The sequence below is a fragment of the Athene noctua genome, chromosome 1 (assembly GCF_965140245.1).
Source record: "Athene noctua chromosome 1, bAthNoc1.hap1.1, whole genome shotgun sequence".
In the NCBI taxonomy this organism is placed as follows: Eukaryota; Metazoa; Chordata; class Aves; order Strigiformes; family Strigidae; genus Athene; species Athene noctua.
This window is the reverse complement of record NC_134037.1, coordinates 262,011,318-262,082,456: the sequence shown is the minus strand read 5'-3', so window position 1 is coordinate 262,082,456 and position 71,139 is coordinate 262,011,318. Positions and strand designations below refer to the sequence as shown.

At 46.2% G+C, this 71,139-nt stretch overlaps 1 protein-coding gene and 1 long non-coding RNA gene across 2 annotated transcripts; one reads left to right on the top strand and one right to left on the bottom strand.

Annotated features, from left to right (window-relative positions):
* Positions 1-13,848: 13,848 nt before the first annotated feature.
* On the top strand, positions 13,849-30,717 carry LOC141973969 (uncharacterized). The gene is made up of 3 exons (XR_012635640.1): positions 13,849-13,889; positions 14,779-14,871; positions 30,161-30,717. It is a non-coding gene; the product is annotated as an uncharacterized LOC141973969 (long non-coding RNA).
* Positions 30,718-34,492: 3,775 nt separating this feature from the next.
* WNT11 (Wnt family member 11) lies at positions 34,493-58,228 on the bottom strand. The gene is made up of 5 exons (XM_074933071.1): positions 58,137-58,228; positions 48,672-48,907; positions 47,636-47,913; positions 45,919-46,211; positions 34,493-35,313 (listed from the first exon to the last, which is right to left on the bottom strand). The coding sequence occupies exons 1-5, from the start codon at positions 58,217-58,219 to the stop codon at positions 35,139-35,141; spliced, it is 1,065 nt and encodes a 354-aa protein (XP_074789172.1). The 5' UTR covers positions 58,220-58,228; the 3' UTR covers positions 34,493-35,138.
* Positions 58,229-71,139: the final 12,911 nt, after the last annotated feature.

The window sequence follows — 71,139 nt, the reverse complement described above, 5'->3', positions numbered from 1 at the left end:
CTTGAATATTTCCGATGTCACCAGAGCCCTCTCGAGGTTGAACCACCCCAACTCTCTCAGCCATTCTTCACACCAGAGCTGCTCCAACCCTCTGATCATTTTTGTGGTCTCCTCTGGACCTGCTCCAACAGGTCCATGTCCTTCCTGTGCTGAGGACTTGTTCACTCACAATATTTCAGACCCCATGAAAATGACCAGACTAATTTCTCATCCTGTCAATCTGTAGTAGTGGGTTCCTGCAGGGAAGTGGCAGAGCTGTATCTGGGGTAACAATTAGCTCTCAGTTTCTAGCAGAAGATTGTGTTTTACCCATGTCATCACAGAAAAGCTTCCGATTCCAGACTGAATTAGTCAAACTCATGCTGAAGTAGCTCAGCACATCCTCTGGGGAAAACCTACCACCTCAGCTGAGGCATGGTAAAGATAACTCGCAGGCTACCTCCAGCCTAATGGCAAGCAAATGCGAGTCCACTGAGACCCAAACCATTAAGCCACTTGCCTTCGGTCTGGTTTTCCAGCAGAACAGGGTCACACTTGCTTCATTTAACTCTCTCGGGTTATGTCCATGCAGTGAAATGTGGGAAAGAAAAAAGCCCGCCAAGGCACTGAAGTGGGATTTGGGAGGACTTTGGTACATCTCTTGCCCAAAGTACAAGCTGTTTTTGTGACCTCGAGAAATCATTCCGTTTATGTGGTTTCTCCATCAATGTTGTTTCCTTATTGCACAGTGTCGTTAACAGCAGTTAATGACTGTACATAAATAACACAGGGAGGAGAGCCTGAAGCAGGGTAAGGATGGAAGACAAAGAGCTTATACAAAATTTCATCTCTTCCTCTTAAGGTGCCATCTCAGAAGAGGGGAAAGGTGTCATGAGAGATGACCACATCAGTAGTTTGTGCAGTTTGTTCTCCCGGCATTTTCACTTAAACTTAGGGGAGAAGTTTCTCATTCCCAGTATTCTCCGGTGCGTGTTTCATAGCCCCAGTGGGAGACTTGGTGACCTTAGTGCTGAGATGTGTGACAGCCATGTGGCAAACAGCGTTTGTTTATCTTGCTGGACATGTGCTGGGTCTGGATGGGGTCAGGTTGCTCCACCAAGTTCTCAGCTCTGGAGCATTTGACATCCTTCCAGGTCTTCCCAAGGTCTTGAGTTCAGAGAGGTCTCTGAGAGAGCTCATCCGTTGGAGCAGGAAGGAGGATTAGTCAGGCTGCCTTGTTTGCAAGCAAGCTGAGGCTGTTTGTGGTGAATTTGCTTCCATAAACCTTTCTCAAGGTCCTGCACGGAACCAAACACATTTGGCTACCCCTAGTGGTTTGTTAATAGAGATTGTCATGAAATGCTTGGAAAGAAAGTGATAAAGTGTGATCCCATAAAGAGTATTGCAAAGAAGGAGAAAGGGATTCAACCCCAATGCAAGCTGTCGATCAGAGCTTTGAAAAGGATGAGGCACGCAAGCACAGCCCGAGGCATCGGGTAATGGTTCCTCTTATTTCCTTTGTGTTTAAGCAGTGTTTGGAAGTGGTGGAGAGCATGGGCCCCTCCTGCACTGCGCAGAGATAATCTCTAAATGGAAAAGACATACTATCAGCAGGAGGGAGAAAAAAGGAGGAAGAGATTTGTTTGCTCTCATCTTTTGTTTCTGCCTTAGATCAAGCAATAAGTTGAGGTCTCCGGAGTCCAGTGCAGCAACCCACTCAATCTCATGGCCTCTCTTTTTTCGGTAGAGGGCTAGACAGAGGGGTGCAATTGCATTCCCTCATCACCTCCAAAGAGCTACAAACAGATCTATATAGTGGCTTTCCAACCAGAGCCCAAGGCTGTTCCCTGGGAAATCTCTTGCCGGGTATTTCTGACCTCTCCAACACTCTGCCAGCCCTCAGGAGGCACTACAATCCTGCTGTGTGTAGGGGAGAAATGATGTCAGGATGTAGGAAGGCCAGACAAGGAAAATTCACTTCTGGAGGCTTATGGCGTGTGTTTTTCCCTGTGGGGCCATTGCAGCAACACGGATGCTCAGACAACATCTGGGTATGCAGGCAGCTCTGCTTGAGGGAAGTGTTTCATGAGATGGGTCTGTGTTTGAAGTACAAGGAATAAAATAAGACTGGATAAATATTTGGGGTTGCTGTTTTTCTACTTAGATTATGACCATGGTTCTAAGAGTAAATCTAGGAAAGCCAAAGTGGAGACCACCGGAAAAAGGAACAAAACCCACAGAAAAAATCACATCCCTGGAACTGAATCACAGCCTTGACCCCCACCAAACCCTGCTTAGCAGCTTGATGCTTTTTGCCCTGGCATTGCAACGGTTAAAAAATAAAGCTAAATGCAAGGTACTGCACTGCTAGCTGTAGTAGGCATTGGCTGTCACATGCTCACCCTCATCTGGATGCATCCACAACTCACCAGAGGACCCAAATAAATGTTAATTGTACTCCAAAATCACTGTCAGCCCACAGAAAATGTCATGTATGAAAGATTTGTGGCAGAGGTCAAAAATCTGGAGAAACAATAGAACATACCACTGCCAAATTACACAAAGCTTGTAATAAGAATGAGAGATGCAGGAATCTGAATGAAAAGGCTCAGCAGACTTACTAACTGTCAGGTTTTTCTCTGGCCTGTGCAGATTTTATTGTTTCTCCCCAGTACCTAGTATTTGGAAGGAAGGGGGTTTCCGAAATACGACTAGCAGGTGAAGAATCTGAGGAGAGCGCCCCAAAGACACTGAAAAAAGTTACTCTGAGCACTGCGTCAAGGGCCAGGCTATCTGACAGGCGCTGCGGGGTATGGACTGGACTTCTCCTGGGTGATGCTAAGCACTGCAGCAAAGCACATAGGAGTGCAATTGCTGGAGACTCCCCTTTATGCTCAGTGGAAAGAAAGAGGCACTTCCAGAAGAACGGGGCCGCTGAAGTTGTCTCCATTGATTACCACTAGTCCAGGGTGCTCGTGATCTCAGTTGGCTAGCTGAGGTTGGGTAAAATGAGGTCTAAAATCTACAGATCTAAATATCTACACATTGATAAACTAGAGGAGAAGTGGGGGTAGAGCAGAGGAGGTGAAGGTGGACACTGAGTGGCTGGAGGAGGTGGAGGTCCTAAGTGGAAAGGTAGGGTAGAAGTCAAAGACAGGAAGATAATGGGGCTGGGGAGTGAAGGAGGCAGGAGGCAAAGCTCCTTTAGTGAATTTTTAGATGAAGAGGAGAGCAATTCTTCACAGCCATCCCCAGTTGTGCAGACCTCCAAACTGCCAACTCTCATGCTCCCACAAGAACTCTACCAAGAGCTGTGAGCGTAGGAAAAGTGAACTCCCGCCTATGTGAAAGTGCAGAACAGACAGAAAGTTCACCAGATATCAACAGGATGCTCAAAAAGCCACGGAAACGAAGACAGAGGCTACTAGCTGGAAATACAAAGATGAGCTAGTCACATGGGATAGACGTCTCAGACAGAAAAGCAGCTGAATCACAACACCCAGATTTTTGGGAAGAGATGCACTCTCCAAAACACACCAGAAAGCTTAGAGGTGCCTCACACTGGCCAAACGCGATCAAGGATATCTGAAGTCTGGTGAGCAGATGTTGCACAGGCAAGGAAATGCTGGCCAAGCAACAAACAGAGACAATGAAAATATACAGCCTCCCCAGTCGATTTTGGAACAAACTAGGAAAGGACCTTTTCATCGCAAACTGCACAAACTACCTCATTGTTGCAAACAAGTGTTCAGACCGAGGGGAGGGAGATGAACTGTCAGATGAAATGCAATAAAGCAAAGAAGCATTTCAGCAGGCACCTTGTTTGACTTGCAGTAACTTTGCATGATTTACCCAGGAAGAGAAAGCCTGTCCCAGCGTGTTGCCCGCTGACCATGACCAAACAACAAAGCTGAACCAGCAGTTCTATTTACTAAGAATGTACTGAAGGAAACAAAGACAATGCCTGGTGAGTTGTTCTCCAGGGGAGAAATTCTCTCACTGAAGACCAGCATGACACTCTGATTCAAGCACCAAAGTCTATATACTTGCACAGCATGAAAGAACCAAGAGGAGTGGAAAAAAATACGAGATGAGAGGGAAGACAGCCAAAGACCAGAGCTTACCTTTCTCTCAAGCTGGAGACCTCGTAGAACATCTTTTTGGGGTATTTTTCAGGACCAGACTATTTTCTTGGAACAAAAAACAAACGTGTGAGAGTGTTCCATGTACTGAAAAGTAAAGGGCGTATAAGAGAAAGCAGTTCTTTGAAGCCACAAGTATATTTGCCCGTTGCACATATGAGATACAGATGCAGATGTAAGAGATTACAGATCCACTGAGACTTGACCGGAGGGACACAGAAGGAACACAAGCCATGAGCAAGCAGCAGATACAGAAATATATGCAAAATATCACATACCCCCAGAAGAAATACATTCTGGAGAGTTTCCTGTTCTAAAAACAAAGGTCAGCCCCAGTTCACTGCACGACTTACACGAGAGTTTGAAAATAATCAAGGTCTTTGCATCAAGGGGTGAGATCTCTGGTCCAGCCCTCTGTTAGACCTTATCTCTCTCTTTTCTTACTCTGCGGGCCAGCTATGAGCCCTATATTGCCTATACATTCCGTGGCTAAGCTATAGACTAAGATGAGATGGCGGAACCTCTCCGAACTTGTCATTTACTCTTGTAATTCTTCAAAACCAATAAAGATTTGGCCCATCTTCCTTCAAAAGGTGTTGCTGTGAAATGGTGCTAAGCAGTGCATAACACAAACGAAGCTACTAAAGGGAAGATGGTGGAATGTGAAATATGGGCAGAGACTTATTGCTGTTACCTATTGGTATTTTCAATTTTCCTTTTCAAGAAAAGAAAGGGGAAGACAAACAAACAACAAAACCCATGGAAAAGGGGACTTTACCAGCTGTAGCCTCTGCCCAGGGGAAGGTAACATGATAGCATGCTTATACTTAAAGCACTTTGGGGAATGGAGGGACCCCTAATTGTGGGAAATGGCCAATAGGGAAGGACTGCAATGGAAAAGGAAGGGATTGGGTCTGAGTATTGAAACTCCCCGTTTATGCTTGAACTCTGGCATCTGCTATGGCAGATTTGCTGGAGGGTAAGTGAAGAGGGTTACGGTACAAAAACAGAGGAAACGTGTATGGGCTGGGAGTAATTTCATGCTCGTGTTTTAAGATTGAGGAGATTCAACAGATGCTTTCCCTGAGTTTCCTTACACCAAGCACAGGTTTTTGGAGGTTGGTGCAGAAAAATAGTCCAAGTATCTGTCTGGCTTTTGTTACTAGAAAATGCATCTGTCTGCCTGACTGTCAGTCACAGTGTTTATATCTAAACATTATTTCCTTATTCAGTTGGAGGACGGGGTGCACCAGGAAAGTGGTCATCTGCAAGGCACTGAAAGCTCACATGGACTGAAAAAAAAAAATCCCTTTGCCTTCCAATCTGCCAGACTGATGGGCCAGAAAGGGTATCAAATCCATCAGGCCTGGCTGCGTGTGTTTAGCAGCGAAGGAATGTAAAACACATTTGGGGCTCACCTGTTGAGAAATTCAGATGAAAGTTTCCCTTCATGATGTCTCATTTTCACAGACACCAAAGCCCTGCATGGTGAGGAGACCTGAAGAAACTCCTGCTGTTACTCAGCATGAAAATTACCCAGCTGGGATGGGCTCCATAAATAAACATTGTGTTCAGAAAATCCTCCTCCGTAGCACTGTGTATACTCTAGCGGGAAAGAGGAGAAGCAAAGGGCTGCAAACCCACGAGATACGATTTTGCACGCTCATTGGAGATACTTCGATTTTCACAAGGTGTGAAGTGGAAGTTTCGACCTCTGAAACTCGATGCAGCCTAAACCAGCAGCAGTTCTGTGTCTCCAGTTTGGCTCTATCTGTCTCATTCAACTAAATCCACATAATTAAGCAACCCTGCACTTAAAACCAGTCTTCTGAAAATGACCTTCTGGCTTCAGACAGGCAAGGTATGCCCGAGGGAAGCCCTGGCCGTACAGCAGATAGCTGCAAAACCTGGTTTGACTTTAGTGGCTCAAGGACTGAAACTGTTTCCTACCTGCTGCTCCTTCACTGATTTGGGGTAAAAATGGGTCCCTCGGTTGTCCTCCTTCCCTTGTTGCTTTTGTCTAGCTGGTTGTTGTGGAACAAGGTTTCCTGTGATGCTTTTGGACCTTCCTCATTGCTTGCCACGTAGAAGGGACTGGCCCTGTCAGCCCTGTGTGTCTAAGAGTCTCCAAATCATCCCAAATGACAACCACGTGTAACATTTCAACGCTTACTTTGGGCAGCTCTACCGAGTGCAATATTTTGAAATATCATCTGGCACGAAGGATCTTTTGAGTTCTGTTTTTCCTAAAGCTGGGGGGCTTTAGTGTATAAATTTCGTGTTTTCTAAAGACAGAGGGTCACTCTAAGAGGACCCATGAGTACATGAGAAACACACAGACATTTATCTTTGACTTACACACCACACAGACACGGGCAGAAATGGATTTACTCCTTTGTGGTCTATTTTTGCCCCATTGGCGTTTAAGACAATACCTCTACGGAGGTCTCAGAGGGGAGAAGTTGGCTGTGGCCACCTGCAAGGTCCGTAGTTGAACCATAATCCCAGCTGCTATAAAGCAGGGAAGTTACATCGCTGCCTATGGAGCTATACCCCAGGGAGATGTGCAGGCAGGTCTGGTCCTGGAGCTACACCCTGGTCTGGTTTTGTTTGAACAGTTTCTCCTGTCACCTTCAGAGGGTTGTATCCCAGTCTCAGCTATAAAATGCTTATTTCATAGCAGACATTTGCTATAAGCCTCTTTAAGACTTTTATTTTTAAAAAGCGTAGCTAGGAGCTGCCTGAAATGCAGTCACTTGAAGGCAAGCTCAGCAGGCACTGTACTGCTCTTGTCCGTAGCCTGGACAGACCGTTACTAACAAAAAGAAGGTTCCTTCCATCTTCCCAGTGCTCTCCTTCTGCATCTAGGATGGTCCGAGGACCAACCTGGTGTTTCAGACACCCAGGCTCAGCATCCCACCCTGCCACTCACTTCAGAGGTGACCTCGGCTGAAGTATTTCATCTCAGTTCCCCTTCTGGGACAACAAAAATAAAAGCAAGGGTTGATGTCACAAAGCATTCAATGTCTGCAGAGGTGGGACCACAAAAGTTCTGAGGAATACGGCTCCAGTGCCCGCTGTTTTTACAGTGCAAAATTTGCACCCCGTGAGGACTGGTAACGGTGCTCTCCTTCATGTCTTGTTCGTCCGTTATCCCTCCAGATGAAGGACCTAAGGCACCAGGTAAAGGTGGCAGGGGTTCATCTCACCTAAGGTTAACCACCTGAAGGATCCAGAGTAGGACCCTGTAACAGTCTGGGGCACATCCAAAGCTTCATTCATCCCACCAGCCTTCATCTTCTGCAAAAAACAGGGATGGAGAGTGGGTGCCTGCCTCTCTCCTCTGACTCTAGAGGCTTTTGGGATCTACACGGTCAAGAGACTCAGTGCATGGTGTAAGGGACTGTGTTATCTGTCTCAAACATTGCTGTCACACCACTGCCATTTCCTAGCCTCGGCATCCTCTCTGCCATGGAAGGGTACGCTCTGAAGAAGACAAATTGTTTTTGACAGGACCACGATATCCACCAGAAGTTAAATCGGGATGAAAAGATGTGCAGGCTGGCACGGGACCACGGGGCGGCACACAGTGAGCTCCGTGGGAATGGGTGGACTCTTCGGAGAGACTGTGGGGACTGGGACATAAAAAGACTCTGTACTCCTCTTTTGGCAGCACTATTCACTCTGATGATCTCATCCTTCCTCGGAGCTGGGACTTCAGTGGAGCTTGGAGCACCATCACCTGTACTGAGACCAAGCCAGCAGGACATCGCTGGATTCGTGGTGGTGGTAATTAGTCTCGCTGCATCTCTACCGTTGGCTTGCTTAGGGATTCTGGCTTTTTCTTTCTTTTCCTATCACTGTTATCAGTTGTGTGTACAACAAAGTTCTCAAGGTTGTACGGCATCTGACCTTGTTTGCGTCTTCATCTCACGCTTGGGATCGTTTAAGAACCCTCCCTGATATCGGATCGGGACACATGGGCTCACCTGTAGATGCTGGCTGAGCACTAGCTTACTCCTAGGAAGGTTTTGACAACATTGCCTCAGCACTGGTCAGAGACCATTCACCACACGCAATTTTGGGGCAGAAAAGGGGGAATTTTTAACTGTGTGGATGTGAGTCACGATCTGAGATCAAAACTGGGCTGCTTTCCTTACCCATTCAGATGTAGCCTGGATGGTCAGTGTTGGCCAGAGATTGAGCTCAGAGACAGCAAGTTGGGAGAGGTGTATGTGTACCCTAGAGATCGACTCAGCTGGAGAGGGAGGGCTTGGTGGGGGATAAAAATGCATCTTCTGCACTCTCAGTCACTACCTAAATTGGAGAAGGAGCTTAGTCCTTTTGGCAGAGAAACTTGGACGTGCTATCGGGGTGTTGGTGCCTTTCTGGGAGCGGATGGCCAGGCATCACCATGCTGAGGACATCCTGACAGTTTTTGGAGCTGGGACAGGTATTAAATCAGTGTCTGCACTTAAGGCTGAGCCTTAAATTTCACCCTGTCAGTTGCTCTCGGTCTCTTTGTTGTTCGTTGCCTTAATGTGTGAGATTTTCCTGCCCTTATTTGAAGGAAAAAAAACAGACTGTAGTGTGGAAAAATGAAGGTGGATGAGAGCAGCACCCTTCCCACAACCCGCGCGATGCCGCGTTGCGGCATCTGCTGACATGACTCTCTTCACTTGAATGTTCACGTGGGGCTCTGCCGTCCCTCTCCCTTCATTTCCAAAAAAAGTCCTCGCTTGTCTGCGACTGCTGGTGTAAGCATTAATCATAACCATATTAGGACCAACGGTCAGACTGAAGCTAGCAATAGCACAGCTGAGTGATGACACCCTGTCTTCTGTGACAAAGGCTCATTCCCTCATTCAGAGTCAGATAATGATGGTGTGTTTTATTTATGAATAAGCAAATTTCCAGGGGATGAGAAGCAATGAAATCTGCCCAGGCTCAGCTTTCTGGGGACACAGGAATTCACTCTAAATGGGATCCATCCCATGACGGTTAGTGTAAATTAAGCAGTTTCTGGTTTAAGTGCCTGGAGATGTACATGCTTGTCAGATACTAATAGTTTTAAGTAAGTGATGACCCTTGTGTGACTTGGGTGAGTCCTGTCCAAACCCTTACATGTTTCAGAATCATTTAGGCCTTGATCTGACATCCACTAATTGGAATAGTCTTTCTGGCAGACTAAATATTTGCAGATTCCCTTTCCCCAGTGGTTCAGGCAAGCGCTGGAGTCTCAGCACTGACATCCTCCTGGCTCTGCCTCCTGGGTACCATCCCCAGGGAAGGAGATATTGGACTTGGACATTATCTGGATCTGATTAGCGTCAGATCTTCTGGCATCTGTCCCAGTCGTCCTCTCCGTCTATTTTATGTTCTCCCTTTTTAACTATTATCCTGTTGTTTTTTGTTTTTTTTTTTCCAAATAAAAGGAATATTTTTAACTAGCATCAGATTTGGAGGGAAACTGAAGCACGTCAGGAGTTGCTTAAGAGATTTAAGGCAATGCTGAGCTTGTTAATTTTTTTCAGGGCTACTCCTTTTCCCAGAGGGAGGTTATTGTGACTTAACTGTGGTGAAGACTCCAGGGTAACATAACTGCCAGCCACAGTTATGGGTTGAGGTGGTCAGCTCCATGGGAAGGTGCTACTGGAATGACAGGGATGTCGTTAGACTCAAAATAATTGCTTAATTTCCCCATTTTGCTATAGATTTTCTTTATAGTTTTCGCTGCCTCACCTTCCTAGATGAAAAGCAGAATGAAACTATTCTTTTTCCACCCTTTCATCTCCACTTCTTACTGCATGTCTATGAATTTTCCCCCATATAATACTGTAGGAAAGGCTGCACTGGGTCAGCCTCTCTGCCCTACCTCTAAGAAGATGCAGGAGCACAGGACAGGCTGGTTGAGCCTGAATACAGCAAGACTTATTTTGGTTCTGCTCCCATTTTTTTCCAGGACCTTAAAATACATTTATTTTTGATCCCACTTCACTTGCTGGTATTTTTTATTGAGGCAGTAGACTCAAAATCTAAGGCAATGGCAGTTCTGGGTGCTGCTGTTGGAAATGTAGTGGAGGATACCAAAGGCACCTTCACATCAGCAGCCAGACAGGGCAGTTGCTTTCTGCCCCCATCAGCACAGTTTGTTCTTTATCTCTTTTCCACTGCTGCAGTGTTTTTCAAAACCATGTCTGAAATATTTTGCAGATTGCTGGGGGCAAAATGCAAATACACAGTATCACTGACAGTCCAAGAAGCAACATAAGATGGCTTCATTTCCATTTTCTCTATCAGCTTAAGAAGTGCTTCCTGACATTTCTCTATTCGGAGATCTTAAGGGTGGCAGAAACCATTGAACCCCTAATTTGATCTCCTGCGTAGCACAGAACAGATGTTTTCACCTCGAAACTGGACTGAGCCCAGTGACCTGGATTTGTTTAAAGTATCTATTCCTGAAGGTACCCTAACGATTGGCCAACCCTTTAACCATTCCTTGATAGATCGCCCCAGGCTGTCAACCTCCCCCTTCAATTTACAAGGCTCACTTGCTTATAACCAACGGTTTTTTGGCTTCAGCTTCCAGCTGTTGGCTCTTGCTGGTTTTTTCTCTGAGTAAAGCCCTTTATTATTCCCTTGTGTTAAGCTAATATGATTGTAGCTCTTGCTGGAAGCGTGGACGGTTTTCTCCTCTGAACTTACAGCAGCTCTTACCCCATATCTATGTTCAATTAAGAGCGCTCTCAGTAACCAGCAAAAAAAGGTAGGCTTCAAAAAACACAGCCTAGGATTTGGCAGAAAAGATCGCCTCTTTTCCCAAAGCCATTACCCAGCAATGAAATCACTGTCAGGTTTCTCTCTCAAGAGGCAATAGCACAAATTCAGGATCCCTACTCGGGAACATATTTCTGCATGTACCTAAGAATGACTCTAAGGGTTTTAACAAAACAATGGGTGCTTAAGCAAGTCTAAGTACTCTCTTCTGAGGGCAGTAGGACTGGGACAAGGCTTAAGCCTTGTTGCATTGGAGTAACGCTACCCACAAAGCATGACAATGGGAGAAGACGAGCCTAAGGCCTCTCTGCAGTGAGGTCCCATTCCATCAGCTCACTCTGTCCTTCAGTGATGTCCCAGGCAACCAGACAATTTTACTGATGGCCAGACAGGGGTGGGAGATGTGTATGATGAGGTTTCTGAGCCCCATGGTTACAACTTGTAGGCTACCTGGCATCCCAGGGGATACTGGGGACACTTTGCTCTGTCCTTTTCCCTATCCTTCCTCTCAGCTGCATCTTCAGTTTCAGCCAAAGCCTACTGACGCAAAAAATGTTTTTTGGTCAACTTCAACGGGCTTCAGCTCAGGCTCCCAGCGTGTGCATGTGTCTCTCACTTCCAAACACGGCTACCCCAGCTCAGACGCAGCGCGTCTAAAGGCTCCTGGCACCCACGTCCTGCAGCTTTCCTCCTCAGCTCTGAGCCACATCGCCAAGGACTTCACACCGTGAGTACGGGCCATTGCCTGCCTGGATGTGTGGCTCCTTCCAAACTGCCAGCATTAGCACCTTGTCCATGTGCAGCTACACGCGGTGGCGTGGCTGCGCTCATCAGGGCTGAAGCTGGGCAGGGACAAGGTTTCTGGGGGCCCACCTACATCTGCACCCCCCTTCCTCCCATCATGCACACATAGACACACATATGCATACGCAGAGCCATGTGCGTTTCCTGGCTTTGTTTCAACAAGCAGAAAATAAAAAAAGTGGGAACCTCTGGTCTAATCTGCAGGGACAGGATTCCTGAATTAATAAGTCACCAACATCTAATTCACCTCTCTGTCCTCAGCAGCAAGCATAATGATTCCCTTTTTGCCTCTAACAAAAGCAATAAAAATAAAAAAATTAAAACAGAAAATTCAGGAACAATGCTTCTCTTTTTTCTTTCTTTTCTTTTCTTTTCTTTTCTTTTCTTTTCTTTTCTTTTCTTTTCTTTTCTTTTCTTTTCTTTTCTTTTCTTTTCTTTTCTTTTCTTTTCTTTTCTTTTCTTTTCTTTTCTTTTCTTTTCTTTTCTTTTCTTTTCTTTTCTTTTCTTTTCTTTTCTTTTCTTTTCTTTTCTTTTCTTTTCTTTTCTTTTCTTTTCTTTTCTTTTCTTTTCTTTTCTTTTCTTTTCTTTTCTTTTCTTTTCTTTTCTTTTCTTTTCTTTTCTTTTCTTTTCTTTTCTTTTCTTTTCCTTCTTTTCTTTTCTTTTCCTTCTTTTCTTTTCTTTTCTTTTCTTTTCTTTTCTTTTCTTTTCTTTTCTTTTCTTTTCTTTTCTTTTCTTTTCTTTTCTTTTCTTTTCTTTTCTTTTCTTTTCTTTTCTTTTCTTTTCTTTTCTTTTCTTTTCTTTTCTTTTCTTTTCTTTTCTTTTCTTTTTTTTCTTTTCTTTTCTTTTCTTTTCTTTTCCTTTCTTTTCCTTTCCTTCTTTTCTTTTCTTTTCTTTTCTTTTCTTTTCTTTTCTTTTCTTTTCTTTTCTTTTCTTTTCTTTTCTTTTCTTTTCTTTTCTTTTCTTTTCTTTTCTTTTCTTTTCTTTTCTTTTCTTTTCTTTTCTTTTCTTTTTCTTTTTCTTTTCTTTTCTTTTCTCTTCTTTTCTCCTCTCCTCTCCTCTCCTCTCCTCTCCTCTCCTCTCCTCTCCTCTCCTCTCCTCTCCTCTCCTCTCCTCTCCTCTCCTCTCCTCTCCTCTCCTCTCCTCTCCTCTTTTTTCTTTTCTCCTAACATTAGTAAGTGGGGGTACTTCCATGATCTTGAAATTAAAACAATCCAGACAAACAATATGTCAAGCTCTGTCCTGCTTCCTGCTGCAATTATTCCTAATGTTTGGCCTCAGATCAGAGACAGCAGCAATCTCTATAAATACGACAGTGGAGCGGAGAGTTATTTCCAACAGAAACGCCTCCCGAATCATGTCAGGAATTTATGAGGCTGAGAACTGGCCAAGATTGAAATATGTTCTGGATCAAATGGTATTGCATAGGTGGCTCTGATCAGCTTGGCAGTGGTGGGATGAAGGAGGAATCCTCCAGATGGAGGAGTGGAGGGATATTTATTGATTTAAAAAAATAATAAATTAAAGCTGAGAGTGACAAGAAAAGGCATTGGTATTTTAAAACTCAGGCTCTGCCAGACAGAGCCAGCAAGGAAAAGGCTTTAACAAGTCTAGACTCCTCTGCATCTTTTTGTGTGTGTATGTGTGTTATTCTTACTGTTAAAACTCCCTGGACCACTTTGTGCCTGGTACATAGGAAGAAGCAGTCCCTATACCTCTAACTTTTCCCCTCTAAATCTCATCTTCCTGGGGGTACAATAGCAGATTTGGGCCCCCTCCCCTCATTGCAGACCATTTGGAGCAGGTGTCATCTGCCTGCCTCCCATCAAAAGCAAAGTGAAACACTTTGGCCCTCTCTTTTTCAGCTGAAATCACGTTAGGTTAGACAGAGTCGTCCTCAGAGCCAGACCAGCCTCCTATACCTAAATAAACCTGGGGAAGGAGAGAGAGCACCATGGGGAGGTGGATTGGCATGCTCTCCCCGCTTGCCAGCCCCGAAGGTGCAGCACTGAGAAATGTTGAAAGTTGCAAAAGAAGCACCAGAGTCTATTTTCTTTCACTTCACTTGCAGAGACTCAGACCCTTTCACCCCATTTTCCTGAACCATGATGTAACCGGTGCTGCAAGTAACAGATCTCACTTGTGCAGAGACGCAGTGACCAGCACCAGCTCAGACAGAGCAACACTTCGGTAAGCATAGAGCAACAGCACAGACTTAGACCAGGATTTTCCAGGGGTAAACTCCTGGTTTGCATCTTAATAGGGCTTTTGGGCAGGGGCAGCATATATAGCGAGCCACATTGTGCTGGGTTTGGTTGGGATAGAGTTAATTTTCTTTATAGTAGCTGGTATGGGGCTGTGTTTTGGATTTATGCTGAAAGCGGTGTTGATAATACAGGGATTTCTTCATTATTGCTGAGCAGCGCTCAAGTTCAAGGCCTTGTCTGCTCCTCACCCCACCCCAACAGCATGCAGGCTGAGGGTGCACAAGGAGTTGGGAGGGGACACAGCTGGGACAGCCGATCCCAAATGAACCAAGGGATATCCCAGACCATATGGTGTCATGCTCAGTGTACAAAGCTGGGGAAAGAAGAAGGAAGAGGGGAACATAGGAGGGCCACAGAAATGATGAGAGTGTTGGAGCACCTTCCCTGTGAGGACAGGATGAAAAGGTTGGGGTTGTTCAGCCTGGAGAAGGCTCTGGGGACACCTTAGAGGGGCCTCCCAGTACTTAAAGGGGGCTTATAAGAAAGACGAAGACAAACTCTTAGTAGGGTCTGTTGCAACAGGACAAGGAGTAACGGTTTTAAACTAAAAGAGGGGAGATTCAGACTAGATATAAGGACAGAAGTCTTTACTGGGGGGGGGGGGTGGTGGGTGAGGCCCTGGCACAGGCTGCCCAGAGAAGCTGTGGCTGCCCCCTTCCTGGAAGGGTTCAAGGCCAGGTTGGACGGGGCTTTGGGCAACCTGGGCTGGTGGAAGGTGGCCCTGCCCGGGGCAGGGGGGTTGGACTAGATGATCTTTAAAGGTCCCTTCCAACCCAAACCATTTTACAATTCTATATTTCTGTGGCATTCAGAGCGATGGCATTTGTCTTCCCAAGACACTGTTACGTGTGATTGAGCCCTGTTTTCTTGGAGATGGCTGAACACCTGCCTGCTGATGGGAAGTGGTGAGTGAATTCCTTGTTTTGCTTTGCTTGTGCACACAGCTTTTGTTATACCTATTTAACAGGTTTTATCCCAATCCACAAGTTTTCTCACTTTTACCCTTCCGATTCTCTCCGCCGTCCCACCAGGGGGAAGCGAGCGAGCGGCTGTGTGGGGCTTAGCTGCTGGCTGGGCTTAAACCTCTACAGGTTTTGTGAGTCCCAGCCACACTCCACGAACACCAGGATGTTTTTGAAGGACCAGTGCCATTCCCAAAGGTCCCAGTTAACATTTTACATTGAAACCGCTCCCAGATGTCAAACCCAAAGAGCAATATAATACGTAGATCATGGTGGCATCACATGGTCGAACAAGCACTTGATCCCAGGCACACACAGGGAGTAGGGGGACCATGGAAAGCTCATGCCTTCCTCTGTGAACTTTTGGATCAATTTGCTAATTGTCATGACAAATTGACGTTTGGTGCGGCACCAAATACGCCGTCTCTATAGTCAATGGGAGGAGACAGGCAATGCAAGAAAACAGTTTGTTCACCATGATATTGAGAATGAATTACTGAGGGAATGTGGATGACAATTTTTGTCTAGAATCCAGTGTTTAGAAGCAATGTCTGTCCTTGGCTTCTTGTTCGTATACCAGCTCAGGGGGTGGGATATAAACTCTATTTTTCACACTGCCCAAGCTGCTGATAATATATGTGATGAGAGGAGCTTGAAAGGAAAAGGAAGAGGTCTATTCTGAGTAAATGAGGATATCCTACAGAGCCCTTGGGAAGTGCCTATATCCTGCTGAGGTGAGCATGGCTTAGAGCTGGCTTGTCTAACAGAACAAGTAGCAGAAAAGAGAATATCAGTTAAAGTAGCCCTTATCTCAGGGCTAAACTCTTCGTCAGCTTCAGCAGGAGTTCCTGAGGATAAAATGTGGGTGTGGCGTATTTGCATGTGAATACAGTAAAACCGTACCCTGCACTCACCCATATCAAAAGCAAGAAGGGTATTGCAAAGGGAAGAGGAATCATTACTTGCTTTTTAGAGTACTTTTTAAAACGTTTGTTTCTGACTAGAGCTGGGTGGGAAATTATCTGTGTATATATGGTCTAATGTAGTTATTTTATCGTTTCTCTTGTAAGGACAAGGTTCTGCGTAAAGATGGCTTTTTAAAATGTGTCTCCCCGGCTTGTAAAGATTTAATTCAGTTCTGCTGTGGAGGCAGATTAATTCATTTTAAGGGGCAAGCTGTTGCCCCAACTCACACCTACAAAGCATGTGGGGTTGTGTTGTATCCTCACATCTTCTCCAGGCCCTCTGCACATCAACTGCAAAGACTTCTCGGCTCTCTCTCACCAATGTGTAACTTAAACCTTCATCTTTGCGACCCCTGACTTTTGCCTCAAAGCTTACAACTTGTATATCATTACTGAGTTCCTGCCCATCATTCCTGGGCCTCCTTTGGACTTTTCCATCAGCTTCACTGGAGGTGGAGTTCCCATCTTTTTCCAATATTCTTCCACCCAGCGCTCTCATTCCTGGGGCCGGTCCATAATGCATAATGTTCCTCTTCAAGTTCCTGCCAGGTAGGTCTTTATTAGTTTTGGTCTACGTGTTGGATCATTGTGTGGATCGTTGCACAACTAAGTCCTGGACAATAACAGGATTCTGTGCATTCGCTAGTGTTTCCGTCATCGTTTCCAGGACTAAAATTTCCCCAATTAAAATGAAGTAAGAAGAAGAAGAAAAAAAAAGAAACACAGACCATCCACTGCTACCCTCTACTTGCGAAAGCCATCTCATCAGTGAAACAATGCTCCCAAAATCTGGCTTCAGATGTTACAGCCCAAGCGCAATAGGTCTTGTCACCTTTGACAGTTTTTTATTGCTGTTTCCTTCAACACTGGTCAATATTTGCATAATAAAGTTTCTCTGATGCTGGAATGCAGCCATGTCTTTGGAAAAAAGCCCTGGCTCTGTCGGGAATGCCTCTTAGAATGAAAGAAATATATGAATTTCCTTAATTTGTGCAGGGATTTCCCTTTCAGTAGCTTGGCTGGCCCTGGTGGAATAATAGCTAAAAGAGACATTGTGCCCGGTTATTTTCTTCTTTCTCTTTGTGCTTCAGAGGTCAAGAATGTACGAGCTGCAGCTCTGCTAAACTGGAGGAAAATCTTCTGATAATCACAGTAAAGGCACAATAGAAGATGCAGCTGGATTTTTGCAGGGGAAGCAGCTGTGGGATCTGTTTAGAATGGGTAGGATTTGGGGAAATTCCTAAAGGCTGGGAATATGTGTGGCATTTATAAAGTGCAACATACCTAGCAGATAGAGAGCTAACATCAATGTTTATTATATTAGTAACACCCATGGCCTCCGGGAGCTGGGTGCTGTACAGAAGGGAGACATTCAGGGACTTGTAAGCCTGCTGGGGTATGTTTTTGGGTGCTAGTTCAAATCCAGCCTGGTTTGATAGAGGTGAAAACTTTCCCTTTCCTCACTGCCTGGAGTCAGTAGGTAGACATATGTCCATCTTTTATAAAAGCTACAGTTACCCTCTGTGATGTCCTTGTCAGCAGAGAGGTGGGTGTTGAAGGAGCTGCTTTATACTCCAGCCTCACTGCAAGAGAGATGGTTTCTCTTCCACATCATCTCTGAAGACGTATCAAGCCTCTCGGATTGTTTGACTGAGGCACAGTACTTCTACCCTTGCAGATGAACTGGTATCTCAGCTGGCAAGCCTGCCTTGTTTGCCCCACCTGACCTGGGATCTCCAGAGCAACTTCACGCAATGATACCTGAAGATAAAATATAGATAATACAAAAGATAATATCCTTTGAGGTGGGCCAGATGCAAGGTTTGAGGAATCTTCTCCCAACACTTACAGAAATGGGACAGCAGTGTCCTTGTAGTCTCAGGGATAAAGGAAAGGGCTCATGAAATAGGCTGGCTGGGAGATGAGTTCTTGGTGTTCACAGATCCACAGGCTGGTTCTTGTAGACCAACAGCAAGGCTATCGTGTCAAGAGATGTAAATTCCTCGAGTCAAAGTCAGAATGGATTTTCCAGTAGTGACCTTTCAGTCATTTGTTCATTGAGCAAACAGAGCCCAAAGTGTGTCCATGATTTTATACTAAGTCACTGCCTGAGGGACCTCCCTCCCTACCTCTTCTTACACAGTCAAGGCACTCATAGTCGTGTAGACCACATCCAGGCTCTTGAACAGATCTAGATCACAAGCACTTTGGTACAAGGTCCTTTTGTATAGATAGCAAAATATCCAAGCTCGTGCTGCATGAGGACCTAGAGGTTTGCAGCAATGTCAAGATATGCCTGGAATGTCAAACCCATGCATTCTGGATTCAAGGCAAGCTGGGTTTTCTTTCTCAAGGAGCAGTCCACATCTGCTGTCCCTTTGTGGAGATGCAACCCATCGTCTGTGAACAGCAGGATGCTGGGGCTCAAGGACACAACCCAGTTATGGCAGCCCATATGGCATTACCACATGTTGGCTGAGATGTAATAACTATTCCAGCGCATACTCTCCATGCAAAGCAAGCAGAAGTTGGACACTAATGCATGGTAAGCTGAGTTGATGGGAATGACCTCACATTTGGCTGCCGTGGCTTACCTTGCATTTGATAACCTTATTAAATGACTCTGTTGTGCTGGGGACTTAACCAGGGGTATTTATGGAGACTTGCTGGGCTTTGCATGTTACCACGTGTCTTACCAAAGATTTCTCTGAGCCACAGTTTTCATCACGTGAACGTGAGCTGAGAATTCAGTCAGATGAACACACATCTCCAATGCCTGCATTGGCAAAAGTCTTCCTTTCCTTCTGAGGGCATGGTTCCCCTAAATCCACAGGGATTTCCTCTGTAGCAAAGCGGGCTGCGCTCCCATCTAGCCTTAAAGTCCAGTCACACAGCCTGGTTTGTATCGCCGCACACAGCTCGGGGTTGCCAGCAGACTGCCTGGTCCACAGCACATGGCATTTGGCCTTCAGCCTCCTCTGGGTCTTGTGTGATGCCCCATGGCCCTAGTTCATAGTAATTATTGAAGGAGGGACGGGGGGATTCAGTTCAAAGTGTCTGAAATATTAAGTGGGCTGTGCTGCAGCCTGCCAGAGTAATGTTTTTATAGCTAGAAACTGAGGGTAGGTGTTACGAGCTCTGAGATGTGGCATAAAGACTTGTGGGGGTGTTTGAAGGTGCAAAGCTTGCTGGGACAGAGGGAGCCAAAAGTGGTGCAGTCTCATCAGCAACACCTACTCTACTAAATAAAGCCGGCCAGGGCCGATTCCCTGGCCCTGAGGCCAAGTGTCACAGCATGGCTTGTGTCCAAACACCTCGGCTCTCCTCTGACTGAGAGCAGGGTTTGAGAGTGAGCTAATGGCGAAGCAGCATGGACAACTGGCACTCCAGGACCTGAGCTTACACCCTGGACCTCTCTTACTTAGGAGTGGAGATATTCCCTGAGATCCCAGGAATGATTTCAGGGATCTTTAAACTGGCTCCTCTATGGTTTAGAAGCAGCAAGAACCTTCTTATGGGGACTGCTAAGGACCTCAGATTGTATTTTATAATATGATCTGATGTGAGATGTTGCCCCTTCATCAAACACAAGAGCAGCAGCTCTGTCCACCTTCAAGTACAAGGACGCTCCAGAAGAGAAGACCACCACGTCTTCTGGTTGCCCTTTCCGTAAGGCATTCACACAGACAACACCATTACTAGACAAGGCTGTTATTTAAAAGTGTGATTTCACACGGGAGTAGCAGACTCAGCACTTCCCAGATGCTGAGAAAACAGTCACCGGTCTCCTACCACTACGATGAACTGGGCCCACTTTTCTTGGAAGTAAACATCTGTCTCTTGTTACTGTCATATCTGAATGATCCTCAAGCTGATAGAAAAGTTTAAACCTTATCTTGCAGATAGGGGGAAAAAAAAAAAAAAAAAAAAAAAAAAGGAAATACAGATGAAATACCGTAAGAAAATGTCACACCCAAACCCTACACCTTTCATGTGAACCATGGCCACACCAGTGAAAAGGGTCACCTTGTGAAAGAAACTCAAATTTTGTACCATGTAACTCAATAGTTTTGTACTACATCATAACATAGCAGCTATATCTTCTCAGCATCTTCCCGCATGTGTTATGCAAAAGTTGGCTAATACATCCCAAATGTCCCAGCTGGTTTATGACCAAATACGCATTAGCCTGGCTAGCAATCACTCAGAAAAAGGCTTGTTAGGCAGCTCTTTGCCATTAATTTTTTTTTGCTCAGACATTAAACAGCCTCGTCCACCTAGATCATAAAATGTCTTCCTAACCCTGCAGACTGTTAAAAAGCGTGTCTGCAGACATTTACTGTCACATCTGGAAAAGCCCGTGCTATCATAATGACTTCAGTACAGATTTCATCAGAAGACACATGGAAATTAAGCTGGATTCACCAAATCCCTTGCAAGCCATTCCACACTAAGCACACAGGAGCAAACTCCCTCTGCTTTGGGGTCTGCACAAGCCGATGGTGCTCAGCTTGGTTTGCAGGTGAGTCTTCAGGTCTAATGTTGGATCAAGCTGCCAAGCTGCAGTTAAGCATTTTTCCCTGTTCCAGCGATCCTGTTCCTGACTTTGCCTCTGCACATTTTGCATTCCTGAATGCCCCTGGGACCCTGGTTCACGATTCCTTCGCTGATACTTGCTAACATGACGAAGTCATATTTCCTTCTCTCGAAAATAAACCCTTTTGGAAATCCCAGACTTGACTATGACTTATCTATAGGTCAAGGCGCAGTCCCAGTGTTTGTCACAGTGCCAGCAGGGACTGGGTGCTCCCTACTTATCGACGACCTGAGATGTCTACTAACTTACCCTCTTGTTTTCTAGTTGTCTCTGCTCTATGTTGTGGTGTAAAGGCTGCAGTGAATTGCCCATGGTCTGATATAACTATATGATTTTATTGGGGGTCCCTGGTTTAATCGGTTGCTCTGCTGTGGCCGGAGAAGAGCAGACCCAGGAGAGCCCTTGCCCTGTGGTTGCACTGCTCAAGCTGATGGAGCACAGATCAGCTGGGAGATGGCCTTGTACTTTGCAATGCTGTCTTCAAATGGTCGAGGTGGCAGCATTATATTTTCCTTGTAAATGTTTCAATCCCTTCCTGGGGCTGGAAATTTGTGGCTCTGGGGACTTTGCCTACAAAAAGGCTGTTTCCACACAGATAAGTGAGTACAACATGAAATTTTGCGAAACGTAGAGACAGAGAAACGTTTCTTTCTAAAAAGAAAAAAGTCTCCAGTGTGACAAATCCAAGTATTGGAAATCTTGCTGAGAAAAAGTCTTTTCTCTTGGTGAACATAGACAGGTTTTTACTCCCAAGTTTGATTTCTAGCCAGGAAGGACAAAAGTCCTTTTCATGAAACTTTAAAAAACTGGGAAAGAAATACAAAGTTTACAAATTCCTTTCAATGCTCCTCCTTATTTTACCATCATTACTGGAAACCCACTGGACCTGAAACCTTTCTGGCTTGAAAACCAATCAGGTGACATTTTAAAATACAGCCTTGAGAAGCAATCAGTGACTTCATTCCCTTCTTTTCCTTGATTGTTGCGCTTTCTTTTCTCCGTGGTTCCCAACCCTCTGCCTTCCAGCCCATCCTTAAACCTACTACCTGCCTTTTCGTGCACACAAAGGACCCAGACTTCCCACTTATTTCTACAACCAGGTCACAATTGACTACATATGCTTAAAAAAACCTCCCACAGGCTGTGTAAGGAACTCCGCCCTGAGCCAACCAACAGTCCCGATTCTCTTTGCAGATCCTTTCCCATGGATGCAAAGCAGTGATGGAGTGGGTGTCAGTGCCACCATACACACTCTTTTGCACCCTCTTTGCAGGCCAGTCAGGCTGCAGGCTGCCAGCTGGGCCAAGAAGAGATCTGTATCTCTTAATCTTCCTTCTCTTGGCGGGGAGCTTGGCCAGCTCTTGGAGAAGAGGGCACGTTTCTCCAGCCCACTCTAGAAAAGGTTACAACATCTGCTTGCCAGGGAGGAAGAAAGCCACAGTACAAGGATCCCATCTGTTTTCCATCTTGACATGAAGCCAGAAAAGCCAGTTGGTTTTTCATTTCCCCAGATGCTTGTGGAACTCGGCTCCTCACCCTCCCAACTGCGCATGAGGAATGGAGGGTGCTGGACACTGGTGAGGTTCGGTGGTGCCATGAAGATCTTGTGGACTGATTCACCAGCCCCCTGCCTAGTTTCTTGAGAGAGGGAGGCCTTTTCTTCCCCTGCAGACCCCACCTTGTGATACCTGAACATGTCCTCATGGTCTCAAGGATGGTGCTAAGACTCCAGCTGAGGCACAGACCTCTGTGGCCCAGGTGAACCCCATGCAATGAACCTCTCAAGGGTTTGTTCTTGAACCCCCAGCGCCCAAAGTTAGCTGAGCTGAGGAAACAGGGAAGCTACTACTCCTGAAGCATTTTGGGATCTATCTGGGCCTTATTGTGTGCTCCTCTCTCTGAGCAGCATATGAAGGGATCTCATAAAGGGAGAAGTATAACAGAGGTACAGAGGTTTCCTGCCAAATCTGGGAGACGGGGAAAAGAGCAGTTTGCTGCTAGTCCTTACAGGTTAGCTGTCTTATTCTCCTGTCCCATTGGGAGATATGGAAGGAGAGGGGTTTTGTGACATCTGTTAGTACCTGCAGGGTGATACGTGTTTGTTTTATTCCAGAACATTTGGCTCAGCAGCCTTTCCAACTACATCTCACCTACCTGCAGGCAAAGTGCTGGTCATTGTTCCCAGCCTGGCGATGGGGGGTCAGGTCTTGCCAGCACCTCCATCCTCTCCGCCTGCCTGAAAACGGCTATGGATTAAAAGCACTACCTCAGAAGAACCAGTAAGGGACCCAACAGTTCTTTTTTCAGTCTCCACCCTCAGCCCCCAATTTATTAAGCAAAAGAACCAAATCAAAACCTGACCTAGTGATGATGTGGTCCATATCTTGTGGTTGAGACTGGGAGTTTTTACCTGAAAAAAAGTTGTTTCTCTTTCCCCTAGCCCTTCATCATGTTGTGGCCCAGGAGCGCTGTCTGAGCTCTCTCCTTTGGCTCTGAAATCTCCTGGGAGTCACTGGGACAAGAAAAATAAGCAAATGAGAATCAGCCCTACCTTGACTATCCCTGGTGAGGGAAGCCTGGATGGACATCACAGAGACTCCTACTCCTTGCAGTCAGAAAAGCTGCAAGGGCTCATTTCTGAGGAAAGATAAAAAAGAGGTCTACAGCTTGTGTGTGGCTTGACTGCCAGCTATAGCTATAGCAGGCTATCTCTCTTATGCCTCCATTATGCATCCTTGAGGATTATAAGGGTGATGGTAGCTACATGAAAGTCAGATGATGTCCTGGAAGGAGACACCCAGGAGGGATGAAGGGGGATCTCTTTCAGTACAAGAACCTTCTCTTGTAGAAGGAGGACTAGGGGACACCAAATGGAGTTGATGGGAGCTAGGTTCACGACAAACAAGGGAATTAGCTCTTCAGTCAACAGAGAGGTGAGTTGCAGGACTCTCTGCTGGGGTATGAAAAGGTGACAGGAGCTCAAGGGGAGAATGTATGACTTCAGGAAAGGGAAACCTAAGGGTTACAAAATGCTCTAAGCCTCCAAGTCTATGTCTGTATTAGAGCCAGCTAGAACCAGAGCAATGGCTCCAGCTCTGTTCCATGATCATCCAGACCGCCTAAATCTTAGCTTACTCCCCACCGTGTCTGAGGCCCACACCAGTTTCTGAGTCCAGACAACATCCAGGCATGGTCATCCTAGCAAAGGGCAAGGATCATTGACAAAACTCAGTAGGCGTGAAGTCATCTGTTTGGGCGATAAAAACCATCTGGTTACAAGTTCTGCTGTGCCACTTGCCATGGGCAGCCAGCAAACACGCTCCAGTCTGGTTTATTTACTAGTGAAATGCAGCCAAAGATGCAGGTATCTCGGGGCTGTACACAGGCACTCGAGTCCAAGAAAGAAGTGTGATTTCCAACACGTCTCTCTCTTTGGCAGTGCCTGTTGGCTGGGCTGAGACATTCCCCTGTGAAGCACTTCAGGCTGCTGTGATGCTGAGATGCTAGTGGTCCTCATTTAGGCATGTCCATCTGGCCTTGCCCCATCTGCTAGCAGGACTGTGTCTCCACTAGACCTTTCCCTGTTCTTCTGATCCAGGGAATTGTAAAAAACAAGTACGATGCAAGCTGGGATGGGTACCAGAAGGAGCATGGCACCCGTGGCAGGAGCACAATGTCCCATTAGTACCTCGCACCTTCCATAAGCAGCAGACCTGTTCTGGTCGAAACAGTTTGTCTGATGGGGTTTCTGCAAGTGAGAATAATGTGGCCCATCTGGTAGCTCCAGAGCTGGGATTTAAGCCCAGAAGCTTGGTCAAAGTCCAAACAGAAAGTTCAGCTGTAGCTGGGACACCATATTTAAAGGATAATACAGTTTTCCACTCTCAAGCACACTCTTATAAAATCCTGGTTATAACTGAGCACAAAGGAGAGCAGGAAAATGAATTGGTGTTTCATAGAGAAATGCCTTTCTTTGACTTATTATGCACATAGATTTAACATGTTTCGAAGGCAATTTAGCCAGAATGGAGACAGGAACTCAGCTCCAAGAGTTTGGGATTATTATCACTAAATTAATTCGCCTAGCTCTACAAGGAATACAGTTGCTTTGTTTTTTCTTCTAAGTATCCCAGGTATAACTGATGATTTACAATAGTAGACTAATGCTGAACTACCGTGATGGTGTGCTGCCTTAATCAGAGAAGTTCTGGGCTATTTTATACAACAATGTCCCTGATGCTGATTTCTAATCACTGCTAACAGAACGAGTCCAGGATGAGCTAACTCAATGACAGAGCTAGCACATCCAGGCAGGTGGGTTATCATCCACCTTTGATGCTCTTGAAACCTCGACCCCCTGCCAAAGTTTTCTGGAGCTGGCCACTGAGAGCAGAAGGCATCTGAAAGGACAGAGGATGGATGTACACGCATTCATGAAAGCAGAAGAATGTCACAAAGGGCTTGTATCCTCAGCAAATCAGGGTCCAAGCTGCAGTCCCTCCAGCTTACCAGAACTTGGCACCTCTCTTACAGCACTCAGCTCTGACAGACAAGCTCTGGCCAAGTTTTCTAGGAGTCTTAGCATATTGCCACCCCCAAGTGTTCATTCCTTTCCTCTTGCCAGGCTTAGCTAACCCAGTGAGAAGAGCAGAAGACGTTCACTAGGTTCTCAGATGCCCCTAATCAGAGGTCCATACATCAATTATTACTCCTTGAAATCATTTTCCCCAGGAAAAGATCCCTCAGTCTTTCTGAGAAAAAGAAATGCGTTAAAAAACCCCAACAAACACCATTTCCTACTTGCCCTCACACTGCACCATCCTTCCCATCCATCACCGTGGTGTGTGGACACCTATTCCCACCTCCTCCCATCGTGAGTATCCAACCTGTAGGCCGCATCCATCACAGCCCCAGATGCCTCTGAAGGCCCCTGAGATCTCTATAAAGCTCTGTGGGCTCCAGCGGGGCTTGCAAGCTGTCAATACCTCGTACGGGATACTCAGCACCTCAGCTTCAAGTGACTGGTCCATGATGTAAGAGGGAGCTTAGACCATTATCACCCAGCTCCTGGTCTGTTCTGCAACAAGTCCATCTTTCCTCTTGTTTAATCATGCAAACGACATGGGAATATAAAGGATATGAAAAAAAGATGGCATAAAATACAACTGTATTTTTACAAAATGTTCTTGTAACTAATATAATACACAGTCCAATGCACTTTACAAGGCAGGCCCTCTAAAACCTGCTACCAAACACCAGAATTCATATGTTCAGCTGGTATAAATCATTGCTGCTGATTTACACCAGCTGAGAAGCAGGTCACAATTGCCTAATTAAATAGCTTCTCTTTGAGCAAAAAGCTATACTTTTAAAAAGTGTAAGTGTGAATTACTTTATATAGCCCATCAATGGAAAGAGAGAGAAAGTGAGAAAAAAAAGCACAAAAAAAGAGAGAGCAAGAGAGAGCAGAAGAAAGAAAATTAAAAGGAAAGGAAGGAAAGGGAAAGAAAGAAGGAAAGGGAAAGAGAAAGAAAAAGAAGGAGAAATAATTATTTTTTTTTTTTTTTTTTTTTTTTTTTTGGGGAGCTCAATTCCTTTCATTGTGAAAGAATGGGGAAGTTTGGGAAACCCGGACTAAATCACTCACAATGATAACAGGGTGATACCGAGAGCAGTAAAACTAATTTATTGGGTTGACTTTATCTGATTCCAGGGAAAGTGAGTACTGCTGAGTGCAGTTCTGACTTGCGTCTGACAAGACACACAGTTCAGATGCAAAATTACATTAAGCAGATGTAGCCCATTAAGAAGCCGAGTCTGAAAATGTACTTTATCCTGTCAAGGCAAATCCTAGTTGAAAACTTTGGGCCTTTAAAAAGAAAAAAAAAAAAAGAAAAAAAAGCAAACCTTCAAGAAGATGTTCTATTTTGGGTTTTATTGCTTTAATCTTTTTTTGTGTCAGTCCTAGTTACAGGGTGATGATAAATATAAACCCACCTCCGTATAACATAACTCCATTACGTTGCCTCAGCTATAGCAGTGAAAAGTCCCTTAGTATGAAACCCAGCAGAACCATCCTGGATTCAATTATCATCCAGAATTAGGTGAGGCTGGCCAGATCTCAGAGGCAAACCAGGTAAAATAAATCATATGTTCTTACCCCAGACCAGGCTAAAAAAAAAAAATAGAATAAAAAAGAAGCACAGCCAGTTCTTACCTCCCTCATGCCCATCCATCATGGGGATGGTGCTGGGTTAGCTCAGATGTAGTGTCTCCATCACTGAAGCTGCAACGAGATGGTTCTCTCCCAGGTACCTCTCTGCACAAGAGCACCTGAAAAAATACGGGATATAGTGCAGAAGGAAAACTTGGATGGGATTTGAGATCTGTGGAGTTGCGTTTGGTCGTTCTAAAAGAGGACAGGAGTTTTATTCAATAAAAATTTGGGGGAATTCCTGTACCCAATTCCTTTATAACTATCCTATTTATATTTATATATAATATAAACATATATATTTATATTTATATACCCAAATTAGTTGCAAAACTGGGAAAGAATAATTGGTCTGGACTAAAAAAGGGCAAAATACACAATAATGTATTAGTCACTGAGGCACTTAATCCTCACTATTGAATTTAGGTTCTTAAAAGGTATTTTGGAGCCCCTTCCCTCTGAGTGCTGACTTTTTTTGGAGTATTTCTACTCATTCTCCATGATTCCTTTATTCTTATGTATTTCATCCAGTACACACACCACTGAGAGAAGTGTTCAAAAGTACCAGCAGGGTATCAGCAACGAGAAAGAAAATTAATCTCATTAGACTGACCAAGAACATTTTGAGGAGAAAAAGGATGACGTTGAAAGGACGATCAGTGTATGTTTATGTAGGAGTATCTCTCTCTTATCTAAGTCACCTAAAGGTAAGCCAGGGCACTTAAGTTATTAAGCAGACCACATAGAGTAATGGAAAATATTTTGCAAGGATAAATCCTCTACCAGCAATTCAGTGTTCATGTAAAACACCGTTACTGTATGGCATTCATTTTGTTCTTTGATGTTTCTTTGTTTACATTTTATTATCTGGAATAACCTCTTTAATGTTGGGGGAAAAAAAAAAAAAAAAAAAAAAAAGTTACTTTGTACCAGAGCAATTAGAAACACAAGTCAAGTTCAGGGCCTTGAGTCCGACATTTGATTGCAACCACAAAGTGGACAGTGCACTTAACAGTTTGGTTTTCTTTATAAACTCCATGAAAAGTAACTTTTTTTTTAGTTTTCTTGGAATTATGTGTAAATCCCAAGATGAAAATGTTCCCTCTAATGGAGAGAAGAGGAAAAAGTAAATCTAACCACCTACATTTACGTGTTTACAATGCTTGATTTCATCCATTGGGTTTCGTTGTTTTATTTGGAAGTGTCTTTAAGCAATTTATGTAAAATAATAGATGCCAGCTGTAATCATTTTGAGCATAGGAGTTACGCAGGATCATGCTCTGATGCTAATAGTCCAGATATGCTTAACAACTAATTAGCTTGGTTTATAACAAGACCAAACATCAAAACAGAAGGACCTCTATGACAAGCATCAGGCTAAGGATAAATCTCATCCAACTTCTGACATCTGCTCTGTGGATGTCTGCAGGAAAAGGGTCACACTAACTCCCCATGGACATAATTCATCTTACCCTGATTTTTGGAGGCACGCCATATTTCTAGCACTCTAGAAATATCTTTATTGACAGCACAGGGAGCTGAGGACAGCTTGCTCCATGACCTGTGCAATGTCAGAGGAGGTGAGTTCCTCCTGGAGTAATTCATTCAACAACCTGGGAGTTTTTGTTTAAGGTCCTGTTTAACTCAGAAGCCTCTCTTGGAGATTTGGGGCTGTAAGGACCAGACCTGGAGCTCTGACCTGGTTATTAGGAGGCAGGATCAGCCCAATGGCTTTGCAGAGCTCATTTCTGCGTGTCACACAGTTTGTTGGTCCACGGTCGATGTGGAAGAGCCCTTGGGACCAGTGCTGTGGAGGGAAGAAGGAGTCCTTGAACCCTTGCATCACGAGATGCAGGGGTGCAATTCAATTGTCTAATTGTCAGTACTATTTGAAATGCCTTTGGGTGTCCCTTGACGTTTCTGCTCCAGCCCTGGTGGGCAGAGGACTCCCGCAGGGCCAAGATCACTCTGAAGTCCTGTGCAAAGCCTCAGATGACATCAGATGCTTCACTGCAGGCTGCTGAGAACATCCAGCAGAGGAAAAGTTATGTGTGGGGGGGTCAGGGCGAGCTGGGGAGTTGTGGCTGCCTTAAATCAACTGATTCTTTGCAACTGTCAGCTTGACGCTTTTATGTCACGCTGAGGGCTGCTCCTCAAGCGTGGATACACAGGGAGTTGCTAGCTGTCAGTTCCCACTTTCCCCAAAAGCAAAGAGACTTCCATTTCACACCCCTCCCCGCATCTCGCACACTGCCTGCAGCCAGAAAGGAAGCACCTGCAGAGGTGAGCATCGAGGTGGTATTTTAATCTGTTCAAGACAGATGAGGAGAGCAGTCCTGAGCAGAGCAAGTTTAGAAAAGAAAACAGTTTTTCTGCCTAAGCCTGGCCCTGGTCAACATGTGCGGCAGTTTGTAAAATTAATTACATATTGAGCAGGTAGTGGAGTGGGAAGTAGCTGCAGGTGGTGCGTGTTTTCAGTGTCTGCATGCAGCAGAGAAAAGTCTGGATCCTCCTTTGCGTGGTCAGCTGCCTGGACGTGGGGGCTATTTGGTTTGAGATAGGCACACCGGTCGGTTTTCTTTGGGGATGTAGTTGCTGTTATCAATGACTTTTATAATGACCCAGATTATAGCATCTCATTTTAAATTTCAAGCTATTCAGGAGTATCCTAAATATCCTAAACATTGGGTACTCCAAAACAGCTTGAAATTTATGATGAGAAACAACGGGGAAGGAAGGAAGCCCCCTGGAATGATTGATAGAGCTAAAATCTCTCTTCTAAAATTCTGTATGAATTTTGAGAAAGCAGGCAATCCTCAAGGAAGTTGAAGTTGAGCTGCCATACACTCCTAGAATTTCAAGCAAACGCGGGGTTGTGAGAACCCAACGTTACCTGGTTTTATTTTATAATCCCACCTTCGCTTCAGCCTGGGTTCATCGCTCATCACCACTGAGCAATGCTACGGATCCGATCCCAGACTGAGTGGATTTGAGTGGATTTGGGGCCCAGTGTTATAAAATGTGAAAGAAACGTGGGTCTCCATTAAAAAAAAAACCAAAAACAACAAAAACATGTTTGTCAGCAGTTACCACTTAGAGAGATCTGAGATATGGATAACTGGCATTTATAGGATTCAATTCCCCCAGGTTTTCAGCGCTTTGGCCCTGATCCAGAAATACACATGTTGTAGCCTTAAGCGTGCGAGCTGTCCCCGTTCAAGTTGTCGTTGTGTTGTACGAGTGGGCAGGCTCCCAGAGTAACTCAACCCACGACAATTTTTAGGTCTGAAGCTTGTCCCTGTGTGGATGGCAGCCCCACAGCCCCAGCGCAGCGTTACGGAGCCGGTGGCTTTCTCATGAGCTCTGTGGCATTTTGCAGCACGTGCCTTCACATCCCAGCTCCTGAAGTCGTTCAATTACATGATACCCTCCTCTGCCTTTTTATTTTCTTTACAGAAATATCGAGGCCATGTGTTTCTGGTGAATACCCTGAAAAATTCCACTTAAAAGAGGAAAAAAAACCTCGACGCAACCCAGAAAGGATGGTTAAAATAACTCATTTCATCTTTACAATGCAGTCCACTCACTCTGAACCAAAGCAAATAAAAACAGCTCACAATGCATACCATTGTTATTATTTTTATTATTATTATTATTATTGTTGTTTTTATAATTAGAAAACAAAGCTAATGCTGCTTCCCTGAATAGCAGGTAACTTTCGCTCTAGATGAATAAACCACTGCTCTGCTGAGATATTTAATCAAACTCTGTCTGACTGATGAAACTGGTCCTGAGGGAAAAACAAACCAAAACAAAACATGTTGTACATGTTAAAGTCATTAATCTCAGGTGGATTTTAAGTTTCCCGTTCTTTCTCTCCCTCCCCCAAATCTTCCTTTCTGCTCCGTCTCCCACATGTAGAGGACAACGTCATTCCTCTCCTGGCTCCCATCTGCTCTTGGAAGCAAAGTGAAGGTGTTTCACGACCCTCTGCCTGGTGCAAGGAGGGCAAATCCTTCATGGTGGGGTGGTGGTGGTGTTAAGGACGAGCAATCCCAGAGCTGAATTTTCCTCTTGCTCTCCAGAACAGGTAGCCTGGAGCTGGGCAGCTCAAACCCAGCTCCCTTGGAGGATGCTAATGGTTGTCTACAGGGATCTGTTATTTAGAAAAATGGAAGGTCCCTCAGGGTCTCTTACCACTTTCCTGACAAAGGCACTGTTAATTGTATTCAGATTTTTGCCTCCTTTCCCCACCCCCATTCCCCTCAGCAAGGGCTTTTGAGGCTGCACATGAAACACTCGTGGGCTGCCTGCTTTAGCATCATTAAGATACTTCCCGTTTTGCAGACTAAACTAAACAATCGGATGGGAGTTTTCTATAATGAGTGTAATTTGCCTACCTTAGGGAGCAACTTAAATAATGTAACACTGGAAGGGGGTGAGGATAGGGGGGGAATTAATCAAAAAATAGAAAGCCAGCTGGATGCATGCAAGATCTAAATCCTCAGATTTGGAAGCAGCATTAAGTCCAAACTGTTTTATTAAATCACAGATTTTTTTTTTTTTTTTCAAATGAATAAATGCTACAAAGCCACCGATATAATACTTTTCAAGATAGCTTGCCTTTTCCCCTCAGGGCTAATAGGGTAATATTTTGAAATAATAGCATTTATGGGAATATATCTCAGCTGTATGCTCCCAGCTAGTGTAAATCAACAGAGCTGTGTAGTAGAACATGGAGCTGGACTAAATTATACCAGCTGTTAGGATCTGGTAGAGCATGTGATAAGAGAGGGAACTGTAGCATCACCTCACAGAGACATTCGCAATAATTAAAGCTATTTCATTCAGAAGGTGAAAGAGCTCAGTGTTTCGGAGCAAAGCCTTGAAAACTGGTTGCTGAGGGGCTGGGGTAGGAAAGGAGACTGGTACCTGAAGGTCTTGTCCTGCCATCAGGGATATGTCTTCCTTGCAAAACTGGTTTGTGACAAGTGTTGTCCCAAATATTTTTCAGACCACACACACACACAGAGAAAATAATTTGGCAGCTACATTTTGGACTCCTGTTGTATCAAGAATTGCTGGTGAGAGCAAGGACACTTCTGGCCTCTCTGTGCTTTGCTGCTGATGCCAGGATGAAAGCATCAGAGCCAGGTTGAAAGGAACAAGATGCACCGTGGGTCATTCTACCGGTATGGTCCCGTGTTATAGACTCTCTTCTTATTCCTAGTTTGTACTAAAAGAAAACAGAAAGCACTGTCTCCCTCTCATAGAAAAAAGTTTTCTGGAAAAAAAAAATGCCAGAGTGTCAAGAGGGAGATGACCCTAATTTGCTGGATGAAGCAGGGCTGTGTAACAAGGAAGGCCCTGTCCATGACTCATCTTAAGGCACATCACCCTGGGTACAAGGTTAACACAGGGTGCTGCCGCTCCGGAGAAGGGCACTGAAACTTAGAAATTATGGGAAAAATGGTAACCAACAGCCTAGGCCATGGGCTGGGGCCACACAGACTCTTCTCGAAGAAGCAAAATTCAGATGAAGCCCATGATGGATTATTTAGAGGAGGCAGCAGAACTTTTGAGCCTGGATGCCCCAAACTGCAAACCTCCAAACACTGCACCCATTTAAGCTCAGCATTTTCAATAACAGACAGATGTGGTCAGAGGCAGACATGAAGCATGAAGTACCACCACAGCTAAAGCTCTGCTGAGGGGTCATCTCCCACCGGATGGACCTGCAGATGCCTGGTAGGCTTACTCACATCTTTTCATGCTCTGCAAAGTTACTCTTTCTTCTGACATGGGGAAAAGCAGCTGAGGAACATGGGCCCAACACCGGAGGAGTGAAACGCTGCTGAAAACAGTGTGCACAGAGAGCATTTCTTCCATCTCATTATTTTTTCACCAAGCAGAAAGACTCAGGACATCAGCAAGGGAGCAAGAAAAAGAATCATTACAGAATAGCATTGAAATGCTCGAATTTTTCTTCACTCAGAACATCCCTGCCTTGTTGGCTTCATCAGAAACTGGAAATAAAAATAAAATTCCTTAAAAGAATGAAAGTAGACAGTTTCTTTACATATCAAACGAAGCCAAATTCTGGCTTTGGAGAGCAGTGGGATTTGTGCCACCAGCCTGTCTGCATGTCAGCCTAAAGACACCCACCGCTCATCACACCGCACTGCAGAGATGTTTTAGTCCACCAACTTTTATGGGGTGACAATAACACAAACCACTGACAAACTACCAAAGGCCTCTTTTTGCATGCTCGTGGCTGGGGGAGGGAAGGAGGCGAGGAGACCAAATCCATTACAGCAAAGCAAAGTAGCTGAGGAGAACAAAATATCTCTAATTTTGCTCTATAGTCCATGATGTTTTTCTCCTCTAGCTCCCCAGGACTACTCACACATATGTCAGAGGCAGTTGCCTCCTAGAGAGTGGCTGGGTGGGGAAAAATAAAGGATTTGGAGGAAGACTGTGGTGTTACGGACATATTTCCCCGAGGAAAGTGCCACAGTCCCACCACATCTGTGTAGGAGTGATTTTCTGTCTGCTTACAGCACTTCTCTTGGGGAATGGGGTGCCCAAAAAATGATCTGAGGGACTTCACAGGGTCTGCTGCCTTCTGCTGCTGGAGCAGACATCCTTCTCCAATGTCACCGTTCCTAACAGGGACACAGAGCTAGTCGTCCATTGAAAAAAAAAAAAAAAAAAAAAAAAAAGAGCTAGAAAGGGAACCTAACCTAGCCTAAAACCTCCCTTTGCACAGCAACTCCTCTCCACACGCAGGACTGAGGAGCAAACCACCCATGAGAGGTATTAGTCACATTTGTTATTAAGTTCATTGGGGGCACTGGGATATTTTACGGATGAGAGTGATCACTGATATAAAAAGCAAAACAAGAACAGTGACTCTTCCTTTCTCCAAGTGCTCTGTTTCATTGTCTTGACTGTATCTTGGCTAATTCTGCTCAAAATGAAGAGGCTGGGGAGACAGGGAATAAAAGAACTTATCTATCCCACGCCAGTGAGTGCCTCGAGCCATGCTCTTCTCCTGTCCTTGGGAGGAAAATTGGGGTTGCTTTCCAAGTAGGAGAGTGAAACATAAAAATCTAACATTTTGCTGTTGCACCAGTAACTTCAGCATTTATTTCATACTATTGTTAATGCTTGTTTATAATATATAGATATATTTATGTAGAAAGTAGAGAGTAGACAAAAGCACGAGATATATCTTATAAATATTTCTGTATGTCCGCATAAAAAAAAAGAAAATATGTACAGCCACAGATAGTGGTTCTCTGCTGTGTCAGGGCAGGGCCACGTGCAGGACTGGCACGTTCCCATTCCCTTTTGCTGGGAATAGCTGCTGCCCTGCACGGCTGCTTTCCCTACAGCCAGGACCAGACCCGCTCTGCTCTCTGCAGTTTCTTGGGGCTGGTTCAATAGTTTTGATGAGGCAAAAGAGTCAGCGGCATATTTCCCTAAGGACTTGATGGCCCAATGTGGCAGAACTTCGGTGAAAAAGGGCATCACACCCAAAGGGCAAGAGAGAAAGAGAGCAGGAGCTGGATTTCTTTTTTACTTTCCCACTGCATTTTGAGTTCACTTTGTTATTTTATCCTAATGACTGCACTACAGTCTCGTGGACCCCATAAAGTCCTTCTCAGGGTACCCTACTCTCTCACTGCCTCTGGAATCCCAGGGTTTGTTGCTTTTTTTTTTTTTTTTTTTTTTTCATGGCTGAATGTGAAACCCCATCCAGCCTGGATAACTCAAGGACAGATTTTCCTGAAGCAGTAACTTCAAAATCGCAGACCTGTGTAAAAGAAAAGTCAAAACGAGTTGTTCATTTCAGGGGATTGACCTAAAATCTTTCCACCTTTATCATCCAGAGGATGCTTCCCTGCTAAAAATTAAGTCTTTGGCAACAAAGGCAGTTATTGCTGAAAAGTTGTAGTGTTTTCCCTTCTGGGATGGTCCTAATGCAGACTCAGTACCTGTGCTAGAAGGCATAGGCAGGTGTGAGCCTTAGTTATTTTCAAACAAGAGTTGCTTTTCTTCCCCGGGGAAAGTTTCTACTTTTGTTTCTCAAAATACTCAGGCACTTGATGGCCGGACGTCATTGGCAACCATAGGGAATATTTTGGAAGAAGATACCATCCCAAATGACTTTTTTGTCTTCTCAGAGAGCATTTTATTGGAGAGGGGAAACATTTGTGGGTTTGTTTGGTTTTTTTTTTTTTTTAAGGGTCTTATTTTTACTGGTGTGATTGCGTTTGTTTGTTTGTTTGTTTTTTCCCTCCTACCATCTTTCTTCGAGTCTGTGTCTTTACAAGATAAACGATGTCTAGTCAGGGAAATGTTTTCTCTTCTCTGAATAGTGCTGGGGTGCCGCTGGCGTCTCAGCTCCCGGGTGGAGAGGGGAGGGTTTTCATTTGCACACATATCTCTCGACAGTCCTCTCGCACTTTTTACAGGTTACGTAGCAGCACCAGTGGTACTTGCAGTGGCATCGCTCCACCACTTTGTCCATGTAAGGGTTGTAGCCTCTGCCGCAGCACATCAAGTCGCAGCTGTCGCTCCCGTTGGAGGTCTTGTTACATTGCCTGGAAGAAAGAAAATGACGTGAGCAAGCACAAATCCCTGGGGGGCTTTACCCAACCCCTTGTCCTGTGTTGGTGCTGGAGCCTGACGGCTCTGCAAGGCTCAGCCGTGGCAAGCTCCTGGCAGGGAGAGCACCCAACCAAGCAGCCCTCTACAAGGGCAAGGGAGGCAGGGAGAGCACCCAGGCTGCACTTAACATCACCCGCTCTAGTGCCCAGAGTTGCACTTTCTCTGGCATCCAAAATAACATTAAACTCCTGTTCTGACTCTCAGTTTGGGTTCAGCAGCACCCAGGCTGCCTGTCAGCCAGGACTTAGCTCCCATACAGGCAGACAAGCAAAGCGATCGTGATACCTCCACCAAACCAAAAACTTGTAGTGACTAGCAGTCTGTATTCCCAGGCAGGCTCCAAAGCTGTCTGAAAGGAGCTGGAAGAAGATGATATCCTAAAGAACAAACACCGGTGTTTGCCCAACACTACCTAACCTGAAAAGGATGGAGGAGGAGCCCTGCAGCCACGGAGTATTTGCACAGGCTCTGTGCCAATGATCCCAGGCTGAGAAAGCTCCCGAGCAGGCTGTTACAGCCACTATCCAGCCCTGAACCTACCAGGGAAATCACAACTGATACTAGCAGGGCCAGACTCTGCACTGTCCCCCTCCGAGTGTGTCCCAGCACAGCATGACCAGCCGGGGAGCTGGTCCTACAACACCCCCAGTCCTGACCCAGGAGCAGGCAGCACGGCAGGAGCACAGTGTAGGATGACAAGTCGCCAAATATCACACGGACCTTCACTGCTTGTTTGGTTTCTGCTTTTAATTAAAGCCAGACTCATCGGGATAAGCCGGCCATTGTGTGGGGTTCCCTTGCTTTGTCTGCTTGCAAGTGGCTGGCTTGAGTTTTTCAGAAGTAACTCGTGAACTGGGGAGTCTCTTTCATTGATCCATTGATCATGGATCCACTGCCATTCTCAAAAAACAGCTATCTCCTTCTCCTAAAACACTCCAAATTGGGTCACTGGACATGTGAGCACAACAGATATTGACTTTTGGATGAGAAGAAGCATTTCCTAGAGATGTTGTTTCTCCATGGGCTGTAAAGATGGCCCAGGATGGAAGTGTTCATATTTGGTCAGATGCTTGGCTGGACACTAGTGCTGTCTGACAGTCTCGTTATGCATCCAACACCATGGGGCTGGGAACTCGATGGAGTCTTGAAACTACTGTAAGAAAGGCAGTTTGGAGAGTAGGGGAACTGCCGACATCTCTCCTAAACCTTATTCTGCATGGTTCTTTTGGACAGAAACACTCTAAGGCTGGTTTGGGGCAGGGAAAGGAGAGAGGAGCATGAGTCGGACTCTCGAGCTGAGCACTCCATTAATAGATGAAAACAAATCCATGAGATTTATAGGAATTCCTCATGAGGTAATGCTTTAGGAGAAGTTGCGGGATTAATGAGGTGTTGAGATTTTGTTCTTGTTCTTCCTTTATTTTTTTCTGACTCAGGCGGGCCTCCTGTTTGTTATTTCTGACTCGCATTCCTCTCCAGGTTCAGTGTTTAAAGGCACCCCCCCTACTCCCCCTCATTCGGGAGTGTGTGTAAATATTTATAAACCTTTGAAAGCCTCTACCGAAGCCGAAGTCTGCAACCACACTGAGCGTGTTTGCCTAACGCCGAACCAAAGGCGTTGTTACTGCCCCTGCAAGCCAGGGCCCCTCCGCCTGGAAACCTCTGAATGACTCCTCATAAATGTATTAGTAAATGCATTAAATATTCAGAGCAAAGGTTCAAATATAGGCATGTTGACATTAGAAAAGGGGAGGGTATTTGACAACCTTACTCAGCTTCATCAGTGGATGGAAAGGTTGTTGCCTGGAGGTTCACCTAAGGAGGGTGGGGAGTCTGCAGAAGCATGGTGATGGATGTGCGGTGCATCCGTGCCACCTCGTGCTGAGAGCTCATTAAAATGGCCAAGAAAAGGAATACGGGTCCGCTCTGACTCCACCGTTGAGGACATTGACTCCCCAAACGTACAAAGCACTCGACAGCCAAATTTACCCCATACAAATAGAGAGCAAAACTCTTCTACCTGCTGTATTTGGACGTGGGAATCTCCCTTTCTTTGCACGCACTCCTGTGGTTTGCAAAAAAACAGTGGATCTACTAGGAGATATATCTTTCCATAGCTGTCCCTATCCTGACCAATATGAAATAAAGACAATTTAATATGAAATAAAGACAATAAAATCAAAAATCTTATTAAAAAATCCTCAATCTTCCCTCAGTTTTGGACAAATGAACACGGACATTCTAGATGCATGGGTTAAATAGTTGAAGTTTTTGATCCCATCCTGAACCTAAATGGACTTCCAGAAAACTTCCCTAACAATGCCACTAACCACAGATGTTGTTTTCTGTTTTAAAGCCTAGCCCTGGATGAATTATCTTTATTTTTGTTTAAACCAGCTGCAATAGAGGTAGATTCTCAGCTTTATCTATGCATACAAAAAGCGAGTGGGCAAAAGCAAAGGAGCCCAAAGACCAGAGTTTACCCACAGAAGCTGCCCCTGAGCATCTGCTTTCAGAGCCCGTGGCTGCGATCTCACCAGGCTCCCCGCTGATGGGTTAAGTTCAATCTCATTTGTTTTGGGACTGGTCCAACATGATTCCAGCAACTCAGAGAAATGCCCTCCTCCTGAGCCTCGGAGAGAAAATACGAAGGCAGGCGATTGCATCTTAACACAACACTGTAACCTCTAGAAGCACTTGGAAGACGGGTGAAAAACGATGCTTCAGCCGTAATCCCGGCCAAGGCCCTGGCTCGGGAACAGGCTTTCATATTGTCACAGCGCTTTTTGCTTCTTCATGCAAGAAGGGAGGAGGTCAGCTCTGCTGACTGCACAAATCCCACTCCTATGCCTGTCCAAAACCTCCCCTTTCCAGCCCTCGTTTGCAGGAACACTGCAGTGCACCATACAGCCTCATCATGGGGGTGGCTCCTCGGCAGAGATGGTGAAGGACATCTCAGCACTTCTAAGAGAGGCTAAGCCATCTCACAGATACCTCGGGGGGATTCTAATTTTAAAAGCTATGAGTAGATGTCATGCTTCATTTCATTGTGGATACCAGTTCATTTCTGTCCCATCAGCACCTTTCTAGGATAGATTTTTTTTTTTTTTTTTTTTTTTTGGTTGCCCAGCTGGCATCTGAGAGCCAAACGGAGGCCATCTCTGGACTGTGTCACCCCCAATAACGACAGATGATGACAAGGGTGAGCCATATGTCCACTGGGGCCTCACTCCATCAGTCCTATTGATAAGTGGGAGCTGCTTACGAGCACATAGGAAAAAGTCATTCTGGGTCACAGCAACGGCTTGCTTGGCCCATTACTCTGCAATGGCTGTGGGAAATGCTTTTCAGGGACAAAAACACAAATCTGACCACTTTCTGTAGTCCATCCCCTCATACCCACCAGCACATGGGCTGGTGTATTAGGGATGAGAGAAGGTATATTCCTGCCTAGACATCTTGGTATTCCCCTGTGGGCATGCTGGCCATGGGTTTGCCTCATCCCTTTCAAACCTCAGGGAAACCCTCTGCCTTCATGAACTCCAGAAGCCACAAGTCCCAGTAGACAGTACTGCTGTGTAAAGAAGTAATTTATTTTTTCTCCTTTAAATCAAACTCCTATTCATTTCTTTAGTGCCCCTTGCTCTGGTAATGTCAAGTTGGACAGCAGTATATAAACGAAAGAAAGAGAAAAATAATTCAAATCCCCCAGGAGGTATGTAACACAATGGACATGGCTAAAAATACATCAAAGTGTACAGCTTCATGTAAGATTTTGAGGGCAGAATCTTAACTACTTTTAAATTACTTTCTCATCCACAAGGAACGACTAGAGACTGACACTGAACAACTGTACGAAAGAGAGTTATCAATAGTACATGTCAGCAAGGAGATGTCAAGGGAGATCCTGGAACCAGCCTGTATTTTCATTAATGAGGAGTAGAGAGTAAGCTTAAAAATTTGTGGATAACCCTGAGGCAAAAGGAGCTGAGAACATTTTGTGAGAATAGATTAAAATGCAATGTAAGGAAAATACTTTCAGAAAGATCCAGATAAATATGGGAATGTTCCCAGGGGAATCAGAGAAGCAGTTCAGAAAGTGGGAAAAGATGAAGGAGCTGATTTAGAAATGTTTGTAAGAAGAGGTGCCTTCCCATCTATAAAAGATTATCGTAAAGAGAGAGAAATAGTCTTTATATAAAGAGGAAAGAGGACAAGAAATCATTAGTTTGATTTCAGATTATGATTAGTTTGAATTCAGACTAAGAAAAACACAACATCTTTGTTGGGGACATGGACAGTGGGGCTGAGCCCACCCTCAGCCCGTTCCCCCCGACCCCGAGCTGTGTGGGGCGGTGACATGCTGGAGGGAAGGGATCCATCCCGAGGGACCTGGGCAGGCTGGAGAGGGGGGACCCTCTGAACCTCAGGGAGGGCAACAAGGCCGAGGGCAAGGTCCTGCCCAGGGGTCGGGGCAATCCCAGGCACAAACCCAGGCTGGGCCAGGAGGGGCTGGAGAGCAGCCCCAAGGAGAAGGACTTGGGGGCTGGGGGTGGAAACTGCCTGTGAGGCAGCCCCGTGCGCTGGCAGCCCAGAAAGGCCCCGTGTGCTGGGCTGCACCCAGAGCAGGGGGGGCACAGGGCCAGGGGGGGATTCTCCCCTCTGCTCCGCTCTGGGAGACCCCCCTGCAGGGCTGGGTCCAGCTCGGGGGCACCAACAGCAGAAGGACACGGACCTGCTCCAGCGGGGCCAGAGGAGCCACGGAGATGCTGGGGGGGCTGAAGCCCCCCTGTGAGGACAGGCTGGGAGAGTTGGGGGGTTCAGCTGGAGAAGAGAAGGCTCCGGGGAGACCTTAGAGCGGCCCCCCAGGGCTGAAAGGGGCTGCAGGAACGGGGGGAGGGACTTGTCATCGGGGGGTGTAGGGATAGGACAAGAGGTAATGGCTTTAAACTGTCAGAGGGGAGATTTAGATTAGATATGAGGCAGAAATTGTTCCCTGTGAGGGGGGTGAGGCCCTGGCACAGGCTGCCCAGAGAAGCTGTGGCTGCCCCCTCCCTGGAAGGGTTCAAGGCCAGGTTGGACGGGGCTTTGGGCAACCTGGGCTGGTGGAAGGTGGCCCTGCCATGGGTTTGGAACTACATGATCTCTCAGGTCCCTTCCAACCCAAACCATTCTGTGATTCTATGATAACTCCAAGGATTGCAAAACCCTGGAACAAGTTGTTTAGGGAAACTGTTTTTAAGACCAGATTAGACAAACACCTTCAGCAGCAGCCTAGGTGGTCTCAGTTCAGTCTTGCTCCTAAAAAGATCAGACTCCACGCAAAGTCATTCTCAGCCCAAATATTCCCTAACTTCAATGCTGTTTTGATGCAGAGGGACTAAATACATTTAGGAGAGCTGGCTGTAATTTTTTATCCCTTGAATTCATATCCACTGCAATTTTACTGTGTAAAATTACTTTTTCCACCAATAAATTTATTTTTCACGAATCTGTTCAGGAAACTTTCTGGTCAAAACCAGGTCTCTCTAAGTGGGAAGGATTCAAACTTCCCCAGGGATTAACTGAGAAAAGCTGAAAAAAACACAGCTGGTCCAGCTACCATAATGGGCACCAGTTATAAGCACATTGCCCTGGGAAATTTCCTGACTTTCCTCCTGTTTAAACCTCTGTGACACTTACAGAAGAATTATTTGCTATTTGTTATCCATCATTTGTTGGATCCCATGAAAAAAGGGTGGCACACCTGATAACGATTTGAAAAATTACAAAATCATACATGCCCAAAGTGAAAGTTCGTTGTATTGTTTCTTGTGCCCTCACCTAGTGACAGAAACTTAAACAGCCTGTAAGGAATAATTAAAAAAGAAAAAAATCAAGTACTGTTGTCTACCCATAACTACCACTCTTCCCCATCTAAATATAAGTATTTCTTCTGCTACGAAATTTCATTGCCCACACAATCATGCCATGCAAAGCACGTTTTTGGGGTGGAAGGAAACAAGTGGTATCAAGGGCTACCACTGAACCCTGAAGCCCACTGCATCCTTTCTTTGCAGCGTTTGATCAGCCCTGCTGTTGGCACCAAGATGCCAAAGAGGCAACCACCAGCCACTACGTCTGCAGTCACCACCAAGAGCAGGTGCATGCTCAACTAACATCATGCATGTCCCTACCCAAGGAAACCCACCAGCCTAAGACACCTTGGGAGACACTTAAGACTAATATTTTATGTTGCAGAAAGGAATGAATATGTGAACAAGGAGCAGCCACCAAAGAACGGCCACATTCGTTGCCGAAGTGAGTCAGCGAAGGAGTGGCAGCGGATGAGCCCAGCTTAGCCTCAGCGCAACATTGCAACCCGGTTTCTGCAGCGTAAGAGAGCTTCCCACCTTCAGCAGGGAGGTTCGCTTGGCTCCAAGACTGCTCTGGGAAAGATCAGTAATAAACAGCTCAGTTATCTCTGCATGGCTTCAAGGGCTGGAGGCTTTTGCATGTATGGCAGAAATTCCCTTTCCTTGGATTCCTTCAGGGACCTTAAACAGCCTTTGAAATGTGATACATTGCACCCTGCTGATAAAGAAGGTTAATACTTTTTGCTTCTTTTCTCACAGAAGGGATCTCAATTTTATAATCTGCTACTATTTATGATTTACTCAAAGCTGATATTGAATTTTTCAGGCAGGAGAAACCGAACCACCTTGTTAAAAGATGAGGTATAGGGTGTTTTTGTCCAAGAAAGCTCTGAAACAAGAACACACTTTTTTTTTTTTTTTTTTTTTTTCCCCCGGTAGTTAATTTATTGTATCGAAAGTTGTGCAATCCACTTGCTGCCCCACAGATCAGCTTCTTTAGATTTTTCTCCAGACCATTTTTTATTTATTATTTTGGCTACGAAAGCGTGATGGTGGCATATAAGCACATGGTATTTGGCTGGAGTCAATGAGGGCTGCGGTTGCAGCAAGCCTGTTTGCAGGAGCCTTGGACACCAGTTGCAAAACTCGGCTTCTTAATCAGATTTTGAGCACTTCAAAGAGGCTTCAAATCTCAGGTTGGGGTTCAGCTCCCTGACTTTGAAATCTGGATACACCACAAGCGCTTGGAGGCGTGCAGATTTCCAAACCATTTCTAACTTCACCAAACGAAAAAAAAAAAAGGCCACGGAGTCTTAGAAAACATTTCAGGCCTATTCCGAAGAAGGCTTTGAAATCTTTTCAGGGAAGAGTTCTGAAAGGCTTTTGAGTAACTGGGTGAATGTTTTCGGAGTGGATTTTCACGCGGTTCCACTACAAGGTAATTCAATTCCCTTTCCTGCCTGAAGAACACACAATAACTCCTCATAATGGAAGGGGTAATTAGAGAGATGGAAGCCACCGATTAGATTATCCCTTCCACCCACCTGCCCGTGCAGGGTTGTTCCCTAAAGCATCCACTGAAACCCAATATATCCAAGGTGTTGCAACTCAGCCATCAACCTCTGTCCTGCTTCCAGCGCGCTCTGAGCAAGCACCAGACCTGAGGGAGAGGGAGGGGGGAAAGGACATTTTTTTCTATATGGTGCAGAACTACTAATTTTTTGTAACAAAAATGCAGCAATCTGAATTTTTTATTCCAGTAACAGGAAAATGGGTTGTTAAGGGGGGGTCCCCTCCCTTCTGCATCCCTTTGGAGCCAGAAGGTGGGGCTGGAAAGCTGTGAAGCGACCCAGATCAAGGTCTTCTGGAGTGTGGTGAGAGGGGTCTGCACTGTAACATCCCACAGTCTGATCCCTGCACCCATGTTCATGGCCAGAAAAAAGGCCAAAGAGGGAGTAGGTAGGTGGTGGAAGAAGAGGAGAGAGAAAACTAACTGATGGACCACCACTAAAACCCCATTTTTGATTGTATTTTCTATAAAAGACTTTAAAAATTATCCTAGTAGGAAACAGCAGGATGTCGTCCCCCCCAAATTTTGATGTGCACAAGGATAAAATGTTAAGATGCCTCCAGGACTTGCCATAAAATAAAAACCTGTTTGGGCTATTTCCATGCAAGCATTTTTACATCTTTGCAGAGAAAGCGTGAACCACATTTTTCCCTGCCCCCTCTAACAGCATGACTTTTGTGTTCCTTGTCCCTCATCTCTGTCATTAGGCGCTATCTCTGCAGCCCCACGGCCGGCTGGAACAGAGCCACCACCTTTAAAATACATTTAGTTGTCCTCTCCATGAGAGAAAAATTGAGAAGGGAAAAACGCATCCATGGGAGGAGAAGGATAGGGAAGCTCCCCTACGTTTCCCTGTTCCCCCTGGGAAGAAAAGACTGATCTGCAAGCACGTTGCGTGCATTTTACACTTATATCCTCTGCTAATTTAATGCATAAAAGAGGCTTCTATGGTTTGTGTTACATATGCCAGTTTTGAGACACCAGGCATCTTCTCAAGAGCTGTCAGATGGATTGTGATGAAAATGAGCATAACTACACATGACCTTAAAACTTGGCCTGAGAGACGCCTACAGCTCAACACGGGCCTATCTTGCCCTCCTCCCCTCCCACGGCCATCACCATCTTGCACATCCAAGAATAAGGAGTATTTCTTGACAGGTTCCTTTTGAAAGTCATCCCCTCCGGCCTTAATATCTCAGTCCTCTAAATCCTCACTCAATCTCACTTCCCGTGGACCCTGCCTGGCAGGCTCACAATCATGGCTGTCACCCGGCTCAGGATAAACGGATGCCTGCAATACACATTTCCCTATCCTCAGAAGAAAAAAAAAATTTAAAAATTCAAGACCTTGACATATTTTTCATCCCTAGCTGGGATAAAAAGGCAAAATCTGCTGTAAAATGAAATTAGATGAAGAAGAAGTCACGCCTCCCTCCCCCTTAAAAGGTTTTTAGCTCATGGAAAATGTTTTACTTGGCAAAGCTGTAATGGACTGAGTTTGTTTTTGACACAACCTGTTGATTTCATGCAACTCCTATAAAACTCATTTCCAAATAATCTCCACATTTTTATTTTTTTTTTAAAATTGCAAAACAGAACGGCACAACAAAGAGGTCTTTTTCAAGACGCAAATTTGTCAAAGTCCATACAAATCCACAAAAACATCATTTCCACTCAAATGACATTTTCCCTCAGAAACTAGCTTCAATACGGGATTTTTCCCTACAGTCCTCAGAGACTCATAAACATCTTCACTTGCTAATTACGGCTCCACCACTGGGCTGGTGATGAACGTCAGCCTGGTGTTCCCACCACAAAGCTGCCAGGTAAAGTGCTGTTGTAGAGCAGTCCGACTATTGGTTTTGGAGGATACAAAACTGTAACTGCCACAAAACATCAGAGGACAAAAAGGGCACGCTGGTTTCACTCAACTGTCATCATCTCCCCATAAGCTCCATCAGTCAAATATATTTTAAAATATTGTCTACAGAGTTGCGTTTTCAAACTAAATGTCTGTTGCCAAAGGAGAGCTTCCGAAGTCCCCTGACCAAATATTTCATATGAATCAAAGGTACCCAAAGAGTATCCTTCCTGCATTTGGGTCATCTACATCATTTCCATTACACCAAAACCTTCTCTCAGTTGAACCGAAGTGGTCCAAATACCACTACGTCCAACAAGAGTTAAGATGAAGACACCCCACAAAAGGGCAGGCGCATGGTCCTTGCTACTTGACTGAGTCTCCACCACAAAGTAACACAAAGGGCAAAGAATCATGAGAACTATCTGAAAAAAAGCCAAGCCAGCAGATAGCAACCAACGAGACAGCTTGAAATCCAACCATTGCAGACACCTAAAAAAGATCTGGAAATTCTGCACAATTGTGGAAATACATCATTTTTTGGCTGCCGAAGGGTCATGCTGCCCACCTAGAGATGCTCAGACTGCCGTAAGATGGAATTGGCTTGTCTTGGAGGGAATTAAACAGTTGATGGGAAGAGACAGGGATGTCTGCTGCCTGTGAAAGGGGACAGCACTGTGCCCAGTGGAGGTTGGGTATGACAACCTTGAATCACTAATATTAATGAGATGAAGAAAACCCTCTGCAGAGATATAAGCAATACAAACACACCTGGATTTTTAAAATGCAGTGGAAGAAAAATCCTAAAATTTCACATTTATAGTTTTCAGGGTTTTTTTTAAGGCTGCCTAGGAGCACTGGTCCTAATTGGGTTAACACTTGCCTACTCAGAGGAGCCTTACAGTGGAGTAACAACTCATCACGTCAGCAGTGACTGCAAGAAATGACTTAGAGAGACTCGACACGGTAAAAAAACTGCTTGATCGTTTCAAGTCCCTGCAGAGGTGAGCAGCCTGGGGGATTTCAAAAGGTATCTTGTGCCTGCCTGTATAATGCTAAAGGTGTCTGCAGCCCTGTCTTGGCCACAGCCACGCAGAGGCATGTGCAGACCACACCACACATTAGAGATGTCCTTCACCCGCACGCATGTGCTACCTCCTCCATTATTTGCCTCTTATTCACATGTTTCCTTCCTCCCCTTCCCTCTTTGGGGCACAGAGTGCATTCCAGCACCCACCGCAGAAACCCTCACCTGTCCTGGGTCCCGTGTGACCCCACTTTTTCATTCTTCATGCAGAAATCAGGCGAGCTCTGCAGGTAAATCAGCTCCGTCTCTTTAACCGGCCTGATATCAATATCCTTTGGCACGAGGTATTTGCGTGTGCCCATGGGCCGGTGAACAACCTTGGTGGCTGATAAATACTTGTTTTTGAGGTCCAATGCAATGTCTCGCAGCTCTTGAAGGCCTTTCCAACAGGTCTTGATAGAGCATGACCCAGAAACTCCATGGCACTTACATTTCATTTCAAGAGAGGCTTTCAAGACCTGCAAAAAGGAATGCAGGAGTTAGGAAATGTCCTTCTCTTACCTCCAGACATCCCAAAGCTTGCTAAAGGCACTTTCTTAGCAGGGACTGCTATAGAAAGGGACTGCTGCTCTGATTTCTGCACAGTCACTCTAGAGTAGCTCCTGTGCAAAGGGAATGAGATCCCACAGCTCCTTGGTGATCACTATCAGCCCAGGACTATTTTCACCAAGGCACCTTTGCAGCCAGCAGAGTATTTTGAGTTTTGATCAGACATCTACATTCCTAAGGAGCTGAAAATCAAAGCAATCCATAAATAGATAATTAACATCCATTTCTGTCTCAAGCAGCTTTGGGTAAGAGACATACCAAGGCTCTGATGAATTCAGGGCATTCTCACCCTACCCTTCTGCTGGCCATGGGCCCAAAAAGAGCATTTTACTTTGGATCTGCACTAATTTTTGTAGGACATGTCAGCATGCTGCCAGGAAGGGGTGAATGTACTAGCCATGGCAACACTATGTCCTGAAGAAAAATTCACCCATTGCAATGAAAACAAAACCTCAAGACATTACAAAAAGAAAATAAATTTAAAAAAAAAATCAAACCAACCCAGACAGAGTGGGAACAGTAGAGAAAAACACCCAGGGGAGGCAAGTTCCGCGTGGTTGTGCTCTGCAAAGGTGAGTTCTGCCTGTAGCTACACATTAAGCTGCTGATGAGCTCAACATGCTTCAAGTTTGATTTGCTCCAGCGCTGGAGCACAAGCAGCCCTGGAAGGACCAAGCTGTGTGGTAGGACCAGCCTAGGGAACCTCCGCAGCCCCAGAGATGGGTGCAGGGGTCAGCTTTACAGTCCCCCACCCATTTTTCCAGCTGCACGGAGGGCTGAGATAGGGATTTGCACCTCGGTGCACACCAAGCACTGCACATGGTAAGCATTATCCCTCCGCTGGATGCAAGCTGTTAAAAGCACCTTCTGCCAGATATGGGAATAATCACTAGCGAAGCAGTTTGAAAAGGAAAAATCAGCCCTCCTGGCTGCAGGGATGGCTGGGAGGCAGCTGCTGCTGGATGCGTCTGGCAGATGATAATCCTCCACGCTTACACAGCACTTCGCCTGTGCAACGCCCTTGGCAGAGCACGACAGGACCCATCCCCACCACACCTCCAGGGGTAAGCAAGCCAGAGCCATCCTTGGCTTTCCACGGAAGGATGGCAGTGAGACATCCCACCCACGATTATTTAGGGCTGATAATAGCATTCAGGACCTCCTGAGTCCCAGCACGAGTTATGTAGCCACAGTCTTCAGCAGGCCAAAGTAGTTCAGAGCAATCTAGGAGAAACCTGCTTCTTTCACTAGCTGATAGAGACACTGAACCTCACAGAGCGACCGACCACTACAGATGATTGTACAATTACAATAACTCTCGTGGATTTGTTACCTGTCTCCCTACTTCACTGTTGTGCAGATGCATCAGTTTATTGGCTTGTGATCCTGATTTTTTCATCTTCATGGGAGCATCTGAAAATTTGGACCCCATGATAAGACCATAGTTGAGGTTGTCTGCACATCCTCCCCATCGATACCCAGGTCCAGGTGTCTCACCTGGGATGGGACCACAGGAACAGCCAGGGAGGTCCCCGGTGGTGCAGGCTCTGGCAATGGTGTGGCTAATGGCAGCAGCAGAAAGGGCATACACAAATGCTGACTCCCTTGTGCCTGGAAGAGACAAGAACTCCAGCTCAGCCTCCTGAGAGAGCTAAATGTTCCCCAAAAAGAGACCCACACAACCTGTACCCCACAGAGCAGCAAGCACACCAACTCACTGCAGCTGAGACCTCCCATGGCATCACCAGCTTGGAACACATCTCCTAAGTGAGCTCTTCAACATGAGGAACACCCCAACAGGGCAAAGAGGCACATGGACTTAGGCAACTTGTCCACTGAGGCGTGATCTGCCCTTGGAGCTCATGAAGAAGCCCTTCCATGGACTCTCCTACTCCTTTTGCCCCTGTGCTGGATGCTGCTTGCAGGCAGGTCACAGAGAAGTTGGCATGTATGAAGCTGGGGCAGGTGGTGGGAGGTCATAGAGATGCAGCACGAGCGTACAAGGGAAATCTGAGCCATGAAAGCTGACCGTGCAGCCTCACACGTGACGTGTGCTGCTTGACAAGTCTGCCTGCCCTGACCAGCAGCTCCATGGATGAGAGTAAGTGCGCCACGGCTCCTAATGAGATGAGCAGACCAGATGGGTGGCATGCTTTGTAAGCTGTGAGAGACTAGGTCTTGGACTCAAGAGCTCCTGGGCATGACCGGCACCATAATGATGAACATGGTCTCAAATAACAGGACAACTAGGCCGTGTAGTCCCTCCACATTCCCCCTGGTAGCAAGACCCTTCCCAGCCCCAGCACGCATACACACACCAGCTGACTCTACTCACTCATGTCCCCGGCTGAGCCAGCAGTGGTGTTTACCTCTCTCTAAGTCCAGCAGGTAGTTAGGAGCCAGCTCAATGGAAGAGCAGTTCCATCGCATGTCTGAGAAAGTTTTACGGCAGGTCTTTATCACTTCTCGTGCTGCCTGGATGATGGTCTGCATTAGCTCCAGGTTGCTGCGGCACAGCTGCACCTGGGAAACCACCAAGCCTTCGAGCTGCTTGCAGTGCTGGGTTTGATTCAGGGCCAAAGCCGAAGGAGTCTTAGACAGAGCTCTGAGAAGACAAGCACATACAAAAAGGCATTAAAACCCACCAAAAAAAAAATCTTCAAGTCAATGTTAATTTCTCCACTGCTTTCAGTCCAGTGGATGCTTTGGCCTGTGTTCGTCTGACTTAATTTTGGCTACCTGTAAATAGGTGCTTAGTTTAAGTTGGTGAGAAAGATGGGCAACTATGAAGAGTGATTTATCTCATCTAGGTGTTTAAGGCAGGTGGGAAGAAACACCCTCTAGAAGTGAACATTTCTCTCTATCATCTAAGGGAGCCTGGACAAAGCTCCCGGGGCATGTGCTTAGTTGACTGAACATGTAAATCCTGATGGGAAGGTTTTTTGCTGAAGAACGAAGGGGGTGGACTGTCCAGCAGAGTGAAAAATGACCCATCAGTTCCATGATAACAGAACGCTGGATCTTCCAAGACTGCGGTATTCAGGAAAAAAAAAAAAAAAAAAAAAAAAAAAAAGTGAAGTTGGAGTTATCAGTGTTTTGCATTCAGCATCTGTCTCGCACACTCTCCAAGGATTATGCTAAATGTCATGTAATTAATTATGGAGAAAATCCCCTGCAAGGCCTAGGAAAAAGACACCAAGTTTTTGAAACAGATGCTTTCCCTTGGAGTTACACCAAGGGCCTCCACCAATTCCATCACCGTTGCATATAGATAAGTCTGTTTCCAAAAATGTAGTGCAGGAGCACGATGAGAGTCCGTGCAGAAAGAATACCATGGTCAAAACTGAGAAAGGATCTACAGGCACCAGCATGTAGGTTACCATGGAAGAAACCAGCAACATCCCCAAGACCCTGTTGGTTCTTTTAGTGTGCAATTACCAACATTTCCAGGTAAAAAAAGAAAAGAGCAAATGCTGCTGTGCACTGTACAGGCCTGTGCTCTTCTTCCACAAGCACCCACAGCGATCAGCAGACGCCTGGTGTGTAACTCTCTTTGTATCTTTATGACCTGCTTAGGGTAGTCATAAATGTTATTCATTCCCATAAAACAACTTTCTAGCTGGCTGCATCAGTAACTGGCATCTGATCCTGGCAACACAACTGCCTTAACACATATTTCCTTCTCTCCTTGTTAAATGTGTTGCCTTTCAGTTTCATCCTAAGCCATTTTGGTTAGTTTGGCTTATTAGCAGACACATTTCTGGGTGCATTTCACTTTATTACTGTAACATCCACGTCCTTCAGAAGTTAAATGAGATGGAAACGGAGCTAAAATTGAGCCCTAACCAAGATTGAGGGCATTAGCTCTGATCTCCAGTTTTCAGGAAAACACATCGATGTTCCACCAGCTTCCTCAAGGTTGGCTTGAACCAGCTGCTGTGTATGTTGGAGCTCTCTCTGGGCTGAGCGTAACTGCTAACCCCAACTGCTTTTCCAGCAGGGAAAAGCTACGATCCTTGCTAGGGCTGAGTATGTCTGCACTGACAAATTCCCAGGCGGCTGGAGTTTGGCATTTCTGGCACTAGATAATCTGTGGCAAACTTGGAAGGGAAACCACCACTCTGCTAGCTATGTAAACATATACATCATACATATATTTAAAGAAGTCCATTAAATACACAGCGAGCAGAAGTTTTGGCCAGTGAATTTCAAGGGATAGGAAAAAGTGGAGTATTTAATTGTCAGAAATTCTGCCCTGTAGTTCATCTCTGTCCCTTGCACACTGTTACTCATCCAACTCTCTGTGTCTGGAGAGGGGCAACTCCAAAAGGCAACTTATCTTGCCTTAGAAGTGAACCAGTGCTGGACCAGAGCTGGTGGAGACAAACCCTGATGGTGATATTCTGGGTGCTCAGGTATCTCAGATATCTCATGTCCTTGAAGGTAGAGGCATGAGGCTTTGAACAACATGAATGCCACCTGACTGCAAACCTCTACAGTGTGTACCTCATGGTAGTCCTTCAGGGCCCTTCTGGAAAGAAAAAAGTCATGTCTAGGGAGTAATTATCCCGATGTGCTGTTGAGATCTACAGTAGGGTGACATCATGCCCTAGAAGTGCTCATTTTCTGCACTGCCCATAGAGGGAACCCAGGCACCGAGCTCAGATGCAGACACCTGGACTGTGTAAGCACAGAGCCAGGTGAGATGTGTCCAACCTCAACTTGGCATCAGAAACCTGTGAAAACTTCTCCCAGAAAGCCTATCAGCAACTCTCAGGAATGGGCTGAAATGCAAATCAGGCAAGAGGCCAAAGCAGCTCGTCACTAATAGAGTAAAAATGATAAATAGTCCAGTATGGTATGTCCCAGCAGCAAAATAAGCAGACAGAGTGAGGCAGATGAAACGAGAGAGCTTCACAGCCTGAGCTTCAGGCGGAGAAGGAATGCTCCAGGTCTCTATGAGATGCTGTACTATGGGCCACCAGCTCAATTTCCTAATCAGGGACGTCAAGTGACACTTAAGAGGCCTTGGGATGTTTCACCTGGCCCTCCTGAAGGATGCATGAATCTCCTGGGTTCTGCACCGTGTTTTCTAATCTTGCATAGAGGTCTTCAACATCTTTAAAGGACCTGGAAGCCTACGTTGAGGCACCTGCATCTCACTATTATAGGCAAGTCAGGCACAGCAGAAATAACCACTTAAAAGTTGGGATGAGAGCTGGATTCAGAATGAAACTCATCTCTATTGTGAAAAAAAAAAAAAGGGAATGTGATACAACGCGATCATATTATTAAAGATGGCCTCAAATGATCACCGTTAGAGAAGCAGATTTATAATGCAACAAGGAAGAAATTCACTTCATGAAAGAGGGGAAAAATATCTGCCAGACAGTCAAGAGAGGAAGGACCATGGCCCCATTGGGGACAACTCAGTAAATGGCAGCAATGGCTGTTTCTTGTCGAATGAGCCGAGCTCCAGGGAGCCCGCCAAGAATAAAAATGCAAGACGCGGGAAGGTGTTTTCTGAACATCTCCCAGGCCTGAACTTCATGCCTTTGCTTGTGAGAACCTATAATTGGAAACATCTCCAAGCGTCGGGAGGAAAAAGTAAAGGGTAATGGGGATGGAAAAGAAAACTCACAGTTACTGGAGTCGCTTGCCATGACCAAAAAGTGCATTTATAAATCACAGATCAGGAATGTGAGAGGCTTATTAGGTCATCTAGTCCATGCCCTGACAGCCCAGGTTTGCTCTGTCCGACATTCAGAAATGTCTTCTCCACCCCTTGTCACTTTAAACCCTCCTTGTCAAAAGGCACCGACCCTCCCTGATCCCCAAACTCTGGCAGCACCAGGGAGGGATGCCCGCCACCTGCAGAGGACATTGTTGGGGAGTAAAGTCCTTCTGTGGGGCAGCGGAAAGGAAATCACCTTCCCCCAGAAAAGTCTCGTCCATGGTGGTATTTGGTGGTGGGTCTCTATCCCATCTCCACCCAGTCTCTGTTGACCACCAGCACTGGGAAGGAAACTGGAGCCAAAGGGGCACAGCCAGTCTGAATAAGGCAGTCCTCAAGGGCATAGTTAGCAAAACAGCCTTTAGTCCTCAAACTGGGAAAAAAAATCCCTGATAAATGTATTTCCTTGGACTCAAACCCTTCATCTTAGAAGCAGAATGTGGGGATTTTACCTGCTGCCACCCTAAAAATGCTGCTTTTCACTCTTCCCTCCTGCTAACATCGCGCTCTCCTCCCTTGACTCTCCTGCCCCATCCTTCATTTTCCAGAAAGTTGAGGACAACTGAGGGGCAGTTGTTTCTTTTTTTTTTTCTTTTTAACATACATATTTGACCCATCCCTTTAAATAAACAGGCCCCAAACCAAACATGCCCTGCTTTATATATAGCATAGCAAGGCTTTCAGTTGAAGTTATGGATACTGACAGAAAACCATAAACGTAATTACAGAGGAAATATGATGCATGGATGGATCATGGCTTTCGTTTACTCTTTTAATTATCTCAGGCAGTTAATAAATTCATTTGAAAACATGAATGCTCTACAGTGTTAGGTCCTTTGAGAGGGATGGGCCCGTTCCTGCAGATCTGGGCTTCATGAGACTATTCATAGGAGCAGCAGCTTGGGAGAAGCACCTTCAGATCTGAGCGGATATCAGTGAAAAAACCACACATTATTTGGTTTGGAAGGACCAGTGTGAGTAGGTCACTGCTCCCAGTCAAGCCAAAGGGAGAAAAACTCCTTGAATTGAGCAGTGAAGCATTGGTGCCCTTTAAAACACCCTTAAAGCGTGGAAGGATCTCCTCTCTTTCTGATGTGGGCTCTCTCTGGAGGGCATGTCCCCATCCTCCCATGTGTGATGCGGCCCAAGGAGGTCTCACAGAGGGGCTGTTGATGAAACCATGACCTTCTGCTCCAAACTGATCATTGTGCTTGCTCTCTGTGAAGGCACTGTCTTTTTTTACGCCTATTCTTAAACCCCTTAATCTTGCAGGGATTTAGGTGAAACAAAAATATTTAGACAAAATTACACAGCTGTGGGGAGTGAAGTGTGTGGTAAACTTTAATAGAGACACAGATTGGGGCTTTTTTTGGTATTTGATCTCACTGAAGGCTTTTAATGTGCAGGAACCTAATTTTCTCAGGTTTTCAACTGGAAAAGGCTTGCAGGACTGTTACAATAACCTTGTCCAAGCTTCTGGTAGTCAGACAGCCCCTACCCCTGCCCGCCTTCCCTGCATCAGTCCTGGTATGGGGACCACAAGTGCTGGGAAAGCCACCACGTCCCCTGGTAAATGCTTCCATTGGTTCTGTGAAACCTTTTCAAACAGAGAAGCAGGATTTATATAGTAAAAAAGAAAAAAAAAAAAAAAAAAACACAACCAAAAACAAAAACCAAAACCTGAAAACCAAACCCCGAAATAAAGAGGAGGAAGAGGGAGAGGAGTGGGGGGAAAAAAAAACCTAACCCTGAAGTAAAAGCTTAAAATAAGAGCTGCTTTCAGATATGGTGCCAAATCCAGCGCTGGCAGTAGTGGGCACAAGGCCATTGACTTCCAGCCCAAGCTCGACTGAAGTCGATGCCAGCGGCGAGTTGGCTCACCGAGCGCCGAGGAAGGCCATGGAGCTTTGTCAAGTTTTCCCGAGCTGCCTACGGAGTGAAGAGCAAACTTCAAAGCCGTTGTCCCCCCCTCTTCCTTGCCCCCAGCCCACTCCCCTCCCACCGTCCCCATCCTGCAGTCCTTTCACGGCAGCTCATCTAGCAGCCCCCTTGCCAGGCAGACGGTCTCCTCACAGGCGCCCGTGCCCCGATGTCCCAGCTCCACCCCCCCGGTCGAAGGAGAGAAGCAGGCGCTGCTGCTGCTGCTGCTGGGAAGCACAAAATCTTTCCATTTTCTCCCCTGCTTTCTGCTGGCTGCAGAAAGGCTGCGGTGCTGCTCGAGGTTGGTGAGCTGGGGGACACCCTGGGTTCACCCAAACGCATGGCTAAGCCACCTTTTGCTCTTGAAGGGCTGTGATTTAGCCGTGGGAATGGTGCAGCAAAGCTGACCTTGTAGCTGGGAATGGTGCTTGGCTAGGGATGGCTCCACAGGGCATGGGGCATGTCCAGGCCACCACAACAGGTACAGGCAGGGGCTTCCCACAGTGACCAAGTTCCACCCAAAAATGACAGGATCCCTAATGCCACCACTGGCTGTCATAGGCTGATCCTGCAAGCCATGAAAAAAAAACCCTTCAACACCTCCTGCATTTGGCATTTTTACAACCGCTCTTGCGTTGAAGGTGATCCTCAGTACAGAGGAACAGTCCAACCTGGGTCTTGGCACCTGGGTAGAGGAGATGCCAACCCCTGGGGAGGCAGAAGTGCCTCGAAAGCCACTCTGTGCCCGGACATCCTAACATCTGCAGACCTCTGTGGTGTGCACATCTGGCTGCAGCTCCCTCTAGTGCTCATCTGTTTTTCTGCTCTACCCGAACAAGTTGCTCCAGCAACCTGCTTGTCCAAACCCGAACACTCCTAGGAAAGCCAAAGGGGGTGCAAAAGGAGATGGGTAAAGCAACAGAGTTTCTACAAGCCATGGCTGCCTTGCCTCCCCAGCCACTGTGATGCAAAACAAGCACTGAGGACCACTAAGCGATGCAACATCCTGCTCTAAGGATGGGAAAGTGTTTGCAAAAAGCAGCGTGTAAAAATAAAGACCCCGGGGTTCACATGCATTGAACGGAAACGTTGCCTCTCCACCACAGCCCTGATCCTGCAAAGATCTGTCCGTACCCTGAATTTACACCCAAGAAGCTCCCTGGAGCTCGGATGGAAGAGGCCAAAATATGAAGTTTTTCCCGCAGCAAGAGCAGGTTGATGAGATGCTGGCCGTCCACGCACCGCACTGGATGCTCGGCGGTGCTCACCTCCACGGCCGGGAAGGGCACGGTGCCGATTTACAACAGCTGGGGATCTGGACCACAGAACTCATAAAAATAAGCCAAATAAAATAAAACAAATAGCTCCCTTTTACCTTCTTCCCACTTTTACTAATTTACAGGGGATATTTGTGTTACGGGGAGGTCCTAAACGGCTGAAGAGTGTGTTTTTCTTCTCCCCCTCCCCCTGCAATTACATCATGCGCTGAATCAAAATTGAATTTCCTATCACCTTTCATATCAGTCACTCCCTCTTCCCCAGGCTGGCAAAACCCACCTCCTTATCTTCCCCCCTCCCCTCCCAAATCCTCTTTGAAGCTTGCCTCTGGCACCATGCCTACAACAACGGCACAGCGGGCAGACCGCTGAGACAAGCCCACGACTGAAAACATCTCGTAGCACTTTCCTCCCTTTTCATCCCTTCCTTTTTTTTTTTTTTTTTTCTCTCTCTCTCTCTTCATGAGGACAAGAGGGAAGGGGCAGGGTTTGGTTGTACAGCTCCCAGCACATGAGTCCAAGGCTGGGATTGCAGCTCTGAGGTATTACTCGGTATTCGGTAGCATCGATCTCTGTTCACCAAGAGTTTACTCTTGTGATTTCTAAGGATGGTCCCCTAGCCCCAGGGATGGTCCTCTAGCCCCAGGGATGGTCCCCGAGCTCCAAGGTTGGCAGCACTGTTGCAGCAGGGAAAAGAGAGTGATGGGGAAGGCGGAGAAAAACAAGGGTGGGGAAGGTAGGAAAACAGCAAATGAAAATAAAACAAAAAACCCCATAATTTTGTGAAATCCCAGCTGGCAGCATCCCAGTTGTGAAGTACCCTGGGACAGGGAGGGCAGGTCTCCGCCAGGTTTTAAACAGGTGTGAGGGGAGCCCTGGCGGCACATCTGGATGCAGTTCATGCTTCAAATGCCACTTTAATCCCAGCTTTCATCTTCCCCACTTGCTTTTCGATAGGGGGGATGTGTCTGCTGGGAAAGGGAGGAGTGGCAACTGCATCGTCTTTCCTCCAACTGCTTCTCCCCCCCACCCCATCCCCAAAAGAAAACCTCCCAGCTTAACCACTCACCAGCCAAAAGGCTTCTTTTGCCAGCAAAACTATTAGGGACCTAGCCCCGCCTTCCAGCCTTTTTTTCATGTCTGTGGCTTGTCACCGCACTATCGGGTTCCATCTGAAGCTCATCTTGCCCCTGCCCTTTGGAGAAACCCAGGCCCTTTGCTTGGGATTTGGGACCTTGCTTAAGTGGGGGCCTAATGCCAAGCATATAAGTAAGCCCCTCCACTCAGTTATGGGTCTGCATGTAAGTGCCCTGCTGAATCAGGGTGCCACAAAACAGTTTCATTTCTGTGCTGCATGGAAAGAAAAGTTGCAAATGAGTGCAGGCCCTGCCAGCCCATGGAAATGTTGCTAAATGCCCTGCAGAGGGGAGATGCCAGCCCCATGCAAGATGCCGGGTATACGCAGAGCTGAGAGGCCAAACGTTTGAGGAAAGTGGCAGAAATAAATAGCTGGGCTATGTAATTTAGCTGTGGTGACTGCTACAAGGTGTAAAGCCACACTGGTGAAGAGCTAATCGGGTCCTGACTCTCCTCTGCTTCCATGGTGGTCCTTAGAGTACGGAGAGAGCAAATGAACGATGCCCAAAGTGGGTGACTTTTCCTCCCACCTGACCATGTGCATTTAAACACTCTGTGGAGGGGTTCACCCTGCCTCTCTTTATGCAAAAAGTGGATGTGAGGTCTCAGCCAGCTCCCTACAGCCCATGACATCTCCAGAGGACATCTCTTGACATTTGTGTTGGACATCTCTTTGGAGATGGTGAACCTCCTCCATCTGGAAAGTCCTCTTTCCCATGACTGCATGCAGGGCAGTGAAAACACTGGCTCCAACAAGACATCTGACTTGAAGATGTCCAAATTTACGAGATCCTTTATAAAAGGCGGCAGGGGAGAACCTCAAGTGACAATGATTGGGACAGTGGAATGGAAATTAGACATAGCACAGAGGGAGGAACAAAAAGCGAACCTCTTGTCTCAATTCCCCCACCTAACTCCAAGATCCTCACCTGGACTCACTATATCCTACACAGACTCTTCCTGGCACTGCATTTTATTGTGCCTTTTCTTTTATGGAAGATGGTCATTTGAGGCTAGCTCACATTCCCTTATTTATTTTGTGCACAGCTTCAAACCCGAGTAGAAAAGACAGATCACTCATCAAGGACATGAAACCAGATGGCTGTTAGAGGGGCTTGTTTGTTTATTTTGCAGTAAGCAACTAATTGATTGCTTGCTTAAGCAAAGAAATGAGATAGTGATGTTTTCACTTTGTTTGCAGTGACATTACCTCCGAGGAAACTCAATCCAGACTTGACCACACTCCCTGGTATTTCCTCACCCTCCTCCTCCCCCCCACTTCTTTTTTAACACCCTTCATGAAATCCAAAGGTTAAAAGGTCCACCAAAAAAACATGTTATCTGTCAAGCATCCCCTGTGGTTGGAGATTGGCGGCATTATCTTAGCTGCTGTCCCTACTGCTCTCATCTACTACCCAGCACGACCAGTGGTCCCGGTGGGAGAGTTTCCCAGCGTGGCAGGAGCTAACGCTAGAAACTTCATTAAGTGGCTCATGTGAGCATTCAAGTGTGTGCCTTTCCTTTATCAATGAGAAGAAGAAAAAGCGAGCCTAAATCATGCATATTTTGGAAAGAAGATGGAGACGTATTGTTAGCACAAGCCCCTAGTACACACACTCGAAATCAATGAATGCCTGGAGAAATGCAGCGCTTGCTGCTCTTTAAACGGCTTTACAGCGTGCCTCAAATAGCAGTCGCAAAAACGGGTAAGAGACCAGCAATACCACAAAGACTTTAAAAATGCAGAGAGATAGCCAGGTACTTACATCCATTTTATCCCATAGCAAAGCCCCGTCTGCAGAATCAAAGACAGAAAACCAGCTAAGAAAAATCGCGGACTCGGCTTCATTTTCTCCACCGTTCCCCACTTGCCGAAGGAAATCAGCTTCTCCAAAGTAAAAAAAAAAAAAAAAAAAAAAAGTTTTCCTAATTTTCTGCACAATGTATTTCCCTTCAGTTTGGGTGTTGCTCCTCCTTGGAGATGAACAACCTGAAAGGAGAGGAGAGAGCACGAGCTATGGTTAACTCTGAAGTTCAGCGAGTCGTCACGAGAGAGATCTATTATCCAAATTGCAAAGGAGTGGTTTATGAATCACGAAAAAGTTTGAATTATCCCTTCTCAGTCCCCTCCCTCGTCAAGCCTTGATACAACCTTTCGAGTCAACAGACAGACAAACCGTATGGCTTGAATTACACCCTGAGTTATGGTCTGATTGTGTGTTTCCATTTAACCCTGCACATGGCAAGACTTCATTCGCCGCTTCACTTTTTTTGCCCCCCCCTCTTCTCCAAAAGGTTTGTGTAACTGCTCGGGAAGAAGGAAAAAAAGAAAAAAAAAAAAAGATAAATCTTTAGACGAGCCCAAATCTTCAGCTATTCATCTCTCCCTTCTTTCTGTCCAGATTTCTTTTTCTTTTTTTTTTTTTCCTCTTTTTCTGCAGAGAAGACAAATTATAAAAACTGCATTTCCCGACTTCACACAGGTGCCCGTGCCCTGCAGATGTTTCGGTCTGATCTGTTACAACAAATGTGTTTTGCTCTTTCCCTTCTGCTTTCCTTCTCACCTCATTAACTCTGCCTCTCACTTCTTCCAAGTCCTCGGGCACCTGGAGCTCACAGAAAGGGCTGCAACTTTGTAAACATAAAATCCCATTTCTGTCTCTGGGGAGCAGCCAGGAGGAGACAAAAGCTCTCAAGGATCTCCCCCCCACCCCATCCCGCCTCCTTTTTTTTGTTTTGTTTTTGTTTTTCCCTTCTTCAGTCCAAACAAATAAACAAACCAGGTGCAGGACTTAAATTCTTAGAGGGGTCCTCTCTGTCTCCGGGGCACGGCTTGCTTATTTTAGCAGCAGTATTAATAGCAGTAAATGGGTTTCCCTTCAGTTATTCACTTCAGACACCGCTCGGGGCTGCTTTTTGTGGTCTTTGCAGTGGTTTCCCACCCCATGAGAAAGCCAATAATAAAATAAACAGAAAAACCTGCCCACCACATTGTGCCATTGTGAGGGGCTCTGTGTTTCTGGAGTCTCACAGCCCGTCGCACGGCAGGCTGGCATCCCCGAGCCCTAAACTGCACATCCATCCCCCCACGGCACCCCTTTGAAGGGATTTGGGATGGGACCAGAACCGGCTGGAGCAGCCGGCATCACTTTGGGGAACCCTTTACCCTGGGAAAAGCACACCCTGCCTGACCCCCAGCTCTGGATTTGTCCCAGGTGCTGCTTTCTGCCTCAATACCCCCATTTGGGGAGCAATTGGGTGGGGAAGGAATATTTCTGGGTGTTTTCTCTGCCATCTGCAGCATAATTTTCCATTCAGGCTGCTTTTTGGCTATCCCAACGCCAGTGCCTAGTGTAAAGGGTTACTAGAGAAGTGCTGTTATTATAAAGGGTTTTAATAACCTCTAGGGGCGAGTTCCCGGCTCCCTTGAAGTCCGAGACAAAACTCCGACTGACTACAAGGGAGGCAGGATTTCATGGCCACAGGTTGTTTTTCTTTAATGCCCACGTGGATTTGGGTTTGATGTGTCCCTTGAAGGCAGCGTTCCCACGAGCATCCAGGAGTACTTCTCGTTTCAGGGTATTTCTGTATCTTTTCATCTTTAGAAGGTCTTTGCTTCCCCCCCCCCCCCTCCATGAGCACACTGGAAACCTTCAACCCTTAATCCTGCCCATGCCTTTTAGTGTCCATTTAGATATTTCAGACCCTTATCTCCCTCCCGTGACTTGCTGAACACCACGAGAGTCGGGTGTTAAATGTCTCAGATGGTCTAATACCCTCTCGCTAACCCTGACCAGCCATCATCCTCTGCTTTGCCCCTTGCCTTGAAAAAGTCACATTTTGATTTGCCTCCCGCTTCCAGGGAGGAAGAGAAACGATCTACCCCCTGCCATCTCCCTCCCAAGAGCTGCAAACCTGGCCTGCAATCACACCCCTGTTATTTGGGGAGGTAATAACGCCTTTTTCCACTCAATCCAGCACAGGTTACGTTTGCAAGAGGAATTTGCAAGGGGAGGGGAAGGAGGGAGACTCTTTGGGGCAGACGTGATGTTTACAGCTCTGGAGAGCTCTGGGTCACTGATCAAACCAGCAGCAAGTGGCCTGTGGACTCCTAAAAAAAAAAAACGGAGCCGTTTTTAACTCAAAGCTCCCTTTTCTCTTCACCCTGCGGCTGTTTGCAGCCAGCCACACTCTTGCACGCAGAAAACGCGCCCATCCAACACCTCCGAGAGTCCAGTCCCGGGGATGGGAATAGGCAATACGAAGTAGATATGAACATGTGAGTATTCATCTCACATTTTCACAATTTTCCCACCCAAGAAGGAAAACCATCCACCTGAGCCCGGCCAGCCTGCAGCTCTCGGCGGGAGCACAGTCGCCTGGTTTAGGGGTAGTGCATCCCAAATGACCTGCGGTGAGGATGGGGAGCGGGAATAGGGAATGGGGGGAGCGATGCCTGAACCCCCCAGGTCTCTCTCTTTCAATGCAGCCTCTCCTCTCCACCTCTCAGGTCTCTCCTCTCCCTTCCAGCCCTCTGCATCATCTCCCTTCTCCACTGCCGCCCCTGGGTGTCCCCCCACTACCCTGCAGCGTCCCGGGCTCTTCTCTCCATTGCAGCTCCTGCATCTCCCTTCATGCTCGCAGCCCTGAGTCTCCCCTCTCCCTTGCAGCCCCCGGATCTTGGGTGCCCCTATACCCTTCTGCATTTTCCCTCTCTCCCTTTTAGCCCCCGGGTCTCCCCTCTCACTTCAGCCTCTGCAGCCTCCAGTCTCCCTTGCAGCTCTGGGGTCTCCCCTGCAGCACATCAGTGTCAGGTCTCTCTACACCCTCTGGGTCTCCTTCTCTCTTGCAGCCTTCGAGTCTCCCTTCTCCCTGGCAGCTTGCAAGTCTACCCTCTCTCCTGCACCCCACCAGGTCTCAGGTCTCCCTGCATCCTCCTCCTCTCTTCTGCAGCCACCAAGCCTCTCCCTGCATCCCCCCGGGTCTCCCCTCTCTCCCTGCATCTCCCCCGTGTTTCCCTTCTCTTCCTTACAGCCTCCAAGCCTCCTCTCTCCCTACATCCCCCCTGGGTCTCCCCTCTCTCCCCAGCAGCCTCCAAACCTCCTCTTTTCGCACATCCCGCTCCCCCGGGTCTCCCCTCTCTCCCTGTATCCCCCTGCATCTCCCCGGGTCTCCTCTGCCTGCATCCCCCCGGGTCTCCCCTCTCTCCCTGCAGCCCCTCGTGTTTCCCCTCTCTTCCTTACAGCCTCCAAGCCTCCTCTCTCCCTACATTCCCCCTCCGCCCCGGGTCTCCCCTCTCTCCCTGCATCCCCCTGCATCTCCTCTGGTCTCCTCTCCCTGCATCCCCCCGGGTCTCCCCTCTCTCCCTGCATCCCCCCGAGTCTCCCCTCTCTCCCTGCATCCCCCCGGGTCTCCCCTCTCTCCCTACATCCCCCCGGGTTTCCCCTCTCTCCCTTGAAGCCTCCAAATCTCCTCTCTCCCCACTTCTCCCCCCGCCCCCCGGCTCTCCCCTCTCTCCCTACATCCCTCCCCCGGGTCTCCCCTCTCTCCCTTGCAGCCTCCCCTCTCCCTACATCCCCCCAGTCACCCCGCAGCCCCCTGCTCTTGGCCATCCCCACACCTTCGGCGTTTCGGGGGGGGATGTCCCGCCGGGGCACTGTCCCCTCCCGCAGCTCCCGCTCCCCGCTTACCTCGGCCCGGGCTGCGCGGGCGCGGCGGGGCTGCGCAGGGGCCGGGGCTGCTCTGACGGGGCGGCCCGCGGAGCCGCCTTATATGCGGCCCCCTCGGCTTTGATATGCGGCGTGATGTCAGCCCGGATTAGCATAACAAAGGGCTCCGCGAGGAGCGCTCCGCGCCCCGCGCATCCCCCCGCGGGCAGGGCCGGGGCTCCGCAGGGCGCTGCCCCGGGGCGGGGAGGTGCGGGGGGTGCCCATCGTCAGCCCCCCGGGGGTGTCAGGGACCTGATGGACTCGGTCCTGTAACTGTTAAGGCACTTATTCTAATGAGCGGTTAATGATTAGCAAAAAAAAAAAAAAAAAAAAAAGAGCTCCTAGTTCGTGTTTTCACCGGAAACTTCGTAGCGTTACCTCTCCCGAGGGTGATCGGCGCTCGCTGGGCTGCGCGACCGACTTCCCAATTAAAGGACAAAGATACTTTTCATGCCCGGGGCTGTCAGGTGGATTTTCCTTCTCCTGCGAGGCTCAGAAATCACTGCCCGGCGCTCCTAACGCGGGCTGCGGGCACACGTCCTGCCCCAGCGAGCCCTGCCGTCTGCCTTCAGGTTCCACAGCCTCTTTTCCCTTTGATCTGACTAATCAGTGGAAAGTTCAGGTGTTGAGATCTGAGTTTTGCTTTCACGCCAGTACCGGGGATGGAGGCTTGGTCACTGCCCTCTAGAAAAAGAAAAAGAGAAAGAAAAGTGAAAGAAAAAGGGGGTAAAAAGAAAAGTGGAAATAAGAAAAAAATAAAAAAAAAAAAAGGAAAAAGAACAAGGGAACAAGAGAAAAAAAAATAAAAAGGAAAAGAAAAAAGAAAATATAAATAAAGAGGAAAAAGAAAAGGAGAAAGCTAAAAGGAAAAAATAAAAAGAGGAAAACAAAAAATAAAAATAGAAAAAAGACAAAAAAGAAAGAGGGAAAAAACGAGAAAAATATAAAATAAAAATAAAAATAAGAAAAAGAAAAAGAAAAAATAAAAAAGAAAAAAAGAAAAAGAAAGGAAAAAATAAAAAGAAAGAAAAATAAAAGGAAAAAAGGAAAAGAAAAAGAAAAAGAAAAAGAAAAAGAAAAAGAAAAAGAAAAAGAAAAAGAAAAAGAAAAAGAAAAAGAAAAAGAAAAAGAAAAAGAAAAAATAAAAATAAAAATAAAAAAATAAAAAAGAAAAAGAAAAAGAAAAAGAAAAAGAAAAAGAAAAAGAAAAAGAAAAAGAAAAAGAAAAAGAAAAAGAAAAAGAAAAAGAAAAAGAAAAAGAAAAAAAGAAAAAGAAAGGAAAAAATAAAAAGAAAGAAAAATAAAAGGAAAAAAGAAAAAAAGAAAAAGAAAAAGAAAAAGAAAAAGAAAAAGAAAAAGAAAAAGAAAAAGAAAAAGAAAAAGAAAAAGAAAAAGAGGAACAACAAAAGCAGAAAAGAGAAAAAGAAAAAAAATGAAAAAAGGAAAAGAAAAACAAAAAAAATTGTTAAGAAAAAATTCCTTGAGAGAAAAGCACAACTGGCTTCTCAACCCAAAGCCTCATGAGTCTGAATTTAGGACATCTGTGCCAGCTATAGACTGTGAGAAAATGGGTGCTGGTTGCAAAAGTACCAGTTTCATTTTGACCACTCAGTTTAATCGTGGGCTTCAGGTGAAAGGAAAAAACAGAATAAATACTTTAGTCTCAGGACAAAAAGACTCGGAATAAATTTCCTAAAGGTCTATTTTCGGAACAGCTATTTATATAGGACAATATTTTTACATCTATGTCCCTGTGCCGGAAGGATTCCATTCATATATGCAGGTCACGAATGGGCTTTCCTATGTGAACTGCACAGAACCCCGGATACACAATCCCGATCCCAAAGCCGCTATGTTATTTGTTTAAGACCCACTTTCGCCAGCAGCTTTGCACAGTATGTCCATTTTTCTTTGTGTTGCCCGTAAGTGCTCAAAACTCTTGAGACTCCCATTTCCCCAGCCCCCTTCCTACCCTCACTGCCCCCCAGAAATACGGACCTACGAGGAGGAGGTTTTGTCCGGGTTCTCCAAGGAGGATTTATTTACACGGGGAAATCGCCTGGAATATCTATTGCTGTCTGCCTTGCTGTGCAAACGCCCTGATTTCTGTATGAATAGCTTTTTTTTTTTTTTTTTTTTTTCCAAATTACCTTAATTTTTAAAGGGCTGTGGGGAAAATGCAGTCGTTATTAATCAATATGAGCAGAAGTAGTAAGTAGCAGCGATCACAATACTCACGATTTTGCAGTAGGCACCTGCTGTGCTCGGAGCTGTGCAAACACCACGCAGCAAGGCAAATCCTACCACCAGACCTTCATGGTTTGAATCTCAGAGACGAGAGTTGAATGGCCAAAGATGATGGTGAGGAGGAGGAATATTGGAATGGGGCTGGTCCCAGTCTGTGTGGTTGTCTTTGTGCCCTGAGAGTTTGTTAAGGTTTCTTAGGATTGGACGACACGCTGGGGAATTGTTAAAAAAAACCGGCACAGGGAGCACAAGTATCTACGCCTTGCAGTGTTCATGAGAGCTGCTTGTCCATCAGGACAGAGGGACAGCGGAGGCAGAAGTCAAAAGGTGGGAAAAAGAGTAAGAAACCAGAAGGCTATTGAGGAAGGATATATACATAAAAGATAGAAATATGCTCTAGACTAACCACATGCATATAGGGAGTTACTCAGGAAGAGCTTCAGGAACTTTAAATGACCCCAAACATTTAATTTGAGACAATTTTGTGCATAGAAAAGTCCCCAGGCCCTGGTATGCCAAAATATTTCAGCACATGTTTAAATTCTCTTAATCTCTATGTGACATGTTGGGCTCTAAGTGTTTTGCTGAATCGGGGACATCTACTGCTGAAATTTGCAGGTCTTTGTCTCCTGCTCCTCACGCACATGTTGGGGTGTCTGTCTGATGGCAAAGCACAGAGATTTCTGGGCACCTGGGAAGTGGGGACCTGACTCGGGCTGCGTATGGAGTTTTAACTCATGGATCTGAGTGCTGAATCAGGGGCCTAAATTTAAAAGTTTAGCGATCATTATCTTTCAGAGAATCACAGAATCGTCTAGGTTGGAAAAGACTTTGAAGCTCCTCCAGACCAACCGTGAACCTCACCCTGACCGTTCCCAACTCCCCCAGATCCCTCAGCGCTGGCTCAGCCCGACTCTTCAACCCCTCCAGGGATCCCGGGGACTCCCCCCTGCCCTGGGCAGCCCATTCCAACGCCCAACAGCCCCTTCTGCACAGAAATCCTTCCTCAGAGCCAGCCTGACCCTGCCCTGGGCAGCCTGAGGCCATTCCCTCGGGGCCTGGCGCTGGGGCCTTGGCTCCAGAGACTCATCCCCCCTCTCTGCCCCCTCCTGGCAGGGAGTTGCAGAGGGCCAGGAGGTCTCCCCTCAGCCTCCTCTGCTCCAGACTGAACCCCCCCAGTGCCCCCAGCCGCTCCCCAGCAGACCTGTGCTCCAGACCCTGCCCCAGCTCCGTTGCCCTTCTCTGGCCACGCTCGAGTCATTCAATGGCCTTTTTGGGGTGAGGGGCCCAAAACTGAACCCAGGAATCGAGGGGCGGCCTCCCCAGTGCCGAGCCCAGGGCTCAGATCCCTTCCCTGGCCCTGCTGGCCACGCCAGTGCTGACACAAGCCAGGATGCCGTTGCCCTCCTTGGCCCCCTGGGCACACTCTGGCTCATTCTCAGCCCCCCCAGTCCCGCTCTGACCGGCAGCTCTCCAGCCACTCCTCCCCAGGCCTGTAGCCCTGCTGGGGGCTGTTGTGGCCCAAGGGCAGCCCCCGGCATTTGCCCTCAGTGAAACTCCCCCAGTTGGGCTCAGCCCATGGCTCCAGCCTGGCCGGGTCTCTCTGCAGCCTCCCCACCCTCGAGCAGACCAACACTCCCACCCAACCGGGTGTCATTCCTACTGCTTCTGTGGGTCAAAGCTCTTAACATTTTCATCATCAGAAGACGACCTGATTCACCATTTTCCAGGGGGTTCCTCCTCATAAAAGAGAACTGGCCACACCAGTGTGACAATAAATAAACGAGAGCTGGGGTTTTCAAAAAACATTTAAGCCCCGTGGCAAGCAAGCGGTTGTTGGGCAAACAACCCTCTTTGGCACTGCAGCCTGCAAAGACACAGTCTTTACGTAGGGTATGGGTGTATCCATCCATTCTGAGAAGTGGAGGCAGTTGGATGATATTTTCTGGATTGCATTTCCTAGTTGACCTAATTATTAGACTTAAACGTTTGTAAAATCATCTTGTTAGTCTTTAGATATATCTTTGGGGTGGTATAAAGAAATTTTTTAGCATGTCAGAAACATAACAGGCTGGAAAATAAGGCTTTGTTGTCATCTGTTACAGCAGGTGTGGTAACCTCCAAAACTTGAAACCCTCCCGAAAATCTGCCAGCAAGTCCTTGCAGGATTCACTAGGGAGTTGAGACATCAGCCTTCAGAGCAACCGCCAGCAGCAGAGGTGAGACCTCCCTTCACCCAGACTGCGGGTACACCTGTCCCTGGCCTCAGACCTAACTCGGAAGCAAGAGGGAGTGAGACCTGCAACGCCTGGCAAAGGTCCTAATGCTGCTGCAGACCTCACCAGACTCGTGCTACACAAGCTATAACGCTGCTGTTGAGAGAGAGATACCGTTCAGGTGCTGAGGAGCTCAACTCGATGTCAACCAACCACATAGATGCAAAAAAGGCATATTCCATTACCAATGCCCCGGGCCCACCCAAGCTGCCTCCAGTAGCATCATTTATTATTTGTTTCTGGGCATGTGTCTCCTCACCCTCTCTTCTTCTTCCATCCCCCCCCAAGAGGAGAAGACCCTCCATGGATGACTCAGGATAACATTAAACATATGCAGAACCAGGACCCAAGTGTAAACTCTCCTGGAGCAGGGGGCCATGCTCCTTTACTTAAAAAAAAAATAAAAAAAAAAATAATTCTAAAGCTATGTGCCAAGTCGTGGCACTCTGCAAATATTTATTAATATGACATAGTTATGTATACTCTGGGGTGTGGTATTATGGTTTTATCGGTGAGTTTCAAGATGCTGTGTGCTATGAATGAGCTAGGAAAGCCATCACACCCGCAGAGGGGTTAGGGTAGCACTTCACCCAGCATTAGTGCGTGTTCTGCATGTGACAGTCAAAGGAGCCATTTACAAATGTTCTGGGTTTGGTTTTTGTTTTTTGGTTTTTTTTTAATTATTTAGCCAGGACCAGTGGCTGGAAGGTGCCAGGACATGTGAAAGCATGCCCTGCAGCAGGATGCCATTCCTCCATTTTAAACAAGTATTCTGGTCATCTTCAGACACAGCCTCCAGCTATAAATATAAATAACTTAAGGCTAGTGGCCATTTACTGGCCCAATGCACAACTAGCATGTAAAACTGAGCTCCATTACCCAAAACAGGGTGACCACATCCACACTCTGCATTGGGAAACACCTCTCTTAAAATCCCTCAAGCCCTGCTCAGACTTTAGTGAGTGTTTTTTTGGTGAGCAATGCCAATTAATAATAAATTGTAGGTCACTGACCAGGTTTGTGCCCTTGACCTTGTGTAGTTACTAGTTTAAGCAGATGCAAGTTTTTCATTTGGTCTTTAAGTTTCCATTTCCAGCATTGATAGGGATTTTTTTTTTTTTTTTCCCAAGGCTCCTCCACCTACTAAAAAAGAGCCAAATTATTATCATATGAGTTTAGAATATTCACCCACATGCTTTTTTCTGCTGACAGGGAGAACAAACAAGGACCATTTGATGTGAAAATCTTCTACAAAATGCTGAAGAGCAGGAAAATATATAAAAGTAAGGACACAGTAACTGAGATTCCTCTAGATTAAATCAAGAATAGGGCATATACTTCAAGAGTGTTTGTTCTAGATTGCCTCATAGCAAGCATTGACACTCCTGACGGGTAAACACATCGGTACAAGACTGGATACAGCACATCCTGGTCTGTACAGCATCCAGGGAGAAATGTCACGTCTCTGGGAAGAGGAAGGCATGAGGGTTTTCGACATGAGGTTGTTCTGAAGCCAGCCAGGGGGTTAAAACAATAATACACTTTGGCAGGAATCAAAGTGCAGAGGAGCAATGTGTGAGCATCTCTCACACCCCACAGCTACGTGTGTCCGGTTATGCCTCGGTGATGTGTGGCAGCTGTAAGGCAAATAACAGAAATGAGGTTTTTGTCCCAAGAAGGTACAGTCAAAGGGAGGCTAAAGCTCTGTGGTTCTCCTTGTACTGCCCAAAGGATGGCGATGGAGGCCAGATCTTAGAGGCCATATGCAACGTCCCTTGTACCTATAGCATGGCCAGGTTTAAAAGGGGAGGAGGCCACTTTTTGTCCTTCCTCTGGCATGTGAGGCCAACCCTGTAAAGCCACAATATTGCAACAACTTGAGATTTCTCCCCCACAAGACATCTTGCAGAAGATTATAGCATTTTCCAGGATAAAATGCAAGCCTGAAGCCTCACAGCTCTGCTTTATTTGGCCTCTTTTCTCCCCCTACCGTGCCCTTAAATAATAGAGATTTTTGTGCACTAACACCCTGCTTACCCGACTGTAAAGGGAAAGGCTTCAGAGCTGTAGCTACAGCACATTTTCCCTACATTTCAGTAGTGTTCGTCTCCCTCACCTTTTATACCATCACTCATCACCTATCCTGCAGGAGTGTCCAGTCCGTGCCCAGTCCAAGCCACAGCAGTGGCCAACTCGTGTCCCACTGCACCGACCCAGCTCCCATCACCAGCCAGAGGAAAATCAAAGCAGAGCTTCTTGACTCTTGTGCCATTTGGCCAGAGACCACGCAAGCCCAACCTTCCAGCCCAGGGACCGAGCAGAACATGCTTCTCCTCCAGACCAAAGGTCCCACCCCTACCCCAACACTGCCTTTTAAAGGCCTCTGTCCTAATAAAAACCAGCTGTCAGCTCCTCTCTCCAAAGCTGAATGATCCCTTCAGGGTGGGGTAGTGCTTTCTCTTCCCTACAAAGAAGTCCAGTAACCCCTCCTTTGCTGCAGTGCTGGAGCTGGAGTCCTCCTCGCAGCGGGGCTTAGCACTGGGTGCATAATTCATAACAGTGATTTGCAAGAGTGGGGAGATGGAGACCAACTGGAAAGGTAAAATGCCTGAATAGCCTTTTTGAAATCAGAGGAGCGTCTGCCATTATGACCCTGGTTTTGCAAATGCTGGCTGAGAATAAAAACACCTCATTTATGAGAAAGATGTTTGTCAGATTTCCCCATTTCTGCCCATTTTTAATCTAGTCCCCGATCCCGACATTCATTCTGACCCTGTGATGGGAAGCAGGGACCAGGAGAGAGCTGTGCCAGGTTTTTGCTCTGACTCAGTGGGTCTTGGGAAGATCTCATGCGAGGCAGCATTACAGCCAGGTTATCCAAAAGGTTTTCAGACAAGATTCACTTGCAGGAAAAAAAAAAAGTGAACTTTTTGCAGGGCTCAAGGCAGCCCTCCCTGCTGCCACACCTCCTGGGCAAATATTTTAATGCTGTTTGTATGAACATCCTTCAAAAACAGGATTTCTGTTGCCTAAGTGGGAGCTGAGCACCTCTGCTGGGACCAAAGAGGCCGAACTTTTCTGAAGATCCAGACATGACTTGCTCTGCTGAAAGGACACGTTTGCAGACAATGCATAACAAAGTAAAACCAAAATGGGACGTGGGTCACCTTAGTTGCAATCCATGACCTTGAGTGGAGAACGTACAGCCCCCAGACTGGGAAAAGATGCCAAAGCCACCCACAATGCACCATCTTAGCCAAGTATTTCTACTTGCAACTGTGTGAAAAAGCTGCTTTCTGACGGAGATTTGGGACAGCAAGGAGATTAGTGGCATAATCACCTTATGACCTAATTTGACAAGAGCTGGCGAGGAACCGGACAAGGTACCATGCTTTGAAACTCAGTCTGGAACCATTTAGAAAGGGAAACCTCTCCCAGATACGCTCTGGTTTATGTAATCATAAACCATAGATAACACCAGACTTTTATATTTTTTACATAAAAACTTCCCTGTGTTTCACAGGAGTCATTTCATACAGCCGTTTCACTCACCCCTTCCCTGGCTTGGAGACTGAATTTGAAGCTCCTCTGGACAGCTCAGGTGGGATCTGATTTTCAAGCATTCACGCTCCATTTAGTCCCCTCTAATACATGGCTCTTCTCTCAACTCTGGGTGTTAGTTTCTCCTAAAATCCTTCCTGACTGGGTCACAGATATAGGCAAACCAGAGTTGCTCATCTGCTTGCTTTGCTGGGAGCCCAGATTCCAAAAAAACTTGGTTTCTGATTTTCTTAGGTATCTTTTAAGACATCCTTAAGACATTCTTAAGACATCCAGCTTAAGTTATCTTCCCTTCCTGTTGCTTTTATTAAAGAAGTTCTTCAAGGGGATGCTATGAAAATCCTTCATCCTTTCCCAGAAACATCCAGGCTTGGCTGGTTTGTTCACATAGAAAACTTCCAGGAAAACACAGAGATTAATTCTTTTTGTTAACAGCAGTGACTTTTTTTTTTTTTCCTGATTTCTCTCTGATCCTGGTGTGATTTATCTCTGATTCCACCTTGATGGTTCAGCTAGGCTCTCTGTTTATCTAGAAACACCTGATTACGGGCGTTGGTTCTTCTTCCATAATGGAATATGTCCACCATAGAAACTTTGTGAAATAGGTGCTGAGCAAGGCATAGGACTTTTGAGGTAGTATGGATTCAGGGCCTGACTTAGCACTGAGTTACTTGAATTTTATTCCAGAGCCATTTCAGGGGTTAATTATAGGATGGCATAAAAACACAGGCAAGCATTTGTTCTTTTTGCCTCCTCACAGCATTGCTGTGCTATCGCTTGGACACTGTCCTGCTCTTGGAAAACATTGGCTGTTACATATCACTTATTCACTTAATGGCATGGAATCCACAGAACAAATATTCATGAAGCCATTTTAATTGAGGAAATCTGCAAGGTAAATATTCACAAAGCCCGTTCCCTCAGCAAAATGCAAGGCAGATTTGAAAGCTGTATTTCACTTTGCTCAAAAAGGTTGA

What these genes read in the sequence shown, in the direction of transcription:
- WNT11 (XM_074933071.1), bottom strand. Translation starts at nt 58,219, where the DNA reads ATGAAGCCGAGTCCGCGATTTTTCTTAGCTGGTTTTCTGTCTTTGATT. An exon ending in CCTGCTGGACTTAGAGAGAG is followed by an intron (nt 47,914 to 48,671) that starts GTAAACACCACT and finishes TGTCTCTTCCAG; the next exon opens with GCACAAGGGAGTCAGCATTT. An exon ending in TCACACGGGACCCAGGACAG is followed by an intron (nt 35,314 to 45,918) that starts GTGAGGGTTTCT and finishes TCTTTCTTCCAG; the next exon opens with GCAATGTAACAAGACCTCCA.